Raw genomic sequence first — 72,089 nt, 5'->3', positions numbered from 1 at the left:
TCTTGATGTATGTGCAGTTTCATTTATGTATGGTCTAATAGTATATGCTGTAGAAATGATCTTTTTTTTTTCTTTGACAGCTTTATTGGCTCTTTTTGGAAAAGATTTTTTTTTATGGTGAATTGCAGAGATTTTGATTATTTCTTTATAATTTAGTAAAAACACACTTAAAATAGTAAGTACTAATGTTTTTTTCTTTCTTTGCTGCTATGCACACAGGAGAGAAATCGCTGCAGAAATATTGGTCATTTTTAACCTGATGCTCTATAGCATAAAATAAAGAAATGATAGTTCAAAACAGATATAGTGCTCTGTGGTTGGTGGCAAAATTTAAGCATTGTGAAGATACTACAGGGAATAAATAAGCAAATAATTTGATCTGTGAATCAGAAAGCTATAGCTAACCGTTAAGTCAAACGTACAGCATTTTATATGGGTCTTGGAAATAGAGTTCTGCGGTTTCCAGTTGTTTCTGTAAAGTCTAGAGATGGATTTTTCAGGAGAGCTGGGCATTCAGCTTCTACTTTATTATGAGAAACTTGTTATATTAAGCCAATATTGTTCACTTTTGATTTCCTAAGTTTTTACTTAGCTGTATAGAAATTTTTTTTACTTAGAACTAGGTCAGAGTGCTCAGACTGGAAAATTCATTATGGCAAATTTTCAGGACAACGCTATTTTAACAGGAAATTGTGTTTGTGGGCTGTGAAAAGATAACTGGAGAAAAAGCTTGCATGTCTGAAGCAATTAAGCCCCAAATCCAGCATGGCTGGTTGTGGATAATTGGTTGTTTAAAATTACTTAACCTACATGTGTTTTGCACTCTGTCCTCTTGTTCTTACAATGAGAAAGTTACTGGGCAAAATGGGAAGATTTTAGCCTTTTAAATTTTGATTTTCAACTGCAAACCCTTTCCCAAAGAGATGATTTTGGGTTACGTGTGCCTACGAAGTCTTGTAACACAGTGTCTTGATCCTTTTTGAAGGTATCACATTATAACAACATAAGGATTAAATAATGGTATGAAGTTGTCTTGCAGATGAATCAGTTACTATTTTCATCTAACATTATGTTGTATTACACCTAGAATAATGGCAAATTGTTAATTAAGATCCCTTGATATTTGCAATGATCTAATTTTCTGTTGCTTAGAACTGCCAAATTTTAGTCTTTAGGCAGAAATTTTCCGTGCTGAATATGTGGTCCTCAGGCTACTATCTTTCTTCCTGGGAACGCAGAAAGTGCAGCCAAATGTTTTATTTTTCTGGGTAGTCACTTTATGCAAAAATAAGCTGCTAATCCCATCCTGACTATTTCTCTAGCGTTCCTAGTTTCTGCTTCCTTCCTAGTTCCCAAACTGGGAAGGTGACAAAGACAGGGAGTGCTGGAGAAGTGGCTGTGGAAGGAGGGCTGAGGTAAAAAATGAACTAGGAGGAACAGCATCATAAAATTGGTGGTACAAAGAGGCTGTGCCTAGAAACCTAATGGAAGTGGGGAGAAGGGACAGATGCTTTGAAAAGGGAGGTTCCTGTGAGCAGGACCTTCACTGAGTGGAAGAACTGGCCAGATGGGAATCGTGAGGAATATGGGGAGGGAGACTGGGATTGTGAGGTCCTGAGTGGCAGAGAGAGACTGGGAGAGAGAGCTGGGCACGTTGAACAAGAATATGCAGAGAAGAAAGACAGGGTGAAGACACTCACACTGGGGAGACCATGTCTGAGTGCTCGGACAGAAGGGATGGGGAGTGGAGGGATGAGACTGGGATGGACAAAGCAAGGTTGGAGGGGAAGACCAGGGCTGAATGGATAAGAAAGGACACTGGAGCGTTTAATGTGGCAGAACACTGAGAGACAAACCTCACAATCTGGTAGATTCATGTGTGTTATTTACCTCACTGTAAATGGTCCTGAAAAAAAAAAAAAAAAACTTTTAACCTTTTAAAGCCTGCAAATTTTTATTCTTATAGATAAATAGATAAAGGTAAATTCTTTGTCTCATAAAATGTTCAGCGGGTGAATGATGTGGTTCTTTCAAAATGTCATCAGTCTTCCTGGTCCGAGTGATATTCACAGCAGGTTCTCAGCCAGTGGAAGTCAAAATGACAGCTCCCTTTGAACAGCATAGAAGCAGGTCATGTGTAATTGAATCTCTTATTTTTATTGTTGCAGCACTGATTTTATCCAGGCTGCTCACGTGCTGCACTTGCTAGTCTTGGGGGAAAATGTTTGCAACCTTCTAAAAAAGCTTAAAAGACGTTGAGTTTGTGTGTCCACAGAGCACACGTCCGGAAGGAGCCACTGGATCATCTGCTCTGATCTTGTGCCTGCAAGAGACTTTTCCCCATCTCTCTATTACTCCCATGCTGAGCCTGGTAGCTAAACTGTGTGTTTAAGTGATATTTGCCAGAAAATCACCCAGACTTGCTTGGGGAACATGGAAAGACTGGAAGCCCAGCACTTGGCAATTTGTTCCAGAGGTTTATTGCCTTCTATCCTAAATAAGAACTGCTCTTCTTTCAAAATATGAACACATCTGGCCTCATCTTGCAGCCACTGGTTTTTGGTTCTGCTAAATTCAGCAGTCGTTTAGTGCTTCATATTTTTTTTCCATGGGAAAATTTTTCTTCACTAACACACTCTAATCAATCACTTCTCGGTCTTCTTTTATGATGAAGCTTCTTAAAAGTCATCTCAGAAGCCTTTCTCTCTTGTACTTAGGCATTTTTTCTGACTCCCTTTTTGACAGCTTCTGTTTTTTTCCAGCATCCTCTCTTCAGCCAAGAACAATATATGCCCTATGACACTGATAGCCATGTTCAACTGCTTGCTGTATCCACATCCTAAACTCTTTGCAGAGTCAGATATTCATAAAACACAGTTCCTCATTATGTTGATACACCCTACATTCTGTGTTCCTGGACCAACTTCTCATTTGGCCCTAGTAAATCACATGGGGATGAGTTGTTCCTATATGTTCCTGACTGTGCCATATATCTGTCCCATCTTTGTTTATGTCTTCTTCCATCTTCATGTCACTGCTTCTTCCATCTTCATGTCCTCCACCCGTTTCAGCAGTGGTGGCTATTGGAGCACAGCCACTATTCAGAGAAGAATTCAAAATTCCTTGGCCTGGATGTGAAAAGATGCTACTAAGAACACAACCCTGAATCCTGTTCAGTCTGAAGAGTACGCCTGTGTCTGCGTTTTGCATTACATGGTTGTACGCTAAAATTACAGAAGCAGCCCAGGCCACCATTTCACCACACGTAGCCTCTTAGCAGAGAGGCTGAATAAAGGCAGGTCCCTGATTCCCCTCCTGTCATACCCCAGGAATCTCTCATGTTTCTACACATTGGTGCAACTTGAATAGATCGGTAGGGCATGGGATGCAGGGAGAAACCCTGTATGTTAGTCCCCAGCCTGGTAGCTGATGTACTTTCCTGGAGGACATAAACCTGCCCTTCCTTCAGCTGAGAGAATGGTTCTTTGGTTGCTGTGCCAGTGAGCAGCACAGCAGGTTAGTTAATAAAGAGAACAGTCCATGAAATTGCACTCAGAAGTGCTTTTGGGTGCTTTGTCAGGCAGGCATTGCCTCTTCTCTTTGTAGGAGACCTCTCTTGCTCCTTTGCCTCCTGACTCGTACAAATTGCCACATGAGGCATGCATCTGGTGAAGCTCTCCTTGCCTCTGCCTGGGGCTAGTCTTGGGTAGACTGGATAGATTCTTCATGTTGTCTTTCATTCTGGGTATGAAATATATGTTTCAGCATCTTTAATAATGAAAAATCCAGATTTTTCTAAAAAGTTCTAGCTCCATTGCTCTCTCTCTCTCTCTTTTTTTTTTTTTTTTTTTCCATCAGGACCAATAAAGTGGATAATGGTCCATGACTGTGATCTTCTCATCTTTACTTTTCTTTCTTTCCTGCCCATGGCAGGGAGATTGGCATTAGGTGACCTTTAAGGTTTATTCTGACACAAACTATTCTATGATTCTATGATTTTTGCTCAAGCTCTTTTAACCAGAGAGCAGACAGAGTGGCAAAAAGAAAGTCTGTAGACCTTTAAAGTTTCAGAAGTTAAAATGGCAAATTTAGTGTTTCATTTTCACAAATTTTCTTGCTCATGGTTTCCATAAATCATGTCACGGTCAAGCTGTATCCAGGCATCACTTATATCATCTCCAGACCAACAACTCTGATGGGTTTTATGCCTAACTTTTAACTCTTCAATAAAACTTCCTTGAAAATCCTGGAAAGGACCTGCCATACTCTTCAGTGATGTCTTAACATTTCAGCTGGTGTTGGGCAAGATTGGTTCATCAGGCAGTGACATGTCAGACCTGAGATAAAGAATTGTATCTCTCTCTGCCTCTCAAAAGAGATGTCTGTCTCTGGCAGACTGATTCACAGTGGTGTTTGACATATGAACTGTATTGCCAGGCTTTTCAAATGTGAATGAAAACACATTAAATTAGGAAGCAAAATGGAAGGATCAGAATGCAGTGTAGAATCCTTTACAGGTGTCACTTGTAAATGCAAGTATAATTCACCTTATCTTTCTGGCTACAGAGCAGATTCCTTCCTTTCCTTCCTTCCTTCCTTCCTTCCTTCCTTCCTTCCTTCCTTCCTTCCTTCCTTCCTTCCTTCCTTCCTTCCTTCCTTCCTTCCTTCCTTCCTTCCTTCCTTCCTTCCTTCCTTCCTTCCTTCCTTCCTTCCTTCCTTCCTTCCTTCCTTCCTTCCTTCCTTCCCCCTTCTCTCATTCTGTCAATGTCTTCTCTTCTTTTCTTTTCCTCTTTCCCTTTCTTTTCTCCCCCTGTCTTTTCCTCCTTCCTCTCTTTCCCCTTCCCTCCTTTCCTCCTTCCTGCCTGCTCCCTTTCCCTCTCCTTCCTTTCAAAGATTATCAGCTCTGGGTAAAAGGAGTTTTTAAAATTAAAATCGGCACAGGGAAAAGTACAATGTACTGCCACTTCTCATCCTCCGTTCTCAGGATTCCAGGGTTGTCCAAAAATAGTTTTTGAAAGCACAGAATTAGCTCAGGAGTCTGGGTCAGCTCTCACAGATATCAGTGAAAAGTCAGGTCATGATGACTAAAACTGCTCAGTAACAATAATCTCAAAGCAATAATCAAAGTCCAATGCTTTGCTTTGAAGCCCGTGGCCAAACTCCTGGGCTGCGTTTTGGGACCTATGTGCCTGGCATTGCCTGAGGACGCAGGGCACAGCCAGGGGGACCGGATAGCAGCTGCTCTTCCCACGGGGTCTGCAACACCTCCCGGCTGCAGTTTGCCATCAGGGCAGGTGACAGACTTCACTCAAGAAAGTAAAAGTCATTTTATGTTTTTAGGTTTACATCAAAGTTACCATCAAAGCACGGGGAACCACACAGGAAAGCAAGCCCTTGAGCTTGAGGCCACTGAGCTCTAGAGCTCCTGGAGGCAAAATGTTATTATTAATGAGATTGGAGTCCAAATTTTTTCCTCATAATTGTGAAGCTATTGGAAGGCTGAGGCTGAGCCTGAGGAAGGCACAGGTTTCCTCACATCGCTGTCTGGGATTGTGGGTATTGCTTCCTCACTCCAGGATTTCCTGCCTGAGCTGATGGAGTTCTCCTCCTGCCTTTCACGATCAAATCCCAGCAGTTAATGCTCTCTGGAATCACAAAATCACAGAATCACAGAATCACAGAATCACAGAATGCCTGGGTTGGAAGGGACCTTAATGATTCCACCCCCCAGCTGTGGGTACGGACATCTCCCACCAGACCAGGTTGCTTGAAGACCCATCCAGAAGGTGGCATCTGTATTGGAACAGCACCAAAGAGCTACATGACTTAACTTTGGTGTGATAAACACTTGACAGATAGCTCATACTAATTGATAAATGTCATCTCATAACAATAGACTCTGCCGTCAGATATGAACTCCATTCATAAGACATGCACCTTGGATGTACAGAAAATGTTGTAGGACCAGCACTTGGCCTTGTTACGTTTCTCGTGAACTACAGCTCTTGGCTTACCTCTCTCTGTAAGTCAATGCATTTAATGTATTTTTATATTAATTTCAGTGTGGGTCAGCCTACATATACACAGCAACAAAAACGATGCCAATAGAATCACATGGCAGGAAATATAACATTAACTTGATCCTGGCTGTGCTTTTTATGCTTAACAAGAGAAAATCAGGAAATAAGGAGAGTGTTGGATTTAATTTTGAATTTCCTGATCCCTTGCTGTTTGTTGTCTTGAAGATAACACCAACTAAACATACAGGGTCTTAAAAATTTAATTTCCTCTTGCTATTTCCTAGTTCCTATTGCTCAGGCTTTCAGGCTTCTATTGTGGCTCCTCTCGAAGTGGAGACTTCTTGTAATTCTGCGTGTGCCTTCTGATTCACGCCGCATTTACATTCCTCTTGTTCCCTTCCACCTTCCTCCCGAGTGAAAGCTCTCTGTTCCCCCACACAGAGTCAGCCTGCGGTGCTAGAGGGAAGGCACAGAAAGGAGAATTTGTTGATACTGCCAGACCTTTTGTATTTTTCTTTCCGTTCTCCTCTCCATTCCACCGAAGATGGCTGTTGCCCAACAGGGCATGTCCGCAGAGCTTACATACAGTATATTTGATCTCACTGTCCAAGATTCTCTGCAAGAGTGAGAAATACTCTTTCTAGAGGCCAGAAATAAGCATCATTATGCCTTGAGACAACCGGCAGAAACACAGATGATTTCCTGCCATGTGATGTGACTGAGCTCGCTGGTGCCATTTCCAGCGGCTGCCACATCAGCGGAGGAGGGAGCACGGCCAGGATTTCGTCCTCTGTTTTTGTCCTTGCTGCCCGTGCTGCGAGGGGTCTGGTGGTCACCCACGGACCAGGGAGCTCCCTCCCCATCTCACCTCCACACGTGAGGACCAGGAAATTCAAAGGGATTCTGGCAGGAGGTGTGGGCGCCGCATACGGGGCTCTTGGAAGGCTGAGAGTTTGCCCTTGACTGATGAAAAGAGAGGGCCTACAGACAGAGAAGTGCCTGCTGCCTCACACATCGTGAGGCCTCTCACAGCCCATGCTTGGTCTTTGTGTCGACTCGTTCAGTGATTTAAACCTGCTCGATGTTTCCCATCACTGGTATTTTCACACAAGCTATTCTTTTTAGCTATGGTAATGAGACATCTCCTATAGCCTGGCAAGTTGCAAGGCCTAGCAAGTTGTATGGCCAAGCGTGGCCTAGCAAGTTGCTCTCTACACAGAAAGAGATAAAGCCACAATTCATAACAGAGGGTCTTTTGTTAATTCTAGCCAAGCACACTACTTCCCACTAAAACCTAAAGCAAATTACAGCAAATGGTTTGGGAGATGTGGAAATTATTTTCCAATAATGAGTAGATATTCTTGTTTATTATTTATGTGCATATAATTCCGGTAGCAATTAACATCTTAATGAAGCCTTTATATAGAATAATTTCTTTAATGAAAACACAATTGTGAATATGATTTGCTGCTCATAGCAAACCCAATATAATTATATTCAGTTTAACAATGTGCAAAACTATTAATGTATGAAGAATATACTCTGAAAACATTCCCATGTTAGCACAGGATCATCAGAAGAAGCTGAACTTACATTTCCCAAGCTCCTGCACCACAGATGAGGGTGAGATGCTGTAGCTGTAAGATCGCGGTGGTCCCATTGGTGAGGTACTCAGCCATTTATTTGCAGAAAGCCTCTGCATTGTGAACCTTTATTTGCTCTTCTTCGCCAGAGGATTTTACCCCTTGAGCAAGGGATGAAACCTCTTTCAAGTTTAGATTTCAGGAAACCCAAAACTCAATGAGAAATTAAGGTCTTGTTTGGTTTGGGGATTTGGTCATATTATATCCACTGGTGACAGCGCTGACGGGGCTTTGTCTGCATTGTCCCCAAGCGCATAGAGGCAAAGCTGCTATATGTGCTGGTGGAGATTACCAGGCCCCCAAGCAGCAGTAAATTGCACAAATGCAAATTGCAGCTTGCCGCACCTTGCTAACCTGCAGAAAGGGTTTCTCCAGTGTCAATATATTGGACCTGTAAGTGGAGCATCTCAACAGGACTGCTAAAGGCTAGTAGGTGTTTGGATGTCACAAAGCATGCTTAGGGACAGCTTGATACACATGTGAGGCAGGCGGCTCACATCCCACCAGCCTCCTCCCAGAGTGCCCAGGAGCTTCTGCAATACCTCTGATAAGCCCCTGCCCAAGAATTGGGCTTGTAGCAGAGCTTTTGAGACTTCTGGCCAGGTTTCTGTTTGATTTCATTTTTACAATGAAAGGATCACCCTGTTCTGCTCAAACCCACACTGGGCAGACCGTGATGGGAACTTCTCTGGGTGACTTAAGAGCCTGGAGGCCATTAGAAGCACTTGAGCAGGCTTCGGCCAGGGCTATACACAGATGGGATGAATCCTCTTGCCGACATCCATTTTGCCTCAGCCCCATAATTACTAATACATCAGGACTCACATTTTCGAGTGTGGCCTTGTACAGCCGCTTTTACACACCTAATTAAACCCAGAAATGTGTGTTTGGTGTTCTAGCGATGACAGAACCGCCCAGTAATCTTTAGCACTTATGTACATATGAAATGGTGCGTACAGCATCAAAGCTGTGCACACACATTAAATAATTCATCCTGATAATAAGCCCCGGAGGCAGTGGGGAGAGGCATTAGCTGAAAAACTCATCCCTGCTCCTGCAGCGTGTCGCTGGCGGATTTAGGGTTAAGCGCTGCGAGTGCTGGGCACCGAGCTTTGTGCTTCATTTATTCTCTCTCCCTGCTCTGCGGTGGATGTACATAGCAGCTCGTATGTTTTTTGGAACGCTTCCTACTCCAAGGCGTGCTCCTGTGGGAAGCAGCTACAAGTCCGCATCAACAACATATCCCACAAAAATAGACTTGCCATCCCCAGGTTGGAGGGGCTGGGGCTGTCGAGGAGAGGCAACGCCAGGCGGATCAGTGATGCTGCTTGTGATGCTGGCGCCCACGCAGCCACGCACCCTCGTGCTCCAGCGGTGGGCAGGGTAGGGTGCTGGGTGGCGGAGAAAAACCCAAAACAAGGCGAGCACGGCAGCCCTGTTGTGGCTTTCTGCTCTGCCAGGCTCATGACCGAAGAGTACAGCCCTACCGTGGTCACCCTCCTACTCCCTGTCGTGATTAAATTCAATCAGCTGTCATCAAAAATGACATAAAAATGACCCAAAGAAAAATCCCTTTTAAAACATGAGGGTTTTTTGAGACTAGGGGGGGTTCACTTCCCCCTGCCTCAGCCTTCAGCCGAAGTGAGCAAACAGAGTGCTACCGGGAAGCTGAATTTTTCTGCAGGCCTCCTGTGGCGTTATGATCAGGATGTGTCCTCTTGCATGATATTATCTGCATGGTTCAGTGCTGTGTCACATGCGTTGGCTTTTGTTTGTCTCTCCCCCTGAGCGGTGAGGTGTACGACACCTCTGAAAAAGCCCATCTGCGGAAGGCAGCTTTCTGAAGCTGGTAGAGACGGCATCCAATGCTCTGGGAAAGAGCCAGCTCAGATGCAATAATCATTTGATGTTTCACTGGCCGAGGATGGTAACTCTTGCTGTTCTGCTGGCAATTTGCAGGGATATGGTTCTTTGCATCCTGCCATTCTGACAGGCACTGTTATTTTTCCAAGACGTCTTTGAACTCCAGACATAATAAATGCCTTGCTGTTTTATTTTAATCTTGATTCCCGTTTGTTGCAGGTATGTCTCTGCTCAATACAAGTTTACTTGTGAAGTTTCTGTAGCCCCTTTGGGATGCTGGCACTGAGCCTATGCATTATTTAAAAAGATGCTTTATCTTCAAACACCCTAAAATTCCTGTACATACTCCGGAGCTTCACACGATGTACAAGATGTTCTGGAGAGACCTGGGTAACAGGGACCATTTTCTATCTAGATGTGTTTGGACATTCCTTTATAGAGCATGTGGAAATGTATTCCGTTTCCAAATAGATACGCCCTCCTCCTGTAACATGAGTCAAGAGGAGAAAGCCCACACAGTTGTTTTGGTTACTTAGGAACTTCCATGCCTGATTAATCAGTTTCTCTCCTCTGCTTCGAGGAACCTAATTGAACTTGTCATTTTATTCCTCTGAAATGTAGTCATAGATTCAAAAAATCCTGGCATTTCTAGTATTTATTTTCCACATAGCAGTTGCCAAACGTATCTCCCTTGGGGACGCTATAGGTTGGCTTCCATATCAGCTAAGATCATCCTGTACATTTTCTGGTCCTTGCCTATGAGGAATGGAGCCTCTTCTGCTTTTTTTTTGGGTGCAGTTTGGCAGGAACTGAGCCCATTTCTATAAGATGGGGTCTTCCATATCAGCAGTGCTCTTGCTCCCACCATATCTTTCCCCTCCAGCATCTTCCAATTACAGTATGCCTTCCATTACCATTAAATTTAATATAATCCATCAAGTAGTCCCAGAGGGGATATCTTTCACTTTGGATTTATCTGCTAATAGACACACGGCAGCAGATGATCTCTCTCTCTCTCTTTTCTGGGAGATTATTAATTACTAACGCAATTTTATCGCAGAAACCTGACAGTCTCCAAACATAGCCTCATATCTTCCCATTTCATTTGAATTTCTCCAGTGTAAATTACTGCCTTGCAGTCCTGGATTCTATAGGTGCTCATTACATTCCAACATAATTCATAAAAAATAGGAATAGGTGATTTTATGGGCGTGTTTCTTCTTCCTTAGCTCCCCATCCATCGTTTGATTCTATTCTCTTTGGCGCATTTATACACTCATTTTTCACAGGTTTATAAATGTTGCAGTGGGGGCCTGGGATCAAATTCTCAGCTATAGGTGCAGGGCTCCCATCTAGATGAATAGCTTCTTAGGTTTAAGGCCAGAAAGAACCATTAGATCATCTGTTCTTACTTCCCGTGCACCACAGGCCATTACATTTCACACAATTACCCATCTATTGAACCTAATAGATTCTTTGGCTAAAGTACTTCTCCTAGAAAGGCATCCAGCCATGATTCAAAACTCTCTAGAGATAAGAATCCACAGCCTCCCTTGAGGATTTGTTCCAGTGGTTAATTACCGTCACTCTTAAAAACATATGCCTTATTTCCCATTTTAATTTGTCTGGCTTCAGCTTCCAGTCACTGGCTCTTGTTACGCATTTTTCTGCTGGTTAAGGAGCCTTTCAGTAGCTGGTATTTTCTCCCATGGAAATGCTTCACGTGCTACCAAAGAGTCGTCTTTCAGTCTTCTATTTGATTAAAAAAATAATAATAAATAAATAAAATAAATTATGAACAAAGTATCTCACAGAAAAATTGTTTCTCAAGCTATTAAATAATTTCTATGGCTTTTTTGGCACCCTCTTCAATTTTCCCTCACGAGAAATGACATTCATGTGTCTGAAGTCACCTCTGTGTTGTGATGTGCAGGAGGAAGCCTGGCTGCCTTCTTCTCCATCCAATTAAGATACAACCCAAACGCTATCAAGACATGGTCACGAATAAATGCAAAACTCAGGGTCCGGTCCCGGCAGCTGATGAGCTTTCTAAAGGAGCTCAGCACAGCCTGAAGACTAAGTCTTGCCTTTCCCAGGATGAGGAGGCTCAGGACAATAGCACAGTCGTTATCCAGATGTGCCTCCTTCCTCCCACTTTCCCAAGTCATCGTGAGATTGGCAAGAAGGCCCATGGTGCTGTGAACTCCCTTGGCCAAGCTGGCTGGAAAACCTTCAGCAGCTGGTGGTGTGCCTCTCCAGGGCTGGTCTCCTTGCCTCTGCTGTTCTTCTTCTGAAGCAAACCTCCCATAGCAAGATGTGTGCCGAGGTACAACATATGGGGTGAGGGATGCATTACTGCACAGTGGTGTGGTAGATAGGCTTCTTGGACATGGTCTGCTGGGGGTCTACCACGGAGAATTTGTTTTGTTGTATTGTGCTCTGCTCCCGCAGAGGCTGGCAAGTTCTCTGCAAATTCTGGTACTTCCAGAGAAGAAGCTCTTGAGTGGCCATTCCCATCCGGTATTTGGGTGAGGAAAAGGCAGAACTGAATAAGTGCACTGATGTTCCTAGCATGTCCAGGGCTAATGTTTATTTTTATTAGCGATAAGTAGCTGTGAGTGTCTCTGAATGTCTCCTCTAGATTATGAAAGCTTCACTCAAAAACAAACAAACAAACAAAAAAAAAACAAACAACAAAAAAATCCACCACCAACAAAAAAATATCTTTAAGGAAGTTTTATGGCTGAACTGGGACGCACTGTTGTTTTTGCGGTTTGAGGACCCCAGGGGAAGCGAGGACTGGAAGCACTTTGCATCAGGCTCGGGCTGCCTCAGCTCCATCTGTGTTCAATTAAATCCCAGCCAGCTACCGATACCCATCATTGTGCCTGCTGCCAAAACTGGCTCTACTGCTGGAGGAAAGAAGTTAGATGTGGCTGGAGTCGCAGGCAATGGGTAGGTGCCTGAGGCAGCAGCCTTTGCCCATCAGTTCATCCCAGGACCAAAACGTCACCCCAGAGCTCCCATGCAGGGCTTGTAAACCTTGATGCTCTATAACGGAGGCGCGAGTGGTGGTTGCTAATGGTTTTAGGTGCTTTTAGGTATTAGATGCTCCCGAAGCGTGCTGAATTAATGAAGTGTTGGGTGCCTGAAGTTGGCACGTGATGGGATTTAGACCTGTTTGTGGCTCGTGGCAGTACAGGGCAGGGAACGCACTGGGCAGAGTTCCCTGTGCAGGGGTGCACCAGCCCCAGCCCCGTGCCTGCCCTTGCTGCGTGGTGTTTCACGGTGCTGTCTTCTGGCACGCATGTAGGGATGGCGACTGGTGCCAGGCAGCTTCCTTCTGCCCATGCCAGCCCGCCCTGTGGAAGCCCTTTGAGCTTCATTAGCAGGCTCCGAGCACACATCCTCCGCCAGGAAATCAAGGGCAGTGAATAAATTCAGCCTTGCAAAGCAGATTTGGATACTGTGGGGGGCACTGGGAGTGACTGTGTTTGCAGGCTGCTGAAGGCAGCGAGGAAGGAGGAGGTGAGGCTGGCTGCTCTGCCAGGCCTGCCCTGCCAGGCCATCAGCTTCAGGGTTTTGTTTTCATGTCTTGGAGCCCCACAAGAGGAGTCAAGGTGGGATTATCTGTCTCACCCAAGTCCTACCTGGATCACTGAGCTCATGGACATACTGGAAAGAAAATATCTATGCTAATGGGTATACTCTCTGGATCTTGGTCTTCTGCAAAACTCAAGGCCATGGTGCGAGGCCTTCCCCTTGGGCACCTGCAGAAGGGAAAGATGAGGCAGGGAAGAAGCTTTCCTTGCTGTTGAAACATTTTATTTTCCAGGGAGGGGGGATAGCTATTTATTTACTTTTGATGGAGCCAGCGAAAACCATTTGTTTGATGGATTAGGCAGTTGGTTTTAATTTGTCAGGTTGCCTAGGGTACAGGACAGGCAGGTTAGCTGGAGCAATTGTCTCTATACAAATGGAAAGAATAATGTCCTGAAAAGACAGCATTAAGGGGACCGCTCTCTCCTCTGCAGACCATTCCACAATACTTACCCTTTAAATCCTAGTCAAGTCTCTTGAGGAGACCTGAGTTAGCAGTTACAAGTAAAGGCTTGTGTGGCCTTTTAGCTACAGACTAAATACCACTCTAATAATGCAGCCTTTGACATATGCAGTGCTGTTTTTTCTTCTCACAGGAATGGCTTGATAAAGGCTGTTTATTTTTTTGTGCTGTTGCTATTACCCTAAGCCCCTATTATCGCGAATTGCCAGGTATAACAGCAATATATGTAAAAGCAGACCATTAACTCAGTGACTTGCAAAGGAGAATATTATGAGTCTAGACCTCTTTGGCCAGAGAGCCTACACGTTACTGCTAATGTCTGGCTCGCTGGGTCCCCAGTTTAGGCTGAAGCCAGGGATGAAGCCAACCCGCACCAGCTCCCCATGTGCATCTTTGCACCCCAGGGCACAAGTGGGGTGCTTTGCCCTCCTGTGAAAGGATGTGGTTGCAATTACTTCTGTGCAGCAAACACATCCACGGCTCAGCAGCGTGACTGACTGATGTACGGCTGGCCTCTGTTGCACTCCTTGGGAATGTGGTAAAGCTCCTCTAATTCACAGCAGATTCTCCTCCTGATTTATTTCCCTACCCAGCCTCTAGAGAAGATTGATTTTTTTATTTTATTTTTTATTTATTTTTTGATAGAGAACTAAACAGTTTCTTTTTTTAACAATCCAGGTCTGCAAACATTTCCTGTAAAATCAACGTTTGACCTGTTTTTTTTCTAAGAGTGAGCATTTCCCATGCGCTCATGTTGTACTTGGTAGGGATTCAAATAAAATTAGTGGAGCAAAAAGGCACCAAGGGCTCATGGTACCAGAGAAGACGTAGTGGTTGTAGTTGTTGTGGAGGCACCTGAGATGTTTGCGCCCACTGTTGCCCATCAAGAGGCCAGCAGTTCCTGCTGCATAGCATCTCTGTGCCTTTCTGCAGCAATGGCAAACTGACCGCTTCGATTCCCAGTAGCTTACCACCTTGATTCCCAGTAGCAACAGCGCAGAAGCAGGCACAGCAGCAGACAGAGGGATTTCACAATGCAGGCAGTGCTGTGGGTTTGCACAGGTGGTGATGGGCATCTGCACCCAGGGGTGCTCCCATTGCCATATGAGGGCTGCTGCAGCACCGAGCTCACCCTGCCTGCTCTGGGATTTGGTGTAGCAATGAGAAAGAGGCATTGACCATGGCATGCCCAGTGCAAGGCTGGCCACCCGGATGACTTGTGTGTTCTGCCCATCCCCTTGAGCACAGGAACTTCCAAAGACTCACCAGAAGCACAGGTATCTTTCAAGAGAAAGAAAAGACAATAGGAGTTTTCCAATCCAAGAGTAACTTCTGTTAAAAAATTAGGTGTTCACACCTGCAAAGAGAATGGGAAGAGTTTTCCTAGCTCTGTTGAGGACTTTGCCTTTGAAGGTCACAGATTGCAGCCCCAGAATAGCCCTGCAGTTCTGGTGCTTAAACGCGCTCTGAAACTCAGGTTTCCCTCAGAGCTGCCTGTGTGGAAGAGAAGAACACTTTTAGATTGCTCCGGTAATGAACACCAAGACCCCAAATTCCCATTACATGCTTGGCACAGCAGGAACCTAGTTTGACGGAGCTGTTGAGTTGCCCATGTGACAACTCCAGCACTATTCCCCAGCTCTGAAACACAGGCTATGGTCACACACCTGGAAAAAATCTGGCGGACATAGGGTGTCCAAAAAAGAAAAAAAAAGTTAGTTTTTAGCTGGATCAGTTCAGCTCACTGGACATCCCTGCAAGCACTTGTGTTGGCATGAGGGAGGAGATGAAGCAAATTGCTGGAGGGCAAGGGGCCACAGAAAATGTACATCAGCCCGTATTCTCGTTTCACCGTAGTTCACTTTCCTACAAGAAACACTTTCCATTTATCCCCACCTCCATACACTGCTCTCTTGAAGGCGAGTGCCCTGCTCCATTTTGAGACTTCAGTCTACCCTTTCACAGTCAGTAGAAGGATTTAAGCCTCAGCAGGGGCCAGCTGACACACCAGCTAAGATTAGATCACAAACAACTATTTAAAAACCCCGTGTAATCAGCAAGAAAGGGCAAAGAGCAAAAACGTAAGAATAGAGCAGTGCTGAGCTTGAAAGCTCCGTCTGTCCTTTCGTATGATAGCCGGTAGCTTCATCGTGTCTGCGGTAATGAAGTAAAGCGTCTGCAGGGCCCAGCGGTATTTCGGATGGGGTTAAAAGGAAATGAAATGACGGGCACTTTCACGTCAAATCAGGGCTGAGCTTCTTGAATGAGTGAACCCGAAAGGTCTCAGCTTGTACATCTGTTTAGGAGGTCAGCTGCCAGTCACTGGAGGAGTAGTCCTGCTGCCTGCATTGCCATCAGGAGACAACTCAGCCCTTCATCGAAGCTCAGCCAGACCTTCAGAGCTAACGAGGTTAAACAATTTACCTGCAGATATCAGGTGCAAAGGAAGCTGGGTTAAATGCCAAATTCCTAAGTGGATAGTGCGGTCCTTTTTGAACCCTTTGTGGCATTTTGCCGTTGTGCTGCTCTTGCTGTGCTGTGGTTTAACCCAGCAGGCAGCTCAGCATCACACAGCTGTTTGCGCCCTCCTTCCCAAGTGGGATGGGGAGGAGAACTGGAAAAAGGTGAAACTCATGGGTTGAGATAAAGATGGTTTAATAGGACAGAAAAGGAAGGGCAAATAGTAATAATAATAATATGTATATATATATACACAAAAGTGGAAGCTTTCCTTACCATTATGGAGTAAAAAAAAGAAGCAAACTATGCATGACCCACAACCAATGGTGATCCGGTAGAGATCATGGAGAGCTGTGCTCGTGTCTCATCTCCCTTCTCCTCTCCCACCAACCATCCCCATATCCCCATCCCTGGTCCTGCAGACCACGCAGCAGCTCCAGCAGCCACATGCTGGGAGGCAGTCCCCCTGCCAGTGCCGCCAGCCAGCCAGGTTTTGCCAGCTTTATAATAGGAATAAATAAAAGCTCTGAAATAAATAGGAGAAGATAAGGAGGCAGAAAACTGTAATTCTCATGACTGATGGTATTACTCAATTTAGACATTCACATTTGAGCTAAAGCTCTAAACCTCAGATTTACTGAGCATGCCTGTTATTAATTTTGCCTACTCAGGCTGCATTGGTAGCAGGTAGGTGTATAATTTAAAAATGACTTTGAATTAGGTTACAAGTTAAGCGTTGCAGAGACAATGAGTATATTTTTTTCCCAGGCTGCTGATGAAAGGCCTTACTGGATTTGTTTTCACTCTCGTGAAGGTTTGGGAGGAGTGTTTATTGGATGGATCCATAGTCTGTATAATTCCTCATGTTCCTCTGTTAAAATAATACCCCTAATCCTCATTCCTTAACTAAGAAATGATGCTTAGTGGAGTTCCCACCTCTGCATTACTCCTTAAATCCTTCCTTTTTGGTGTCTCATCCAGCAAATATTGCTCTTCACGCCTCCTGATGAGGTTTCTGCCCTGGACCAGGTTACAGCAACCACCAAGCCCTGCCCTGGAGGATGGTGAACCATGGGGGTGTCCCAGAGACCCTCACAGCATTACACACACAGCGGGTCTAGGAATGGGCCACCACAGATAACTGGGATATTTCTCCTTCTCTTCAGCTTGAAGGAGAGTTGGGCATCCCACTGGTGCTGATCCCTGCAGGGACTTTCGGTAAGATCTAGGGGGAAGAAGAAAAAATGGTTCATAGAGCAATGGCAGGGATCCATGCACCCCGTTGTGGCTATACATGGCAGAAGAGGTTTTCCTTTTGTGTAATCAGTGGCCGTGAACCTGCATTACTTTATTGTTATTATTATTATTATTATTATTATTATTATTATACATGTGCAGAGACCTTGATTCGGGGGGAATTTTGAATGCTTGTATATCCTGTTTTCATCATGCATACGCATATAAGCATATATATGGGGAGAGGGAGAGAAAACAGTGCCAAAACAGCATCGGTGCGCATGGTCATGAGTGACTGTGTCAGCAGCAGCACAGTCAGAGCTGTTTTGTTCATGACGTTCTCTACCCATCTGCACACACATGGGTAAATAAATTGCTACACATGGCAAGTCCACTGAACTCCCACAAGGCTTTATGATTCTGCACTGACCCACCAGAATTCAATATAGATTATCTTGGAAGTAAAGAAAAAAAAAAGAAAAAGGAATTTAGAGGCTGTTACTTATTCCGTCTCAGCTTTATTTTAATGTCAGTGAAGATGCAAGTACAATGGAGTATAGCATTGCACTTTCCAAATGGAGACATAGTTTGAAAACCTGGGGTAAGCTATCGTTTCTGCTGAAGTCAATGTACAATCCTTAGTGGCAGATCTTAGTGGGATCCCGCCCTTTAATATGCTTTAATGTGAAACTGAGTGCTGTTCTGAATACCAAAGATGATCTATTGAAAAGCAATGCCAGGACATGTCATATCTAGTCACTAAGATTACCTTGGACTTATTATCACTATTTCTGCTAGCTGAATTTTAAAGATTAATAATAGATGGCCATTCACATTAAGGAGACCTGTTAAAGGCAATCATGTTCTTCATATGTTGTGCTGCTATTTAAAGAAAACTCTGTTGAGACTCTTTATATTCATTACCTAAAAAGACAAATGAATAAGGGCAGTAGGGAGGAGGATGTCTACTCTAAACTATCAAATAATACCCCCCACCCTGATGTCTTCTTAAGCACAGGCAAAAATTATTAGTAATGCTTTTTCTCTCTTCTTTTCTAATCTGTTCCCAGATATTAAGATTTCTAAATCAAGCCAGAGCCAGTCTTTCACCAAGGGAAAATCATATTCAAAAGACAAACAAACAAACAAACACAGATATTTTACTGACAAAAACTATTGTTTTGTGTGTGCATGATGATCCTGTGACTTCTTAAAACAACTATCAGAAGAGCAGAAATAGTAATGGATGTCATCGTGAAAGGCTGAAATGATGACGGTGTATTTGCCTGCACACTTCCAGAGTTGATTTAGGCTGGGAAAACAGTTGCTTGCAAAGTTGTCATCATTTCCTCTTGTGTTGTTCAGAATAGACTTACAGATGTGGTGAGCTGTCACTGTCAAGAGGAACTGTCAGTTTGCAGCAGTACAGCCTTTATTTTCTAGTGAACATGTGAATACAGAGGGAATTGTCCTGGCTGTCTTGGAAGAGAGCTTTCAGCAGAAATATTCCCACTTCTTCATTAAAATGTACTATACAGTTAAAGATTAAGATCTAATCTTTCATTTCTAGTTGCTTTTGTTTTGTCAAGGATATCTCAATTTATCAGTTATCTGATTTTTAAAAATACAAATACTGTAGCAAAACCACGATCCAAGGCCACGGGACATGCTTATTTCACCCCCCTAAGGACACCCACTATTTTGAAACTATGCGTGTTGAGAAGGAAAAACACCCACGTAACGTGAATCTGAGATTAAGTCATATGGAAAACTGACCCTCTGGATGAGCAGCAATCTTCCTGTGGCATTTAATGGGCTTTGGATTGGGTGCGTGAGACTGCAAAGCAAGTAGAAGTGGTTTTTCAACCCTTCTTTTCAGCTGTGGATGGGCAGCAGTGGGAGCCCGGCAGTGTGCCCGGTAGGCAGTGCAATGGCTGAGCTTGTTCTTCTTGCACAGCTTTTGTGCATCACTGACCACTCCATTGTCCCAAGCACATGCCCTGCAGCAAAACCATGATCCAAGGCCACAGGACACGCTCATTTCACCCCCATAGCTCTGTCCCCACTGTCAGTGGCCAAAACCAGACCAATTTTTTGTCGTCTCTCATCTTTTATTACTTTCGCAACCACCAATAAGTAATTTAGGTTGCCGTTGGTATTGGCAGCAGTGTTTTATTTGTATTCCTTTCTTCTGCTCTTTTGTGTTTTGTTTTTCTGAAGTGTACGGGTTTTTTCCTAACGTGACGTCTCTGTGCAAACATATGCATCTGAGGAAGGCAAAAGAGATTTATTGCATTTTGGCTAATACAGAGGAAAGGGGAAATTGCCTACATAATGGAGCAGGAGATTCAGCTTTAACTATGTCATTTCTCTCTTGTCTCCACAGTACCGAGTACACAAATATGAAATACACAATCTACCTCCTCCTTCAAAGATATCAGCGTACAATTAAACCCCACAAAGCTTGACAACCTGTTGTCAAGTTGTTTAAGCAGTTGTTTCAGAATCTGACAGACAAACTTATAAACAAAACGTAGAGCACCAGATTGTGGGATGAGGCAGCATCATCACGTGGCTTCCTCAGTTATCTCAAAATTTGGAAAACAAAAAAAAAAAAGTAGAGGAATGCTTTTTCTTTTTTCCTTGAATAAATAACAGTTTAATTACATTATAGAAATAAAATATGATATGGTAGTAATACACTGGAAATCTTACAGAAATACTATTCTGCTACTGGTAGGTAAATGGAAAAAGCTACTTTTCATGACAATCTGAACAGTACTTGTGTACAAACTATTATACAGGTTGCTAATGAAAAATATTGCAGCAGTTGCAAGGATGTTACCAGCTCAAACAAACATCTAATGATACAATATTCTTCTAAGAGGAAGTAATAATGTTAGATTTACAGACAATAAAGAGTTATGTTCTCCACTTTGAAACACTGGAAATAAAAAGCTCAGGTAACCCAATTTCTTTACCTTATAGTATCACGAGGATTTTTTTTTCCTTTCACCATCAAACAGCATCCCAAGAGACCCTGTAAACAGTTTATTCAAAGGTAGTATTTGAGATGTCACAGCAACTTCAACAACTGTCCTAGTCTACAATTACAGACTTTTTAGGCCACTGCTTGTACAGATGACTTTTTCTTTTTTTTTTTTTTTCCCCACTTATTTACATACATTCAGCCCAGTAACAGCAGGTAAAATGCGCTGTCTGTCTCACAATAGACACACAAAAATTTTCATCCAAAGGCCAGTGCAAGAAAAACGTGGATAGTGATTGCACAGCATCGAGGAAATTATATTATACAAATATACAATCAAGACTGTTGAGAAATCTAACTCTGCACGCAACACGACACGGATGGTCTTCGTCTAGCTACACAACACGTGGAGTGGGCAGGGACACGTAACGGCGACTATCGCTGGTCGGATGGTGACGGTGTGGGTGGCTGGGGAACACAGGGTGGCTGTGCTATCACCAGGTGAAGGCAGGCAGCTGCACACGGGGAATACCTAGAGCTGAAGGTGGAGCACAGCTTATCTGGGGACGGCAGCGGATTTTCCTAATGAAGCAGTCATCCTACTCCATTTGCAACTTGTAGGGGAATGGTTGCCATCCCTTGAATAAATGGTTCGAAGTGAACCGACACAGTTCCCAGAGCTTTAGAAAAACTCATTATGCAAATGAAGATACTGATGATAGACGGTAACGTTTCACAGGATGCTATTTCTTATTATATCAATAAGCACCAAGTTAAGTGCCAAGACAGCCCCATTGTCCCATGATTTATCACGTAAAATTTAGAACTTGAATGCACAATGAAAAGTCCACAAAGTTTGCATTTAATTCACAAGAAGACGGTTTAAAAAATGGCTCTTAAAATACCTTTACATTTGAAACGGGCTTCCCGCCTCCCCTCCAAGAGGATTGCTTTAGGATGGACTACATCTAGATAGGAGAAGGATTAGCCTTGGCCCCTTGGGGAGCAGGGTGCCCCGTCCCACCACCCAGGTTAGCTGCAAGGAGGGAGGCAGAGGAGGAGAATACCCTTGCATCTTCTGCTGCCCAGATCTTCAGAAGGTGCCACCCCACACAAGGTCTTCGTGCCCTGAACTCACAGCCTCTTAAGCCACTGAAGAGCCACCAGCTGAACTCAGCTTGGATGTTTGTGCTACCAGCTGCTCTGACCTGTGCTACCGTATCCAAAACACCACGGGGACATCCTGGTGGCCAGCAACCCCAGGACCACCACCCTGCTCTCTTTCGCTATGTAATCCCACTGCAGGATGGCACGGATCTGGCTCTGCTGACCCGCTGCCACTGAGGGAGCCAACCTCAGGCACGTGTCAGGCAGCTAGCTGGCTAAGCCTCCTTCGCAGCTATTCTGGCAGAACTCGGCTGAAGAAGGGTGAGGAAACGGTCCAGAAAAGCAAGGCAGCAGAGAACAGGACCCAGTACCCTTGATGTTACAGAACATCCGTGACTCAAAGACTATCTAGCAACATGCACCTTGTGTAAGTCCCAGGTTGCAAGAACAATCCCACCGTGGAGCACAGTCACCATTTTCATCAGCAAATTCTTCCTTGAAGATCACGGTGTCAAAACTCGTCATCTGTATCCTGGTTTCACAGTGAGGCTCACCTTGCTTCAAGCAATTGGATTTGAGTACTGAAGGATGTGAACGATCCCTTATTCCTGGCATTCTCTGTTTTCAGGAACACCCTCAACAGCCACTGCGGTGGTCAGGGCTGGCGCACGCCATGCTCTGCCTCCTGCTTCACCTTATTCTCAAACACAACTGGAAGGCTGCTTTCTCTAGCACATGGATACACCCCTCAGCGTGGATCTGCATGTTCGCGACACGGTACTTTCATCGGTAATCAGTTGGAAGAACTCAATTTTAGAAACAGAATTTGTGTGCAAAGCGTGCAACAAGAAATACAGCTTACATTTGGTCATAGTGTCCTATCTTAGTTATGCTACCATGACTCACACTTAGTATACTTACACACACGCATACATACACACACATACACACACATAGATATTTATTTATATACACGCTCACACGATAAGAAAATGCCTAAACCTGACAGTATTTCCTCCTCTTTTAGTGAAGGCTGGAGTTTGGCATCTCAGGCTCTGGATCTGCTTAAACCTGGGATACAGGAATGAAACACACTTCAAGTATACATCGACGGCACAGTGATAACATCACACATGGAGTCAGACACATGCTGTCTTCAGTGGTCCAGCACCAGCATGCGACTCAAGGAGCCAAAATCCAGGACCTTCGCTCTCAGTGTTCGTATTCACACAACACCCATGGGAAGGGCGATAGTCTGTACAACTGTAAACGTCCTTCTGTATAAACGCAGTGGTATTTAAAAGTCAGTGCATTCCTCTCTTATATTCCTCCTCTATTCCTTTGTTGCTGTTATTCTCATATGCATGTGAAAGTAAAAGGTAGTGTGAAAATAATTTTAGTAGAAGAACACAAAGCCTCTCCTCTAAGTCCACAGAAGACCACTAAAAGTGTAAAATTTCCAAAATAGCTCATAGGAATTCTTCAAATACAGTAAGTGTTTTCAATGGGGTTTACATATCACGTTTCACATTATTTCCACGTAAATCTACCTTATCACTTTGTTTAATCGGACAAATATCAATAACACATAATAAAACAGCATACAATTCACGGGACAACACATTTTTACAAAACCTCTAAAACTCAGCACTGCCGCTTTTGGAAAAAATCAAAAACTCCTATTACTTACAGACATGAAATACATTTCACATTGAAATGAACAGCATGATTACAAGGCTTTTTCTTATTTGATGGTATCGTTTTAGGATGCATTAGTTTTCAATTAGGTTTCACAATTTTTCTTCACACACCCTTAAGGAACTTTTGCTAGCTTGATATTTTTCTCTGTGCTCTTTCAGGAAACTCACTATTATTCAGTAAACCCTTTTTGAGAAAAACAAAAACAACTTTTGAAAATTTAGCTCAAATCCCTAATTGTAAAACTCGAAGAACTGGCTGATGGTAATGCTCTTAACACAACCATTGCTTAGCTTACAATGACAAACCAAAAAAAAATATTACAGGAGGGTACAAACACATTAAGCCATGGGTTTGGTTTTCTCTGTTGTTGATTTTTTTTTTAAACTAACTCCTTTTCTCACAATGCTGAGAAGTCTCTGGCTTACAACGCTTCAGCAGTCGTGTCTGTGGAGACAGACATGGTCACTTTGGCAATCTTAACTGTGCTCTTAATGCAGCTCTCGGCGGCCCTGTGCACGTTCCCCGTGTTGTTGGCGTGTTTGTGCTGGCAGTCAGACTCCATGCTGTTATCCAGAGGCTGTGCAGTCCCTTCGCAGGTGGGGAACATGCTGCGGAAGGCATGTCGTAAGTCCTTGCTCCTCAGAGCGTAGATGATGGGATTCACTGTCGAATTCAGCAGACAGAGCATGCTACAGAAGGCAAAGACAGTCTTGATGAGCTTGTTCATTTTCCCAAAGACATCGTACACCATTATGGCGAGGAGAGGGCCCCAGCATATGATTAAAACGACTAGAATAAGGACCAAGGTTTTGGCTAACCTGATGTCCATACGAGTTTGATCAGGCCTAGTGATCTGTACTTTACCATCCTCCGTAGTCTGAATGATTATGCTTTTCTGCGTGCCACGCTGAATCATGCGAACAGCGTGGCTGTGCGCCTTCCACAGTATGTACATGTAGGCATAGACAATGAACAGCAAGAGGACGCTGGTGACCCCGATCCAGAACATCAGGTACGTCTCGTCGATGAGAGGGAATATGTCTGAACACACGGAGTTGAGCTTTTTGCAGTTCCAGCCGAGCAGGGGAAGAACGGCTATTACGATAGCGATGGTCCACATCACACAAAACGCTACGACAGCCTTTGGTCGGGTAACAATCCTTTTGTAAGCAAGCGGCCTGTGTATAGAGATGTACCGGTCTATTGCCGTGAGGAAAAGGCTACCTACGGAGGCGGTGAAGGAGGCTGTAACTCCACCCAGTTTGAACAAGAAGACGTTCGGGCTGTCCTTCCGGTGGAAAACATGGAAATCAACAAAACTGTAGACAAAAATCACGCTGCCCAGGAGGTCGGCCACAGCCAGGCTGCCGATGAAGTGGTAGGAGGGCCTACACCGGAGGCTTCGGGAGTGGAGGATGACACACAGGACCAGGAGGTTCTCGAGGACCGTGAAGGTGCCCAGGGTGAGCGACAGAACGGCGATGGCCAGCTGCTGGCTGGGGTTCAGGATCATAAAGCACTCCATATCCATGAAGTTCTCCCCACACTGTATGTTCTCCTCATTATCCTTAAACGTGGACAAGGACTTGTTGTAAAACTCTGTGATATTGATCTGGTCTGAGGGAATAATGCTCAGCAGGGGATCATCTCCCGCAGTCATTTTTTCTTGGAAAGGATCACCCCTGAAGGAGGAGAGGGGGAACTTCTGGGGGTAGTATCCCAGCTTGGATGCCATGTCGCCTTTCATGTCTTCGTACTGGATATCGTTGGAGCCCACGTAAAGGAGATCTGTCGTAATTGTTCGGAAAGTTGTATCTGCGAGGCCATCTAGGATTGACTTCATAACCCCAGTCTTGCTGGTTTCAAAGAGACTTGGAGGAGGGAAAAACACATCTGAGGAAGTCCTAGAAGGGGAAAAGATCAAACTTTATTAAGATAAACAGGGAGACAAACTCCACAAACAACTTAGTTGAACTGTGACAAACAAAATCAACCTTTCTCTTGTATTCACTGCAGGTCTAGCCTTTGCCACCTGCTGAAGTAAGAATGAGTCGCGGACTCTGAAAGAAATCACCTGGATTTCACTAAAACTGAATTACCTTACCAGTGGAGCAAAAAAATTGGAGGTGCAGAGAACTGAGTATTCCACAGAAAAGTAATTTTCATTTCTCATCAAAACGTTCCAAGCCGCTCCACCATAATGATATTTTTCTCTAGATCTGAACTTAGCTTCTGATTGCAAAGTACCTTGCAGACTAATATTCCTTGGGCTTGCTTCATTTAGATAATACCAAGTGCCACTGCAGGAACAGCATTAAACTGAATCATCACCTTCATTGCTTTTCTTTCAAAAGGCACCAAGGGCTTTGAAAACCTGACAACACAGACAGAACAGGGAAGGAACCATGCATTCTAAGTTTCCTACTTCACCTTGTATATTCATATTAACCTGTTCCAGTAATCTGAGGTCTACTAAGATCCTGAATTTGTTAGTGCAAGTCTATTAGCAAGGTGTTTCATCTATAAATATGGGGACCTGGATATAGTTTCAGTACTCAGTTCCTTCCTTCTGCTAAGCAAACCAAGGCAATTGGGATGCCTGGACTACAGGAGGGAGGGGAGTATTTACCCAGTTCCCTCCACAATTTCAGGAAAAATGAAGAGAGCTGCTAAATCAGTGTGTGTAGCAGTGATCCATTCAGTTTGGGTCAGAAGCCTCAATCAGGAGAGTTGACACTTGCGTAGAAAAACAAGGTGCAGAGTTTGGGTCAGGGTGCAGCTCTAGCCAATACTACAGGCAAGAGGGACCAGGAGCCACTGCTCCCATGAGAAACATTGAAAGGTAGCTCTTCCCACTGGAGACTTTCCATTTAATTCAATTCCTGGGGGGACATTTGGTCCCCCCAGAAACTGGGAACCCAGCAGAAGGTGCCCAGGTAGTCACTGGTCTCTGAGTCCTGTCATGCCCAGCCTGTGCTCACGGGTGGTGATTTGTCAGGATGTAATTCCTGGTCAGGGTACCCCTGGGAGAGCGCGCTCATCGGTGTCTGAGCATCACACAGGCATCAACATGTAAGACAGGTCTTACAGCTCTTTTTATGCTGTGCTCCTTTATTTAACTTTGCCCATGTAACGCTCCTTGAATATGCATTGAACATCTGCTTTAGGGTCCCCTTCTATTGCCAGAGTGGCAGTGAGCGGCCTGAATGCAAAGAGCTGGAATCACTGGTTCGGTGTGCTACAGCTATTCTGTATCTGCTATGGGATATCTAGATGACTGTGTCAGCAGCAGTAACAAAAGCTATCTTTTTCATGCTTTTAGAATGGAGGAAATTGCCTGAGACACCCAGGAAATCCCCGATGCCATATACAGGCTTGTGCTGGCCTAATCTCTGCGCTTTACACACCTGACAATAAATGGCCAGAAAGGCCACCAGAGGTTAGCTGCCAAAATCCAGAGAACTGCAACTCTGAAAGAGGAGACTCGCACCCTAAGTACCACAGCTTTTCCATAAAAAACTGAAAGAAAGAGGAAAAGGATTCCTCTCTACAACAATACCAATACTTAAAAAGTGAAGAAGCCATGATCACCTCCAAAAGAAGCTGAGATTCTGGTGAAATTTATATTTATACTGTGCCTTCTCTGGGCATCTAGACACCTGAGACTTCATCCATAGCTCATTAATACAATATTTTCCATTTCATCCAGCAGGCCTGGACATTGAGCATTAAAGGAAGCATAGGATCCCCACCCTCCAGAAGACACTGCCATGTCGGTGCTGAAGATGAGGAGGACTACAGAAAAGCCAGGATGCACAGGACAGTCAAATACGTAACACGGATACTCGCTGTGTCAGCTTTTGCAGACGCCGCTGCTCAGCAAGTAAAAAAAGAATTATTAGACAACCTTAAAATACGTTAAGGAATTAAATTTTGAGGGTTTGATTAGTGAGGGAGGGAAATGTCACTGAAGGGCACATTAAAAAAGAACTGCAATAATCTAATTGCAGGCAAGGTACTTTTCTTCCAGAAGGTGCCTTACAGCTGTTCCTGGTAGATTTTGCAGATTTTACGTGTTGTAAAAATGACCCTGCTGACAAGACTGCTTTTGGTGAAATCTGGCAACTTTAAACTCAGGGTTACAACACCAGTTTAAAACCAGAGATGAATAAATTGTTATTGAAAAAATAGTTTTATAAAGATGTGAAGATGGCTGTGGTACTCAGTTACTCCAGTTTATTTCTGTCAGAAGAAAGACAACCATTTTAACGATTAAAGCCACAGCCCCATGTTGAGAAGATTATGTTTGAGTACAGCTTCAAAAATTGTATGTGACTGAGCACTTCTGCCAGACAGACAAACAAATTGTTATGAGGTAGCTAGTCCCCGCTGGAGTCACGTTAAGTATATACATCCTCATAATAAGGTGCCAGCCATGCTACAACCCCTACCTTTGTTTGAAATACAAATGAAAGAACACGAATTCCCGCGTGCTCTTTTAAAGGTGTCAGTGAGTTATGTGACAATATCGCTATGCATGCATATGCTATGCTAACAACGTGGTTAATGGGATCAGGAGAGGCAAGCCTTACTCTGAATTTCAATGACTTTTTTTCCACTGTATTTTTACTTTGAGATTATTACAGTAATTTCCACCTTATTGTCTCTGTAAAGAGTTTTCTTTGAGAGTACTTGGGAGTTCATTAGTGGTGTAGTTTAGGCTTTGGGGGATGCAGCTGACATTAATTTTGTTTTTGTTTGCTGCTGGGAAAATCATAATTGGAAATTTCTAGCAGTATGTGTGCGTGCACCTATTCAAGTAGCAGTTGATTTTTATTAAAGTTGCAGTAAAACAGCCATTCCCGTGATCTGGAATTGTACTTTACTGGAATTTGCTTTATTTTAATTTAGATATAGCTTGTCCCAGTGTAAACTACAACACTGAAATGCAGTGAAGCAATCACTGAGGTTTTTCACGGCCACGTAGTGAAAACAAGACCGGGCTTTTGGCACTGGGTGTCCAGGTCACAGTCTGAGGCGCTGCACAGTTTAGCATCGACCGAAAAGCTGATCTTTTTGTTTGGTGAGGTGGAAGCATCAGCATCACACGAGTTTTGGCTCTGAGCTCTTCTGTCCCCGTGTGCAGCCAGACACCTGTGGCAGGCACTGCTCTTCCCACGTGGCTTCCATCCAACACAATCCAACACTGCCCGAGACCCACTAACATCCCTCCTGGGAGCCCCTGCGGCTTCTTACAGCCTCCCTGGCAGACAAGGGTCCTCTGCATCGATCCCTCCTCCTCTCTGGATGAAGGCTGCAGGTGAGGGCTCCGTTCCCCAGCCAAGGTCCCTCGATACCAGCAGCTGAAGAGGACGAGCCCTCCTGCCTGGCGCGCTCCTCAACACAGGATTTGAGACTCCCGAGCTCACGGCTTGCTCCCTTCCTTAAATGAGCTCTACAACTTTGCTCATTTTAAAATGGCTTTAAAAAGAACAAAAATATTGATTAGAGATGAGTAAGAGCCTGCGCTGATGCCGGCACTCAACATTTTCAGTGTATTTATGTGAGCGCATGCAGCAACTCGCAGTAAGCAATGAATTTTGACGACGGATAAGGATTAAAAAAAATACATAAAAAAATCGAGTGTCTGTTTTTTCCCAAAGGATAAAAACAGCAAGCCCATAGCTGCACACCATTTTAGACTGTGCCACTTCTCCCATTAGCCTGCCGCTGTCGGCTGGCACTGCCAGACTAGCTGTGCAAAGGGACTGCCACTAGATGGAGTGGCTCTTACAAGCACGCTGGTTAGCGTCTTCAGAGACCTGGATTTAACTTCATCTAGCCTATTCCAGCCTGCCTTACCGGGGTCCAAACATATGAGGTGTAAAACATCAGCTGAGTGTTGAAGACACTCCCAAGTTGGTAAGTCTTCACCCTCAAAGTGAAAGAATTGGTGAAGGCAGGGGCACATCTTTCTGCTGCCCTCTGCTGTGTGGTTATACACAGCCTAACAAGAAGCTGGGGTGCTATCAGAATATCAAGACCCCTTAGATAAAATCTAAATGAGGTAATATGCAAAAGGCTGGGAACCCACCTCAGACAACAGGGAGAATTACGCTTTCCCTGGACTTCTAGCTGGTCCACAGCACCAGTTCACACGAGGAACAAGAAGGTGACTCCTTAAAATGCTTCTCCTGCTGTTCTGGGGGAGAGGGAGAGCTGGAAAGTTTTTACAGTCATTTAAAAAAGGACAGAATTTATTATAATTTTCAAAACAGGCTGAATGATAGAGCAATTTTAATAGCCTGGATAGAAACACATTTGATGTTCTTCCTCAGAAAGTAATTATCAGCAATACAATGATGCTACTGATAACTGCAGAAAATGTTGATGTGGAAAGAAATCAAAACAAGGGAAATCCACAATCAAACCTTCCCAGTTTCTATTTTAAAATATTTTGATCTCCATGTTTATACATTTCTTCTATGATATCTACAGCTAATTAAGAACAGGCTAAAGGACAAATAGGTATAATTGAAACATAGTTTTGATTGCACAAAGATACATAAATTCATTCTTCTTGCTCACATATTATAAAGCTTGTAAGTCCTTCAGAGGTCTTTTATCTGCTAATATGTCTGCATAGCACCCAGTACACTCAGACTCCAGCCAAATGAGGTCCACAAATTCTGCCACATGAGAAATAGAATAATTTATACTCATATGGAGTCAGCTGAAAACATGTGAGAGAAATGGGAGCCACTATAGTAACTGTTGGCCTCCAGGAATCAGAACTGTCCTATAAAATGAAAATTTATATGGTTAATAATTACCTTAACCCATATAAGGAGGAACAATACTGCTTTGAGGACAGAGCAAGGTTTCTACGCCTCAGAGAAAGAAATACAGAGCCTGAGAAATGGCACTCTAAGACTCAATAACACCAAGCAAGAAAAAAAAATGTTGAGGGGAATATGAAAGCCATGTTATCCCTTTCCTATTTACTGTTTTACCACGCCAACACTGCGTAACTCCTAGGCTATGAATGGCAAATACACTGTCACTCCTGATTCAGGAAAACTTGCATTCACTTCAGCAGGGATTTTCTCTGAGAGAAGGACAGAGCACTGAAGCTAGGACAGGAGCAAATTAGGGATGATATCTTCTTACAGCAAGGCTCTGCCAGCTATGGGGTAAGCTACTGCATGCAAGTACTGAACCAAATTTGGTTCTTATGCAACATGCTGATTGGTATCTCTCTCAAGTCGAATATGAATTAGCCAGAAGCCACAGCTACCTGGTTACTTATGCTAATTAATATACCATTTGCACACTAACGGGATGGGAGCTGGCTTGTTCTAATTTGGGGGGGACAAACTGTCCCTAAATGACAGTCCCCAGCAGCTGACAGTCTGAATGACAAACGCCAAACAATTGGGGGGCGTAGGGGGAGTTATCTGGTGACTGACAACATTTCTCAAAGAAATGACGTTACTTCCTCCCTCCCAAGTTCTGTCGGTGAGGTGTGTGTGCACCCGTTGTAGCACAGGCAGGGCCTGCGGGCACAGGGAAGGAGAGGCGGCGCCTCACTCCCCCACGGCCAGGTACCTCAGATCGGAGAGGCCGGAGTCCTGCAGAGGCGAGGTTGAAGTCCTGCTCCGTCTGGTGCAGAAGGGCCTGAACTTTGCTCTCCTGCACCCCAGGTGAGCGTGATGGCAACCTCTGCTCTGCCGTCACTCTCTGACCTGTCGGAATTGCTCCACGTCGTACCACGAGTTAAACACCCAGAAATAAAGGCGCTGATGGATATTCCAGCACGCCATGCAGGAGAGAAGCTTGGTTTGAAGCCCTCTCTCTCATCAAGCCAACCAAGGATTACAACTGGTGTCTCCCATATCCAGAGAAACACATGAATCATGCAGCTGCAGAGGAAAGAGCGGGGGGACAACTGCCCCACCTGGCCGTGAAAACCCTCCAAAGCTCCTGATTTTGCTCAAAACCCACTTGTGTTGCTTGTGAAACACACACATTTCCTACATGGTTCTGGGCAAGACAAAGTCCTGGCAGGGAATGCACAGCCACCCAGCCTGCCTGTCCTCTGGGAGAAAGGAGGGGACGCAGAGGTGGCTTTTTTATAACAGAAACAGTGCAAACATGGGATTTGGCAACCTTTCACAGTTTGTTATGTATCCTAATATCATTGAAAGACAGTTTTGGGAGGCAATGAAGAGGCTTGCTGAAGTATAACAAGCTCAGATGAAATGGAAACACTGGAGTGACCTGGTATTTGCTGAAAAACAGCTCCCGTATAGGGACCAACTTCCCAATAAAACAGAAAGAACATAATAAGAGTAGTTTGATACATATTCCTTAATGTACATTAAGGAAAACAGATGCGGACTCATTAAATTGGTCAGTTTTGAACTCTCAGACTTTTTTTAGTAGAGGACTTATCTTGGATTTCAATATTCCAAAGAAGAGGATTTTTTTTCCCTGCACCTTTTCTGACCATTCTCTAATGCCAAGAGGTGCAGATGCTTACCACTGCTGGGCAGAATTGACATAAATGTTAAATGGAAAAAGAGAAGCCCAGCAAGGTGCAAAAGAGATGGGGACTGAACACTTGATTTCCTGGAAGAGACAGCAGCTTGGCACACAAGATGTATCTGTAGAGAGAGAAGTAACTGCAAAGAGCAGCACAGGACATGAAGGGCTCAGACTCCACTGGAGGCTGAATGCTGGAGGTCCCCAGAAGAATCTGACATCTAGAGCATGAAGCTGTGGGAGAAACACATTTATTAGCAAAGAGTTAACCACTCCAAGAAAACAGCTTCCACATAACAGCCAGAGCAGAAGAAAAAAGGTCAAGAATTTGTAGCGGCAGAAAATATTAGTGAACTTTATTAAAAGAGTACAGATTAGAACCAGAAAGGCAGGAAAAACATTAGGCTCCAGGGAGAAATCTTAATAAACCACACAGTGCATGACTGCTCTCCTCCTTCCCCTTGCAAGAAACCGTGTCTGAAACAAGTTTTAATTGAAGTCTCTGCTAGATTGCAAAGAGATGATGAAAGGCTAAGTAATGGGGGTTAAGCAGTGTGAATGGGAGTGCAAAGAGAAGGGAAAGAAAACTGATGACCGAGACAGGGAATAGGATGTCTCCAAGTGAGATGGGTGCAAACCAGGGGAAGGTAAGAGAGGAAGACAAGTGGAAGGAGTCCCTGGTAGGCAGGGGATGCAGATTTTAGGGAAATAGAAGAATTGCCTTTGTGATTGGCTTGGGGAAAGCAGATTGGGTGAAGGAGAAAACTCACGAGAGAAAACCTCCCTGCTCTTCTGAGCTAGGAGGACTTCAGAGACGCCTCCACTAGCTGAGGGATGTAGCTAGTGGGACTTTCAGATCTCACCTGAAAGAAAGAATAGACCCACCGCTCTGCAGGCAACAGCTTGCTCTTTTGAAAGTCCATTTTTGATCTGTATTCAAAGGGTGAGAGAAGACGCGCAGGGCCCCGCGAAGCCGTCCTGTGTAAGGTCACTGAGAAGGACAGCGCTGTACGGACTGACACATGGCGCTGAGCTGGGGACAGTCAGCGGAGACCAGCCAAGCCCACCAGGCTCCGTAGGAAAATGAAGCAAGGGATACATACCTCAGAGTGAAAAGGGAGACAGGATGCTCGAACGTGGCCACCGGATGACCCACACGGTGGATAAACACACCGAGAAGGAAAAAGGAACGCAGGGCTCACAGATAATGGCCGAGAAGGTCAGCAGCACACTGCAAAGCAATGTTCCTTCTGCTCAGCCCTCGGGAGCCTACTTCTCCTGAAAATTGTTATTAGGTCACCACGTATGGGCAGTGCTCAGACGCTGGGACAGAAAGGCTTTTGGTGAACGTGATGTCCCCCACACCGTCAGCAGAGGACGGTAATATGCACTCCAATTAAAAGATGTAAAACATTTTTTTCATTTCTGGAGCTGTCTGGCCTTTCATAAAATTTAAATAAGCTCAGATAACTCTCTTCATATCTACATTCAGAATATAATGATATTCAAATATACTGCCTTCACACACACAAACAACTTGTGAAATTATTTGCCAGCATATTAAGCTACTACACCAGATTGCTTGGCAATGGTGCATGTCTTTGAAATATGCAGATGCTTTTCTTTTTTAAAAAAAGGAGAGAGGGAGAGAAAAGGAGAAGTGAGAAAGAATTACAGTAGAATCTGGTATCAAAGTAACCAGAACAACAAAACGCAGAGAAGACTCCAACCAATATTTCATGGTATCTGGAGAAATGGTTAAAAGATACTGAGGGATGAGCTATGAATTTTTGTGTGTGTGTATATATATATATACACACGTATAAACTTACAGATAGACATACACAAACACATACACATGCCTAGAGGAACAACTGTGCAAAGTCTCACAAACGCTGCAGTAGTGTTTGTCATGCAGAAACTCAAATTCCTGGTGCCAGAGGACAGACAGACAAGCTAGCAGTGTAGGTACAAAACATACAGGCAAGATAACTGCTGAGCATCATTTTGAATTCCCCCATACACAGCCTTCCTGGGGAAAAACAAGCATCTAAAATTAGCACATCTATCACTGAGATCCTGTAAAAATTATTTTGCTAGAATATATACGTATGGGTATCTATATACACACACTCCAAACCTATTCCACACAATTTCCCAGGCACAGTCTGGAATCCAGCACTGCATTGTGCTCAACAGAGGCAGAACTGGGTAGAAATAATGACTTCTCAGAGCAACAAGCACATTTCACGTGTTCACCAGAAAGGGAAGGTGGGAGCCCCAAAACCCCAAAGTACAAACTTTAAAAGCTTTCCTAAAATGCAGATATGAAAATTATCCCAGCGAGGGCTGAAATGGAATTTACAGTATTCCCTAATGAACTGCTGCTGCTCAGTACTTTGTAGTATGTGAGCACGCCTTCGCTAAGAAGAATACACAACTGCCATAAAAAGAGGTTAACACAGGTTGAGGTAAAATTCGATGCCATCTAGCCTTGATCTACACAAACAAGACAACATCTGAAAGGCACAAAGCAGCCAGTTTCACCAACAGTCCAGCTGAGGTATAATGAATGAAATCTTATTAACTAATACAGTAGTGAAGTATCTATTTTATCTGTAATCTGGATATGGGCAGCTAGATGAAAAAAGAAGGATGTTCCCACTCGAGAGAGGCAGAACTGAGCTCGCTGTGTGCATAACCATAATGCCCTTGCATGAGGCACCAACGTCGTAACAAAACGTGGTCCACCCTTATGTTGCAAGCCAAATCATTTTTCATGGGTAACAATGGCACCTTCAGAAAAAAAAAAAAAAAAAAAGTTCTTTCTAACGAGCAATTGATTTATAAGTCATTACGACCATTTCAAAAGGACAGGTCATTGCTGGTTTCAGTGATCACTAACAAAGCCACGCACTTTCACCGAGCCTGGGTTCTGGGGGGCATCCTTATCCCACCGGCAGCAATTAGCTGTGCGCTTTTTTGCAGCAGCGCAGCGTCAGGCTAGAAATGGAGACATAAAGAGCAGTACTGAGAAGACAGGTTGTCACATTTTTAACTTTGCATTAATAACAAATGCTGTTGCTGTCTATTCTGGCACATTTGCAAGCTTGCTTTTAAGTACAAGGGGCTGGCATGCATCTCCACTATAGATAGGAAAACAAGAGCAGCCTTGTTATGATTAAAAGGGTCTATTTCCCTCTGCCTTCTGTCTTCTATGTCCATCTGCACAGCTGCTTTGAACTTGGCCAAATCCCAGTGTTAGGGTCGCCTGCAGTACATATTTTAAATCAGCAGCAGACTGTGCGAATTTGCTGCTACAGAGGAGAAAAATCTCCAAATTCTCGCTTAAATGGTTGATGAGTGGTTCTGTAGAACATTCATCATCGTAGATAGCCCAACCTATCTGGGAAATTGCAGCAAAAATGTATCTAAAACCATTTACTGTTTCACGAGGAAAATGAGATAAAGTCAATATAGACATCTGCAAAGAAATGAAGAGAAATCACTGTTGACAAAATGAATTCTGCTGATGCCTCCAGAGCCGACTGAACAGCTAGAGAGAGGTCACAAAGTTTGCACGTGAGAAGTGAAGGTAATTCCCCTTAAAAAGCACACGAGTAGAGAAACCGGGGGAGTGGGAGACAGTGCATGAGACAGACCTGAGGAACCAGGAGCGGCGATGTATTTGCAGAACGCTCAGGCAACACTAAGTACACGGGTTTGGGTTCTCCCCTGCCATTTAATCTCCTCACCTACTTTCATCCAACAGAACGGAAAGCCACCCGAGCTCTCCCTCCCTAGCGCGTAACACTGTCAGCACCAAAATCTGAGCGGAATCACAGTTTGCAAGCACTGGGGGATGGCCACATTAAAGGATGGAAGTCAGAAATGACTGGGGGGGAAAAAAAAAAGTTATTCCATTTCTAAACTTTTGTTGCCCAATCAGAAACCTGTGAGCACAGAAACGGAAAGACAGACATGCCTTGGCTGAGATGTGCCATTCCTCCAGCAGAGCATGAAGGCTCTTAACAGTGTTCTTTATGCAACTGAGCTAACGTAATTCACCAAAGAACAACAGCCAGGATCAAAGCGCCCACCAGCCCACCCTCACAATCCTAGAACCTGCTTCCACTTTCCCCTAGAGTTTTGTAGGTATTTTTATTTAATTACTGTGGTTTCAGGTGTTACCGAACAGTTGATGAGATAAATTCAAAGCAAATAATCAATTTCTTTACCTCGCCAACTTTTTTTTTCTCCCCCCTCAGCAATAGATGCCTGCTGGCTCAGTCAAACGATTATTGCTTTTATCAGTTTTGTTTTAAAATGCTTTTATTCAAATGGCTTTGCCTCTCATTCCAAAGACCAATGGATAATAAAGCAAAGATGTATCCTGGTTGCTACAAAACTAATTTTAACCTCAAGCAAATCAGGAATTACACATTCATCCTCTGAAGTGTTTAAAGACATTATATTCATTTCTTTTGCAGTTGATTTAATAAACTCTAGTACAAATATTTATTATGCAGGCAGAGTCACACCTTTTTTTTTTCTTTTTTAGAAGAAAAAACCTGTGCTAGCAGTTGATACTAGGTGTAATCTAAGGAAAATTAAGTACTCCCAAGGTATTTTTTTTTTCTATGTTGCACATTTTGGTATTAAATACTGTACTACAGAGCACTCTGATCCTCCCCATGATCTCGATACATGTGAGCAGCAATGCCACCCCCAGCAGAGATTGCCATATTCCTTTAAGAAAAGGTGAACAATAACAATGAAAACAAGATGATACGTGCAAGGAAAAAAAAAAAAAAGAAACATCACACACCTTTAACAGGTCAAAAAAGCCACACTAGGCTTCTTTTTTTTTTTTTTTTTTTAAGAAAAACTTGCGGGTACTCCAGAAGGAGTATTTTGCTATCTGGCTCCATGGAGCACCTCTCCCTTTTCCTTCTTGAAGGGAGAAAGACACACGCCAAAACTGTCAATGCGATCGTTTACTGGCACACAGAAAGCACCGCTCACGATAATTTTAGCAAAAAAAAAAAAAAAAAAAAACACAAAAACACGAAAAACTCCGGACTTCATCATCTGACACCATTTTCCCCCAAGCGAACCGAAATCCCGGGCAGGAGCTGCCTGCCGCCGGGGGCTGGGTACCTACCTCATCCAGGGGTGCTCCCGGCGGAGCCCTGCAGCCGGCCTGGGAACAAAAAGATGCCCGGGGAGGAGAAACCCATCCGGTCACTCGGCACGGCGCCGCACCGCCCGAGGGCTTCACACGACGGACACCGCCTGAAGTTTACGGAGCTTCCCCCCCCCCCAAACACACACACACCTCTCCCAATTTCAGGCAGACCCCAGCCGGCCCCAAAACCCCGCGGGGACACCCTCCGGAGGGGCTGCCCCCCTCCCACCGAGCACCCCTGCGGAGTTTGGCGAGGGGGAAGCGCACGGGGACCGAGACGGGGCCGGGACGAGGGCAGCAAACCCCGGGTGTCCCGGGGGACCCGTCCCCGACCCCCGGCTCGCCAAAGCCGCTCGGGCTCCCTCCGGGCTGGCGGAGAAGGGGGCAGCGCGGTGTGGCCGCGGCCGCCCCGCCGTCGGGGCAGGCGGCGTCGCTCCCCCGGCGACAAACTTCGAGGGGCTCGGCCCCGCCGGGACCCCCCTTCCTCCTTCCCTCCCTCCCTCCCTCCCTCCGTCCCCGCAGCCCCCTCGCCCTCCTTACCCTCGGCACGGCACCGGCCGCGTGTCCCCCGCCTGCTCCGGCCGCGCCGACCCCCGGCAGGGAGCGGGGAGCGGGAGCGCCGCCCCGCCCGGGCACCCCGGCACTGGGGAGCGCCGAGGAGGCGGTGCCGGCGAGGGGAAGGAGGAGGTGGGAGACTTCTTCTCCCCCCTTGGCGCCTCCTCTCCGACCACCGCCGCCCTCGCTCCACGGGCGGCTGCCGCTCCTCCACCGCCGCCTCCCCCCCACCCCCCCCGCCGCGGGCCGCCCCCGGCCCTCCTCCGCCGCCTCCGCCCGCAGGCAGCGAGCGAGGCGGGCAGGCAGCGGGCTCGGGCTCGGGCTCCGGCACCCGTCGCCGCCGCCTCGTCCCCCGTCACCCCCCGCAGCCTGCCGCCCCTCTCCGGTCCCATTTATGAAGCCCGGCTGCCATCACGTGTTAATGTGCCTTTTGTCCTGGCCCTGGCAGCGCCGGAGGCGCTCCGCACGCACGGGCAGCGCCGGGGGAAGCCAGGCGGCGGCGGCCAAACTTCGCCCCGGGGGTGGGCACCGGGCGGCGGGCGGCGGACCCTCGCCCTGCCCCGGCCGTGCCCCGTACCCCGCCGGGCGGCCGCCTCCCGCTCCCTTCTCACCCCTCCCCTCCCCTCCCCGAGGGCCTCTAAATTATTAATTATAATTAGCCTCGTCGTGCCGCGGGGCCTGCCGGCAGCCGACGTGCGAGGCAGCGCCGCCTGCGGCCCGCGGGGGCGGCCGGCGCCTCCCCGCCGGAGGGGAGGGAGGGAGAGACCCGGCAGGGAGCCGCCCGCCGCCCTCTCCGCCCCGCAGGGCTGTGGCGGTGCCGGCTGAGGGGCCGAGGCCTCGGGGCAGCCCCGGGGAGGGAGCCCGGCTTCCCGTGAGGGGCTGGAGAAGCTCCCGAGGGCTTAAGGCTGGGTTTGGGGCGGCACCGCAAGGGGCTTCGCCCTTCAGCGGTGTGCCTCAAGGCTTGGTGCATCTCTGCGGGGTGGCGCCCGGCCGTGAGCCACCAGAGTTTTGTCATCATTTATTTCCCTCTTCCACGTTACCCCCGAGCCCGGCAGACGTGGCTGTGGTGTGCTTGTGCTGGTGCGACAGCCGTCATGGCGGCGGGCAGAAGTAGCGGGGAATCCCCCATCTCCCAGGGCTGAGGTGGCTCCGAAGGCGCAAGGACAGCAGGCTGGGGTTTATTCAAAAGACGGTTCTTAAAGAATGTAATATCCAGCTGGCTTTGCTCGGTGTGCTTCTCCCTCTGCAGTGTCATAAATATGTATTTGTCTTCACATGTATTAATACAGAAACATGATAAATATTTATCGTTTGACATAGTGTCTAAAGACATTAACTGGTCCATCTACCACATCCACCCGTGGCAGAGAAATATCCCGGATCCCTCATTCCTCAGAGGAGAAACCCGCAGGGAGCTACGCTCTTCACTAGCGAGGATCAAAGACTTTGGGTGGCAGTGTTTTCGGCGGTGCCCAACCCGAGAGGTGTGAGCCATCTGATGGCGAGCCTTCCCCTCGAAGGTTTCTCCGGCTGGGCCCCCAGGGCCTGAGGCACTCAGCGTCTTAGGGATCTGGGGAAGTGGGCTGGTGCATCTGTTGAGGATCCCAGACCCGCTGCCTTGGTCTCGTCTTTCCTTGTGCTTGGTCCCATACCGATTCTGCTCAATCGTAATTACTGCCTACTTTTTTTTTTTTTTTTTTTTTTTCCCCGACCGCTGGCTCTTCCTGATGATAATTGTTAAATTAACAAGAAAGGAAGTATTTTCAAGTGGCATTCCTGTGAGAAAATTGGAGAAGAAAAAAGGCTAACTCATCTGTGCCCAACTCAAGCTTCTGATATTAGTCAGTCTGTTTGGTAATTCAGAAGTGCTGGTGTGTAAAAAGAACTTTATTTAACACTGCAGTAAAATCAGAGCAGATTTCTCTCTGGCTTTACATTTCAGAAAGTACCGACTTCTCCTCAGAGGACTGAGAGTTTTCATTTGATTTTTTTTCTCTGAAAGGTTGGTACTTTTGCCTTTAATGTGAACCTACTTGGTTAAGCTTCTCTTCTACAGTCATGGAGGAGCGCAGCTCCTCGGCAAAGGCAAGTGGCATCCAGAGGACATCACTGGACACAAGTCAGCCCACGGGGTAAATTTAGGGCAACGTGTTACTTACTGCTCATTCCACCTCCACGCTCACGGCTGGCTAAAAGATCCCCATCCTGAACTGGGATTTACTCCAATCTTGGGGTAATCCTTCTTTCTGTCACTTCTAAACTCGGAGAGCAGAGAGGGAAATTGCGATGTTGACAAATGTAGCCATGCCTACACACTGAGGTGGCTTTTTTTTTCCCCTAAAATCCCCCACAGTTGCTACTGCCAGTTCAGCCCACAGGCGCAGCAGTTCGGCAGGAGATGTATGGGTAGCCAGAGGTGACTCGAGCACCAGCTTCTCAGCCTTCTTCATTGTGGGGTGTCCTGTGACCCCTCGTGCCTTGTGCTCCCCCAGCGTTTATCCAGATCTTGCTTCTAATTTAGCAATTTGGCAAGGGGAAGGTTGTTGAGAGCCTGTGACACCTGTTCCTGGTGGAGCTGGTTGGAAAACCTCTGAAAGAACAGCTTTCCACTGGAAAATGCAACCCTGTCAAAATCAAATCGCTTTGCAAACTTGTGTCGGTTTCACTGAAAATGTCATTTAAAAAAGAGTAAGTGGCGGAGGGATGTTCCAACAGTGTGGGAACATCTCGTTTTGACATTTCCAAGCTAAATGTTTCAATTTCTTCTTTCAAAATGAGTTTTGGTTTCAAAATATTTCATTTTATATTATATATTACAAAATAATACAAAAATTGAAAAGCTGAATCATGTTTCCATTGAGCTGTAATTAATTTTCTCCATGACTTTCTGAGGGTAGAGTTATTCTGATTTGGAACAAAATTTGAAATCCCAAACATCTAGAAAAACTGGAGTATGTGAATTTTGTGGGGCTCCCAGCCATGTGATGGAACTCCAGAACACGTCAATGGCCACTTTTTTAAGCTGTATGATTATGAAAGACTTAAAATAGTGGCAAGCTACTTGCAGTCTTGTCTTTCCTCACACTTTGAGTCTTGTTGCCTGTGGAAATAAAGCCATTCAATACCAATGACAAGGTCTGAAGGAAGAGATGGGGGTGGACATAGACCCTAAGAGCAGATGTTCTTCCTTTCCTTTTGGTTGCTCCCAGTTAATGTGCTTCGAAGCGGTGCAGTGGTCAGGTATCTTCTGGGCACCCCCAGTACTACTGCAGTTGTAATTTCCTTCACTTCGTATTTCAGAAAGAACAGGAAAGAAGGTAACACAGGAGATAATCCAGCTGATCGTGTGCTCTTTGTAAGCCACAAATCACCAATTCTTGCTCTACCAGACAGATAATTTTTTTTCAAATACTAGCATTTCATATTTTTATGATAAATAAACTTTGCCCATCATTTTATGAATGTTGTATTCCAACCATGAAGCATTTTATTTATCTGTTTACGTTGATCAGATGTGCCTAATGAGTAGGCTTGATGATTTACTTGGCAAAAATCCATACAACGATCAGGTGAGGTTGTTCAGTAGTCTCACAGAGATCGCTTGCTCCCTGGTTTTGTAGACCCTGGAGATCCATGGCTGCTTTCAAGATTTCCCTACCTCTTCTTCTCAAGAGTGTTTCCTGCTGCTGCCTCGTGTTATAAGCTTGAAGGTTTTGCTCACTTTTTTCTCATCATCCATAGGTAGATAGAACAATCGAAGAAGACATAAATGATCTCCAAAGAGGCAGTTGAAGGTACGTTGTCTTCTAACAATCACATCCCATGTCCTGCTCACAGACAAACAGCTTTTCTCAAGGTTTATGTGGCAGTTTCTTGACTCATTTTGAAATGAGAGAAAAGATTTGGTCCCGTTCCTAGTTTAGAAGACTGTCTGCTTGTCCTAAAGTCTTATCTTTATTTGTCTGGCTTTGGAGACTTTGCTGCTAGGATTGCACTGAAAACCAAGGGTGCACACAAGCTCTTCTACAGTTTCACAGTCATAAAATCTCTGGAAAAGAGAAGAGGGTCTCCACCATAAATATGATTCTGCTTCTGCTTATCCTAAAGGCCATGACTGAAATTTCTTTTTGCAAGAAGGAGAAGCTGTGAAACAAGACCTTTAACAATGAACGTTTCTTGCCCTAGCCTTCTCAACCCACAGAGCAGCGTGCCTGAGAACCTCAAGTGATCAGGTACTGCTGCGGCAGATGGAAGAAGTGTCTTAAGGGAACATGATTTTCCAGCTTTTCTACATTTGCTCTGCAAGCTATCAGTCAGGGTTAGGCTGGGACCCAAAAGCTCAAGTCCTGATTCTGCCATTCTTTTTTTCAGTAGCATTGAACATCCACAACTTTCACAGGCTTTAGCAAGAGCACCAGGAGCTCAGCCCCTCAGAAAGTCCTGCTGTTCATCTTTCTGTGCTGATGCTCCCCATCTGTAAAATGAGGATAACAGAATCTCGCTTCTTTCACCGCCGTCAGACTTTTCTATTTAAATTTTAACTTCATCAAGGCAGGAACTGTCTCTTACTAGTAGTTTGTGAGCATCTATCACAACAGAGCCACAATCCTGGCTATGACCTGCAGGCACTGCCACACTGCAAACAATAACAATAAAAACCCAATCAGAAATGTTATTGTCCAGGAGTAATTTTACTGCCACCAAGCAAATAAAGGGAAGAAAAAAAAAAAAAGAAAGAAAGAAAAAAACCATCCAGAATCCATGAAAGTGAATGGTTTACCTGGGGGTTTTGCAAAGTGTCCAGCTCCATATTTAGCCAAATGTTGGTCCCTTGTGCAAGGTGGGGGTGACAGCAGGCTCATGTCACAGGCGAGCCAGGGCAATGTCCTCATTTCGGGCTGTCCCCGCAGCCGGCTTCAGCCTGTTGCTCAGGTGTCACAGTAGCCCTGCCCCTTTCCCAAATCTGACCCTGCTTTTTGACTCAGCCAGCTGGTGAGAATGGGAAATTTGCTGCTGGTTTTTGTAATGCAGATGTCTGCCAGCTAGGAACAGACCGAGACCACCAACTCATCTCAGCCAGGAAAACAAACAGCTATCATATGGTAATGGCTTTGTGTCACTAGTGCCCCGAACCAAATTAAAACCAGTGATGCAGGCGTTCAAGTCTCTCTATCCTGTCATTAACTATCCCCTGAAGCTATCCAGTTCCCCAAATATTATTCTCTTCTGCTTCTTGCTTTGTCCTTTTAGATCGGAGTTGAGCAATGATGAACTAATTTAGCCACTGTTCTATGTAATTTAGGTTATGAACTCGGTGAGTTAGGAAGAGGAGAGAGACATGTAACGCAGTTAAGGACGCGTATGCTTTTGTTAAAAAATCTCAGTCTATTACTGACAGAGGTGTTAATACCCATACCAAACAGAATGCATTGGAGCTTAATCTTCTGCTGTATTGATTTTTTTGTAGTGTTTTGCCCATTGTGGTGTGGGTGGCACTGCAGGGTACTAACAAGGTTCTTTCCTTTGCCCTGATGGCAACGGTACTGTGCTGCGTCACGTTTCTTCCACCAGCTCCTTGAAGAAGATGACAGAAAAGAGAAGAGCCAGAAGACTGGTGAGAATCCTCTGTTTAAAAACAAAGACTTGCCCAGATCCAGGGCAGGGAGTTGCTTATCTGACATCTGCTGCCTGACACTTGGGGAAGGACTCTTAGAAATGGTCATGTGGGCATCAGTCCACAGTCCCCTCCTCTTTCTTTTCTCATTCCCTCTCTGATGCCCAAGCCTCAGCTCCAGCACACTGGAAAGGAGCCTTTGTGTTCAGTGTGAAACCATGACATGGTGATTGCCCTTTGGAGGGTTCGTGAGCTGCTCTGTTAACGATGCATGCAGCTTCGAGCACCTAGTACAGCATTTTTGCCTGTTCCTTAGGAGCCAGCAGCTGGCTAAGGCACATGAACTTCTTTTTTCTCCACCATCTGAAAATTACAAAATGCTGCTCTAGGTAGAAAAAGGAGGTTGCCAGGGAGGAGAGTGAGTGTACTGTGTTAGGGAGGATGGGCCTCTTTGACCTTGGGGAAGCTGCCTTTGAACCTTATTTTTTATATTTTTTCTGACACAAAGGAAATCACTGCTGCTCCTAAGTGATCTTTCAATGCAGAGAAACACCCTCATTAGTTTTTTTTTTTCACCTTCTCACCTTCTTTCATTAAACCATACTCTTTACAGTCCCAGTTGAACAGCAGGGAACATTATGAGCTGACAGAAAAGCATTTTCCTTTGTTAACATGTTTTTTCATCATTGAGCAATAGAACGGTAATGAGGATACAGATCATCTTTTCATTATAAATATGCATCGCAAAGTACAAGAAGAAAAAAAAAAGTGGGTTGCAAAAATAAATAAATAAACAAAATAGCTGTGTGGTGAAGGGAAGAAATTGAGAAAAACAAGATGACAAAGCTTTTCCCTGATGCTCTACCTTTGCTGGTGTACACGGGCATCAAAGTCAGGAAAGTCTCCAAGCGATGTTGGGTGCCTGAATGTTGCATTTAATGTAAATAGGTGTAGGATTGTATCTGCAACTTCTGTGCAATGCAAATTAATATCATTCATCAGTATGGCAAGAGAAACCAACAAATAAACAAACAAAACCCAACTAAAAACACAACCTAAGATGACTCTAAAATAGATTGGTTCTTTCATGGAAATATACAGATTTGTTTTCGCTCTTGACTTTTGTTCACATTTTCCTTGTTCCTGCTAGATATGAAAACAACCCATCATGTCAGCTTTTAAATAGGGACGGTATATACCAGTCTGCGTAGCGTACATGCTCAGTTCCAGAAAAGAGAAACAATTACGAGTCTGGATGCGGGCTACACATTTTCTAGCTCAATTCCTTACGAGATGTAGCCATGCGGAGGAGGCACGGCTTCTGTATACGCATTTGTACGGTGCTTAATAAGAAGACGCTGTTATTGGAGGGTGAGGGAAAGAGCTCTCGTAACTATAAAACCCAGCTGTGATGAAATGCCTACTGAAAACATCAATGTATAAGTGCTGTCCCAGGGAGAGGAGCACTGCTCTGCTGCTGCTGCAGAAGGAAGAGGGATGGACAGCTCATCATCTCTTTTCCTCTCCCCTCCCTGCAGCTCTGGGGAGGTTGCAGGGGACTCCAGTGGGGCTGTTCCCTGTTGTAGCACTCCACTAGAGCTGTGCTCCTGGGAAACCCAGGGTGTGCATGCTTCAGGCTCTCCTCAGGCTGTGCTCCCTCCCCAGGATTGGCCTTCCCACCAGTTTGCCTGGCAGAGGGAAGCATAGGGAGCCTGGAGAAGACTATTCCCCCTGTGTTTCAGGAGAAGCCTGCAGCAAGAAATACAAACTTCCCCCTCTTCTTTTGTGCCAGGCTGTCTGGCCTTCAAGAGACGGCCTATTTATTTAATTATTTTTTTTAAATCTCTGCCAGATTTTCTGTGTCTTTTCCACCGTTATTACAATTACTGTGGCTACATTTGCTCAAATGGTCAACGCTTGCTAATGCTATCACAGATATCCATCCCTTCCACCCCTGCAAATTATTCATTATAGTGTCACTGGCCTCAGCATAAAATGTACATTTGCGTGCTTGTTTTCATTTAATAAAACCCTTTGGTCACGGAAGCACTGTCAGCCCAGGTTTTATTATTCCAGAATATTCAATTTAAATCTTGGGGCACCCGTGTGACTGAGAGGTCACCTAGCATCTTCAGCTCTGCAAAGTGGGGGGCAAGGGGAGGTTTGCAAACTGTGTGTTTAAATAACCAAACCAAAGTGGCAAAGCTCAAGCCCACTCATCCTTTTCTCTTCTTTTTAGGGGGAAACGGATGCCACAAGCTGATCATGTCGGAGCCCCACACCGTCACTGGATCCACTGGAAAATAAATCCACCGTAAAGGCAGTGATGCTCTGGACACAGCTCAGCCTGGGATCTGCCCATGCAGCTCACCTTCCAGGACAAATTTTTAACTAAGGAAGAGAGCAGGTAGGACAGGTGTTCTTCTTCAGAAGCCTTGCTGTGATTGTTTTGGCATGACCTCATCTCGAAGCCCTGTTGTGAATAGTTAGATTTTCTCACATCATTTTGTGGTTGGGAAGGGCTTTTTGGCTTCCATAATCGATTCACTTTATGAAGAAAACACTAAAAAAAATGATGGCCAGAGAATGTGTTTCATCTTCAGTAAAAACAACAACCTGACCTCTCCCTGAGAGAGCACTGCCTTGGAAGCAGCCTTTCTGGTAGGCTAGGGAAAGCTGACTTCTGAGATCCAACCTAGGGAGGAGATTCAGTAACAAAATGTGGTCTTTTCATAGCTACTTCCCTACAATATTTAGATTTACATCTCATATTACAGAATATTAAAAAACAAGAGGACCATTTAAGGACTAGAAGATGGACTAGATTATTTTATTATCTACTTTTCAATGCCCTTTTCCTTTTTCAGTGGCCTGAGCTTAACTTCTCTTCATCTATATTGGCTCCGGCTCAAAGGGTCATATAACCGTCTGAGTCAATAGCAGAGCTTTTAGCACCAGACCCAGGAACCATCTTGGACAAATGGAATCCCAGATACATTCTTCAATTTTCCCCCATCAGCCATTTATAAAAGCTACTTTTATTAAAATCTTCTTGGGTACTTCTCCTGCTGCAGCTGGGAGACCATCTGAGGAGCGTTTGCTATTAAGCCATAGAAGAAAGAAGCAGAAGGGTTTTATTTACTTCAGTGTTGGCTTTCCTTTGTTTCTGCAATTCTTATTTTCTTCAGGGTGGCCAGGAATACTAAAACGTAGCAGAAAAGCCCTAACACATGCTGCAGTGTCAGAATTCCTCCGTTCAGAGGGTATTTTTGGATGAAAAGGTGTAAGACACGTTTAGCCTGCTTGTCAGGAGACTGTTGACTGGTTAACTCTATTTAAGTGTGACACAGGGAGACCTTCTATTTTATACCCTTAGGTTATTTGAGAGGCCAGCCTGCTGGACCACGCTTGCCTATTGTACTGAGTAAGAAATGTAATAGTAAGGCGAGGGGTACTGCTCTGTTGCCACAAACCAGGGACGTCTCCTCTCATTAAAAGTGGTGCAGTTGTGCTTTAGTTGTACAAGACGGAAGAGTTATGAAAGACATAAAGCTCTCCCATGTACGTGCGTTGTCGAAAATGTGAAAGAGTCTTAGCCTGCATACTTGCTCAAGTAAGTTTTCTGCTGGTTTCAGTGGAACAGAAATGACCTTAAAAGAGGAATTTCTATAGCTCGGATCGCAGAACCCAACTCTGTTGTGCCTGATTTTTGTCCTTTATGCAAGTCTGTGTAACCTGTGCCTCCCACTTGCTTTGTACTCTCCCCCCAACACACACACCTTCACCCCTTTGGAATGGGTATTACTATGGAAACAATTGTGTCCTTGCTATTGTTAAGGGCAGCTGAGTGACATCCAGAAATCCCATATACCCGCAGAAAATTGTAATAGTAAATCATCTGACTGGCTATTCTTAGCCATTCTCTTTCTCAGTAAGAGAAGGATGATATATAAAGGGAGATTATATGAAGAAGGCTTTTTTTTTTTTTTTTTTTTTTCCTCTTGGAAATTTATGACTGCTCGGCTGAAGTGTAAGAGTAAAGGTAGAAAAAAAAATACACAGCAGAGCATTTCATGAGCAGCAGAACTAATGAAGCCTGCTTCCCTATGGGTTTGGACCCGTGGTTGGATTCTCTGGTGACTAATACAGTGCTGGCTGTCTGATCACATCTGTTCTGTTAGCTGGGGCATTCAGAGTGCCTCCCTGCCATGTGGGTCCTCGAATACCCAACAACAATTGGGTTCAATTGCAGCTTTTTGTCAACAAGGGTACTGGCAGGGTCTGTCTCTTCTACCCACACGCCAGTTTTCATTAAACTTGTAGAAATCTACCATCAGATCACTATACTACCATCAGAACTGGTTGAAAAAACCCTATCAGATTTGGGAATTATTAGAAGGGAACGGACAGGCACAAACACATTGAAAGTGTGATCTTGTTAAACTCTTTTATTTGGGAAATCACCCTGAAATTTTGCTTGACTTCTTCTTCCTTGTAATAATGTTGCTGTGCCCTGATTCTTCATGCTAGGAGGTGGATAATACTTCTCTACTTCATAAGAGATAATGTTAAGACTTTTCAGTCTTTTGTAAAAAGCAATTTGAAAAAGGAAAGTTACAGCAAGGGAAATTGACATTAAATATTCATATTTTTTGCACAGTGAAGGTGATGAAGTTCTGGAGCAGGCTGCCCAGGGAGAGCGTGGAGTCTCTGGCCTTGGAGATATTCAAACATTGGCTGGGAAAAGCCCTGAGCTACCTGCTGTGACTTCAGAGCTGGATCTGACTTCAAAGGTGACTCTGCTTTGAGTGGGGAGGGGACCAGATGACCTCCAGAAATCCCTTCTCATCTGGAGTTTCCATGATTCGGTGTTATTTGCTACTTTAGATTTCTTTTCTGCAGGACTTGGTTACCAGGAGGAATCATAGTCAAGGTCAAATTCTTCAGGAGGATGTTGTTCCGATAATGTGTGCCCATCGGAGTGAACCACCCGTCCATGTGCAAGTTCAGATTTTTACTGAGACATACTAGAGCCTTTCTATTGAGTCTTCAGTATTTTCTGAATATTAGTTTCGTCATCAGTTCATTTTAGCTGTGTGTAAAGTCACCGAAATTTCATGCTATATAACAAATTCCTCCAGCTTTTTTCCACCTCCATCTCTGATAAACTGGATAATGCCATGTAGGCAACAAGACCCCCCAGAGTCAGTGTCTCTTGCAGATAACAGATACCTTGTAGAATCATGACTTTCCATGCATAATTTTGGGTTGTATGCTCTGGAAAGCTTGGCTCAAGTGGAAGAAAAAAAGGGACGTATTATTTTCATGAAGCACAACATTTTATAATGTGATTGCCTGTCCCAAGTGCAATCAATCTGTCCATCGAGCTGGCAGTGTGTAGAAGTAGATGAAAGTCTCTACAGATCTGAAGCCTCCAAATGTTCCAGAGTCCCGTATTGGGAATACAGTGACACACAAGGATAATATGTACACATACATACCTCATAAACATATTTTATTCTTACTCTATTTTTCCTTCCATGGACATTAGTGCAGTGAGAAATGGTGAAATCGTATGTTAGTAATGAGCCACGTGGCCATAATAAAACATGTCCAGTGATAGCACACACTGAAATTCTTCCTTCCTTCCTTTCCTACCCTTGCACATTTATCAGTGCCGCCTCCCGTGACAGCAAATCACGACATCTTTCCACCAGGCTTTGCTTAGCTTGAACTTTTTCACCAACTGCTGCAGCGCCGTTAGTAGGATAATCGGGTGCTTTGTGCTTTATCACCTACCTTGTGATAGCACACAGGGGCCTGTGGCGGGGTTGGAGGAGGCACGCAGGAAAGCAGCAGCCCTGGTAATGCCGAGATGAGGAGCTCAGCCCAAAGACAACAGGTGGGTGCAACAAACAGCCAGAGGCAGCGCAAGGTATCAATGGGGCAATTATGAGCAGCGTGACAAGCAGCTGTCACGGCGCACCAGCTGCCTCGCCACCGACATCTCGCATTTAGGAGAGGAAAGAAAGAATAAGCCACCAACAACTGACCCTCCCCCCTGACCCCCACTGACAAAGACGTGTCTAATCAGAGCTGCTACATCATTGTTTTTTGGTTACTCACGTCCTTTTTCACCCCTACCCGCTTCCCAGTGGATGTTGTACCCTCATTCATCTGTCATCTCTTGTATTTATGGCATGAAGGGCACGAAGCAAAACTTTCCTAACCTCATCAGGAAGGAAGGGGAGATTTTAGATACTGGGGTGTGTGTGACATGTTACGGGCAGGAATAGGGGATTTTTTTTTTTTTCTGTAGTACATCCTGGTAATTTTAGCTGAGGTGCACCATTCTTGGGACTTGAGGTGGTATGGCTGTTGTGAGTGGAGCTGCTAGGATTATAGGAGTGCTTGTGAGCTGGATGGAGCCAGGCAGTGAGCTCCCGAGAAGAGAAGACTAGCAATAGCCAGGCTTGCCTGGGCAATTTTTGTATTTTTTATGTTGGTATAGAGGAAAATCCCACCTTCAGTTAGGAATGCTTATTAACTCTTAACTTGAATACAGCATGCACTCAGTGAGGGGACTATGTGAGCATTTGCAGAAGTTAGGTTGAATTTGAGATCTGTTGGGGAAGGAAGGGAGAAGGCTGGCATATCCTTGTTTGTGCAGGGAGACCCTGCTGTGCATTAGGATAGGAAGTCACTGTGGTCTGGTCCCTCGCTACAGGCTGAAGCCTTCACCCATCCCCTAGGGTCATCACAGCAGCAAGCATGCTGGCCAGCATGCTCTAGCTCATGATCACATCCTGGGAGTGGCAGCCAACTCTATATGAAGAAACCCAAGTGTGTGCTTGTAGGTGTCTGCATGTGAGGTGTCTGAGCTCCCATGGTAGTCAGTGAAGACCCAGTCAATACAGTCAGTCCTGGCAAGTGATTCTGGTGGCCCACCACTGGGCGTACATAAATGCAGGCCTCGGGTGCAACCCAGTCCTCCTTAGGGCATCCCATCTTGCCTACAGATGCCTCTCCAGAAATGCATGCATCTCCTGTAGGTCCAGGTCATGCCTGCTGCCCCAGGGTAGACATTTCAGGTATGCAGGCACTATAAATGCACCTAGTTTGGGGAACTCAGCCTTAGGTTTCTAATTTGGAGCTAATTGAGTTACTCTGCAAACTTCACTGACTGCATGGACTTGTTCTCCACTGGCATATCTTAGGGGCTTGGACTGCAAGTCAACACCTAAAAACCTGCATGAACATGCCAAAATGTGTCTCAATCTAGAGCTGATTTTACGTTGGGCTCTGTTGTAGAGAGACTCTTAAAAAACAACAGATACTTTACAATAAAAGTCATTGCATTTACTGCAAGGACACAGCTGTTAGTTGAGGATCAACTTAAATTAGCACATGCAGAGCTCTGTGCCACTGCAGCAAAACAGCTCCCAATACCTGAGCTAATGTATTTACAGCTCAGTGCTATCCTTGTGCTGCATTGCTGCCTGCAGTGGAAGCACACCTGAGGATTCCTGGTCCTGAGGCTAAAGTTGCCGTTGAACCACTGTCTCCAGGATCATGAGGTCACTGCACTTTGCAGGAGAAGTGAAGATTAACTTAGTGATGTAACCATGCTTTTTTTTAGTTGGTACCAAAGCCATTAGACATATAAGTCAAAACAAAATGTCCAGCATTTTCCCTGCATTTTCTCTTGGAGAGATGAGGCATCTGCATCCCACAGCTCAGAAGACCCATGAAGGAAAAAAAAAAAGAAAAAAAGCTAAATTATTAATGTTAGCAACCACTTGACCAGCACCACTTGACTAGCATGGAAAGTGTCCCCCAGCCAGAGGCTGATACCTGATTTAAGATTAGCTTCAGGCTTAAACTAGCTTCAAAAATGTAGACATAGCCCAAACTCTTACATGTGAATAATAATTCATATGTGGAACACATAATGAACAGCAATGATATATCATGTTTTCTTGATGTATCGCTAAGTTATACCCAACCCACAATCAATCACACAGAGACATGAGTAAATGTCTCTTCATTTACTCTGAAATTCCTTCAGAGTGGAAGGAATAGTGATTGCAGGCTATAAGGGCGTTTGCAAATGACTTGCAAATGTCAGCCAGGCTTTATTTGCATTAACTAATTTTCAAATCAGAAATAAATGGATTTTTGATTGGTTAAATTAAACAAGACTTGGGAAAAGAATAAGTGAAAGAAAAAGCATTTGAAAAATGTAATTGCACACTACAATATCCATGAACATTATGTAAGGATTTGCAAATCAGCCTTGAATTACCAGGTAGCGGAGACAGGAATTTTGAATTGTTTTTCTGAAACCCTCATGGAGTTCAAAAATAATTCAAGAAGGATAAAGGTTGTCTCAAAAATGATGTTGGAAATGCACCCTCATATTTCAGTTTATAAGGAGCCTCTTAAAAATAATCCCCCCTCCGTATTATTATTTGAACTAGAAGAAAGAGAAGGAAGTCTCTCTTGGACTGTAACCAAGTGAACTTGCCATCATAGCTTTGAAGGTATGGCCCTCAAAATGCCCATCTCAGCAACTGAACTCCCCTCAAAAAATTGCTGCTACCAGCTGAGGGAAGTTTGGTGAATGATAAAAAACCTGCCCAATTCTAAGGAACTTCTGTTTGGTAGTTAAAGGTTCGGTTTACCTCCTGATCACTTGAAATGGATGCGTCCACAAAAATTATGCTCTCTTGTTAAGTGGTGGTTTGAAACTAAAAGTTTCGAACTTTTAGTTTGAAACACAGGCTCTTTGTATTCAGTTCATAGCTTTCCTTTGGCTGCTTCCTCTGTTCTCCTTTTGTGTGTATCACATTGAAATCTCCCTTCTTGTAACTGGATGTAATCCCAGTCCCAGTTCCTAATAACAGTGGTCACTGGTGGTAAGCAGCTTTCCAGGGGAAAAACATTATCTGAGGCATTTATAACTGGGCTGGACAAAACAGCCAAAAATGTGTAGGAGGGAGAGGGAACAATTCTGCAGTGCTGAGGGTTGGGCTGTGTGACCAAAGGGGTCTTTTCTATCTCCAATTTCTATGCTTATCATGGAAGCACACAGTCTAATGAGCCAGATATTCAAACATCTTCAGGCAAACCATTTTGGCCAGGAAGAATGTACACTGGATGCTCAACTTGATGCATCTGAAAGAAAATCAATAGTTTTCCAAAGGCCATAATAGGACAGAAATAGTTCTGGCAGTTCTGGATATTTCTCTGTGAAAATTTGTACCATCAGTTATATAAGCAACCAAGTATTTTTTGCATCAAAGGCTGTAGAGAGCAATTTTAGTTACTTTTCCCTTCAGATCTTAGTTTTGCTGTCTTTATATGGATGTCATTAGCATATCTCAGCACTCCAAAGTCTTTTTTGTTTAAGCCACGTGGTTTCCCACCCAATGGATTACACTGCAAGTTCTCTGTATTGCAGAAGGTCAAGGAAAGGACCCCCAGCATTGGAAACAATTGTCATGTATCTATGGAAAAGGGGGAACAATCTGTTTGATGGGCTGACCCAGCTTCTTCTACCATATCTGACTTCATACAGCATTAAAAACCAGTTGAAGAGCAATCTTAGGGAAAATTCTGCCCTCCTGAATGTTCAGATGGTTCAGGAGTAGATGTTTCAAAGCAGGATAGTGGGGAAATGCTCCTCGGGGGGCCATGCCCAAGAGGTGTGCAAGTGGGTACCGTCAGGACTGTGTTTCAGCAGGTAAAGGTCACCTGCCCTAAAAAGAGGAGAGGAGAGGCTTCACTCATCACCCCAGTAGACTCACCCTTGGGTCGGTAACCACTTAGGACTTCCTTCAGAGGCAGTAATGTTGGTACCATAGGGCTATGAGTGATATTGTCCCATGTACTAGGCTCTGGTAAGGCCGCACCTCAAGTACTGTGTTCAGCTTTGGGCCCCTCACTACAAGAAGGACATCGAGGCCCTGGAACATGTCCAGAGAAGGGCAACAAAGCTGGTGAAGGGTCTGGAGCACAAGTCCTGTGAGGAGCGGCTGAGGGAACTGGGTTTGTTTAGTCTGGGGAAGAGGAGGCTCAGGGGAGACCTCATTGCTCTCTACAGGTACCTGAAAGGAGATTGTGGGGACCTGGGAGTTGGCCTCTGCTCACAGGTAACTAGTGATAGGACTAGAGGAAATGGCCTCAAGTTGCGCCAGAGGAGGTTCAGGTTGGAAAAAGGAGACATTTCTTCTCAGACAGAGCAGTCAGGCACTGGGACGGGTTGCCCAGGGCGGTGGTGGCGTCACCGTCCCTGGGGGTGTTCAAGGAAAGGTTGGACGTGGTGCTTAGGGACATGGTTCAGTGGGTGATAGTGGTGGTAGGGGGATGGTTCGACCAGATGATCTTGAAGGTCTCTTCCAACCTTAATGATTCTATATCATAGAATAAGTGGGTACAGACTGCCTGTGTACTTGTGGAGATACTTCACCCGGCTGTGTTATCCCTCAGGGGCAGCAGGCAGGTAACAGGCAGGCTCCGGATGGTACAGCCAAGCCAGTCAAAAATTCTCCAGGAGAATATACACTTAATGGAAAATAACTATTTGCTGAAACTGAAGTACTGAAAGGATCTTGTTGGTTTCCACAAAGTCCCATTTTTAAAAAGCCCTTAAAATTGGGCATTTTTCTTAAAATTAGGCATTTTTCATACAACGTTTTTGGTTTGGAAAAGTTGGATCGTCAGTTTCATAAACAAGCTTTAATTTCAAAATGATATATATTTTATATTGTTAGTAAATTAATGTGTTTTGATCACTTATTTTGTACTCACTATAATACCAATTGCTAAATCAATTACCAAACCAATTATCTATTACAAATGACCACTTTGCTCTGTTACCAATGAGCAAACCAAATATGAATTACCAAACCAATTAGAATACCAATTAACAATTTCCATTGTAATTACCAGTCACTAGTAAGAATTACCCCAACGGCCATTTTGAATAGCAATTGCCAATTAAAATACCAATTACCAAAGCAAACACCAGTTACAGTAACACTTACCAATTAGAATACTAATGAATTATTGCATTACCATATCTGATATTGTTTATAATTACAATAATTATTATGCTCTATTCATATATAAAAATTAAATTACAAACTCAAAAAAGCTCTCCAAATCAAAATAGAAATAAAACCTTTTAGATGACTGTAATTATGTTTCCTCACAGAAATCTGCACAGGGGGATTATAAACCTGGGGGGCTTTTTATGCCAGTGACGAATGAAGAATGTCAGAATTCCCTGCGGGATGGAAATTTTTGGCTCCCATTTTTAGCAGCAAAATCCAGATTGGACGGAAAGCCTACTTGCTCCCAGGCACTACAGCTGGTAACCTTGGGCTCCCTAGTCCCAAATCCCTGAGGTGGGCAGGGTGGTCTGTGTGGGCGGTCTGGCAGGGTTGTCGCAGAGGTTGCCACCAGGATGGTTGCAATGCCTTCAGTCGTGTTGGTGGGGCAACCAGGCCTGGGGCAGGGATGGAGAGCTCCGGGGCTGAGCTGAGCAGATACTTTTAGCTTTGGAGCTACATGACTCGAATGCCAGGTGCATGAACTGGAGCCAGGAAATCCTTTCCCCTTGCTGTGTCCAGCCATGAGAGCACTCTGACCTGTGGCAGTTCCTGACCTATGTCTGGCCCCAGTCTGCAAACGCACTGTTTTTTAACCTTCCCAGGGCCCATACTAACTGTTCGACAGCATGGAGAAGAGCATGCAATGTTTTCTGCCTGTGCCCTCTGTCTGTTTTTCTAGTGCAGATGTAACCTATACAAGTTTTTGGTTCAGGCACCCCATGGAGCTGTAGTTTGGCATTACCATTTCTATAATGGGCTTGGGGACTTGATGCACACAGACCTAAAACTGATAGTTTTATTCAGATGCCCATTGCTGATGGGTCTCACATCCAGCAGCATCGCTGCAGTACTGCGGCAGCTCCTCTACATCACGCTATATGAATATATAACCTCCTCCCCAAGCTGTATGAGAGCCCAGCAATACACAGGCTATTGCTCATTACATAGAATCTGTGAGTCCATATGTTCAAATGAGGATGTGTGATACATTATTCACCCTCACAGTAACTTTATAATTGCACATATTTGACTTGCTGGGGCACGTAACAGCTCCTAGGTTCCAGTCAGTGAGTTGGAGGCTTCTCTCAGGGACCCAAAATATTACAGGCTAATACTTCTCTCATGGCTGAGCAAGTCCTGTGGGATATTCAGTACAGAACATAAGCCCTGGCAAAAGCCTATGGGTGATACAGCCTCAGGGGGCTTCTTAGCAGATGCTGTTACTGACAATTTTAACCCCCCATGGCATAGATCATGAAATGACAGAAAGTCTGTCTGACTCAGGGACTGAAGCATCCCCAAAGTGCCCAAGCATAACGTCACCTTGCACAAACACAGACTCTGGAAAATAAAGTGGGAAAGGGCAGGAGCAGAGCAAACCCCTTTCTTCAAAGTGCCACAGCATTCAGTAACTCCAGAGAGAAAAGTATCTGAAAGGGAAATATTTATTTGGATTAGGAAGGAATGTGTGGCATGAAAAAAATAAAAAGATAAAATGATCAATGTTCTGCTTGCAGTTCTGGCTTCCCAACAAGTACTTAATCTTTCTCAGACAGGTTTTAAACAATCTTTGTCTCTTTCCAAAAAATGTGTTATTTGCTTTTTTTCACATTTCCTGCTGCAAAGTGTGAAGTTTAAGACTAAATATTGGGATGCATGAAGTTTAACGCAACTCTGATTTTCACTGTGCAGGTTCTGTTTGTAGCCAACAAGCCAGCAACAGATTTTCCTGTAAGCATTTGACCAGGGAGCAACAAACCATCACTTTTTGCTTACATAATAACTTTCATCCAACACTGGCAAATTACGGTAGTGAGCTGGCAATATTATCCACATCCCCATCAAAGACAGATTAATCATCTGGTCCAAACTCTCTATTAAGATTAAAATATATCCTTATGCAATACGGCCACTTCATCAGAGCTAGACCAGGGTGGACTTTTCCTGGACTCCTTAAATTTAGAGATGAATGATCATATTTTACCTTGCTTTGCATCAGAGCACGGTCAATTGATGGAGATGTTCACAGTGCTCTATCATTTTCTCTCCAGTTCATGAAAAGCTGGATTTAGGAACTACAGAGCAGCTGGCCAGCTCATCAAAGCAATTTCACAGGGACTTTTGTTGCCTATTTGTCTGCTTCCACTCTCAGCTCTTTTAGAAATATTTAGGCAAATGTAATGGATTCATGCTGCTAATGGGTCCTTTCTAGTCTGCTTTTTCTTACCACATCTCTAGAAGATTGATCTTCTTTTTCATTTTTGCAGTTCCTGTGCAATGGACTGCAAGTCTGTAATTAACCATCTTTTCTTGCTCTATATTTGATCAGAGAACAAACAAACAAACAAAAACCTCGTCCATCACTTTTTTTGGGGGAAATACAGGATTGTCCTCTAAATTTCTAGTCTTCCAGATGAGCTGTAAATCTGGAAAAATAAAAATGTTTTTTCTCTTGGAAGGACCATACACTTACCAGTTTAGAGATACGGCCATTCATTGTATCATCTTGGTGGCTTGGGAACATTTCATTCAATAACTTAACAAGAATTGACAAAACTGGTCAGTGATCGATTCCTATTAATGTGCCATGAACTGGGCGAGGCTCAGGTCTGGAAAAGGACAAGCAAATTTTGGTAACACCGTCCAGGAGCGAGAGCCTATAAACCTGTGCTTGCTCCTGCAGATGCCTCAAATCTTTAGCTGCATTTTTGACAGCTATATTCTCCAGGATCCTTAAGTACCTGAGCGCCTTATCACAGCTTAGCAACTGAGCCCTTACCGCATGCTTGAGCCCAATGACATCCACACGCTGTGTATTTTCTGGGTGGTCCAGCCGGGAAAATGGATTCTGAGCACAAAGTGAGGATAGAGAAAAGGGATATACCTGATTTATCTTCCAGCAGAGTGGTGAAAGTACTTGCCCTAGCTGTGGCAAATATGGGTTTGGTTTCCTCTCCTGCCTGCAGAAGATCAAATCCCCTTTGCCTGCCTTGCTGGGGACTACCCTGCTCTTGTGTCTTGCCCAGAACAGCCCTGTGGAGCAAGGACTGGCACCTGCATCGCCCCATGCTAGGAGAAAGTCAGATTTAACACATTTTATACCTGGTTTTGAAAAACGAAGAGCTATAAGAGGAGGGATAGGGTGTTCCTTCCTTACTCTTTTGGGCTATTATCAAGTGCAATCTCCTTGCTGAGAGAAAAAGGACTTTTGCTCGGGATCTCCACCACACTAAGCCCCAGTCATGAGGATGCTGCGTCAAATGGGGAGGAAGCAGGAAGAGGGGAACCGTGAATGCATCCAGGCCTGTGGGCTCCTGTAGCCAGCCACCTCTTTCCTGCACCACACGTGCACCCACGTCCTGTGACCTCAAAAAGCACCATCACACAAATGCAGTTTAAGGAGCTTTGCTAAAATACGACTTCTGTGGGAGACAGCTGAGAAATCTGGTGGGTCAGACCAGGATCTCCACGTCCATCCATGAAATATAAAGCTTGTTAGAGCTGGCAGCTGGTGGCAGCCTCCTGGGAGGTGACAAGGCCCGCCGGCACCCCGACGCCATCAGCTCCCGCCGACGGCAGCTGTGCTGGAGGAGCTGTGAAGCCCAGGGCCGGCTGTGCCACACACCCACCCCCTCGTTTCACCACCACCCACCAGGCCCCCTGCTCCCAAACCCACGAAGTGCTGCGGGAGCTGGGGCAGGAGCACTGGGGGCAGGAGCGCAGGGACCAGGCCCTGCTCTACACCCCAGCTGTGCCCGCCGCGTCAGCCCTGTCACCGACGGCTGGCAAGGGACGTGGCTATTAGGACCCCGCGCCAGGCTGCTCAGAGCTCAGACACCCATCTCAAGGCAGGTTCCTGCTGGCTTATTTTCGGGACCAGGATATCCCTGTTATCGAAGCCTGTCAGCAGCATAACCGTGCTAGCAGAGCTGGTGTGCTGGGTTAACTCCTCTGCACTGAGCCGGTGGGCTGGGGCTTCATCCTCCTGCAGCACCCTCCAGCCTGCAAGGGGATTCTTGCTCCTTCTGCCTCAGCACACGCTTAGAAATACCCAGCCGGCTGCAGGACGATCAAATTTTGGTCTTGTCAACCTTGAAAATGTTCCTTTAGCTTCTCACCGCCCACACGTGCTGCATGTATTCATACACATATGCAAATAAGAAAATACAGTCATATGCGAGCGCATACACACAGAAACACATACAGTTGCACCTACATGGGTTTTGCGTAGTAAGCATAACATTAATGTGTAAAGGACCAGAAGGATGTGTAAAACAAGACAGTCTTTTGGATCAATGCAGGAGGTTTAAGCCCACCAGCCTGCTTTTTGTCATCTTAATTCTCCAAATCTTGACAGGTACTGTGCTGCCATCTTCATTCTTTTTTTTTTTTCAGAAGTCCTATGGTTACCTGTGGGATGGACAAATAATTACAAATATTGACTGGCTTTAAGGCAGAGAGCACTAAAACATCACCTGGGGGAAAGAAAAAATGTTCCTCAAGTTCTCATACATTGCCTGAAGGCAAAGAGCCAGCAGAAAACACACAATCGAAAGGAACTATTTTTACCCAAAGACAATTTCATTTCCCACTCTCATCCTCAGAGACAGTCCCTGCTTGTTGCCATTACCTGTAGCTCTGGCGTGCCCAGCTGTGCAAGGCACGCTGTGCAGGGCACTGCACAAAATGTATTAACGCTGTCGGTTTTCTGCTCTCCGATTCTCTGTTCTTTCTGCTCCTAGAGCAGGCTCCAGGGACGAGGGCGAGCCACGAGGTGCTGTCCGTGGCCAGGAGCATCCCACGAGGAGGAGAGGAGCAGCTGCCCCGGGATAATGCTGTGTGTTCCCTGCTCTCCCACGCATGCAGGCTCCTGCAGGATGGGTTGGAGCTGCTGGATCAGGCTCAGGAGGGGCAGCTCCACCACTCCTGCTGCCACAGCTCGCTGCTCTGAAGCTGCAGCGAGGAGCAGGAGATGGCAAAGAAACATCTTCAGTCATCAGCGGCTTTCTGCACCCAGCTCTGGTCTCCCCAGACAGCTGATAGTTTGCAGTCCCAGAGAGCTGGTATTTCTTAGCAGCATCTTCTTGCTGCTGGCACCTGCACTTTATGTTCTGAGTCAGACATCCATGCTATATTGGCACGCACAGTACCATTTTCTATGGCCAATAAAAATGTGTTTGTGCCTGTGTTCTTGGAAATGAGTCCCCATCTCTCCTCGACAGCGTTTAGCTTCTGAGTTACTGTTCAGAAGGGAGGTAATTAGGTCCTACCAGGGGTCTGGCTTTACCGCTAGCTCTGAAACCAAAAAAATGCATGCTGCATCACGCACGTTCTCCACCCCTGAAAGCTGTCTCCTGCATTTATCTCTTTGGCCCTGGCTCTTCTCCCCTTGGAGAACCAGCCTTTTTGCCACAGCTGCAGCTGGGACACCTGGGAGAGCGAGGCAGGAGCATGCTGGCACAGATCTAACATGTTGTCAGCACAACACACAGTCGTATCCCTCAGGCTACTTTGCTGCCATCTCAAATGCAAGCGACGATGTCTTTTATAACAGCAATGCCGTGAGTGCATTAGCAGGGTTTGCTCTCTGACCTCCCGCTACAGATGGAGCAGGGAGCCCGCCATGTGCCTGTGATCCCAAAGTGTGCTCCTGGGGATGAGAAAAGTAAACGTATTACGGGGCTGTAACCCATGTGGTGGACATCTGCAGTGAATTCCCAGCTCCTTCAGTGGGGAGTCGGAGTAGCCAAAGTGCTTGATACCTGGAGATCACCACCCAGCCAGCTGAACCATTAAAATCAAATGCTGTGAGCGTGTCAGCACATTATCGGGATCACTGGATGTGAAAGGGCTCTTGTGCACTTCAGCTCCTCTTACACACCGTGTATGCACCTGTCTCGGCCCCCACAATAAATCCTGGTCAGTTGGTGCTCAGTAGGTTGTGCTGCCCCAGTGATGCACATTAACATTTTTTAACCTTTCCGATTCTGCTGTTGTAATTAACCCAACACTCTGAAGCCTCCTTTGCCAATTCTTTGATATATGCTGATAGAGAAATAAATCTAAAGGCTTCCAGTGTGAATCTGCAGAACACAGCAGTCTGGACAAACACATTTTCTAAAAGCCATTTCAGCTTCATGTAAAGAGACATTCTCTGTAATTAATATACAATTACAAATATCCACACATTTATTTGCACACATTTAGGCACAGCCACACATACATATACATGTGTGCATGTCTTACAGAAAATGCTGAGGCATAGGCAGACACTTGGTATATACAGAGCCTACTATCCTAAGAAACCAAACAGGGATATTAATTTCCTTGCCAGGGGAGGCAGCTTATCAAGACCTATATTTTTGGAAGTACAGAAACTCCTGGCCAGATAACAAGCCCATAATCTCCCTCTTTCCCCACTGAAAGAGCAATGATAGAGTTCTGACACCAGCACACAAAAGCAGAAAAATTCAAAGTTAAAGCTTCCTTTCTCTGAATGTCTGCAATACATCATACTTTAACCTAAAGACTGCTACAATATCTAGATGTGACTAAAAGAATTAAGGTCAGGATGGAAGATGAATCTCAGAGGATTTCTGCACTGGGTTAAGACAAAGAATATTACTGAATTTTCGAAAGCAAACCTAGTGGGGAGAGGTATTTCTGTGCAGATGTCTAAGAGAAAGAGATGCCCTTGCTTTGTAACTCCACACACACTTGTACAGACATGCACTCACACACACACACAGGCACATACATGCATACTTGCATGCTGCTAACAGAGCATATGTCTATATTTTTTTCGTGTGCTCTTGAGCATGTATTGAAAATCTGCTCTTGCTAGTCATCCACAGACTTTTTTCCCCCAGTCCTTCCATTTAAATACAAGTTTACCCACTCCTGAAATCTTTCCAATGACTATATGAGTTTCTATTATTATTACTTGCATGGGATATTCCAGTGTTACACTTTACTGCTCAGTTTGATTTCAGGATATTTAAAAACAGTGCTGACAAGAGGTTGACTCTCTGTTCCCTAAATCTATCAGAGAGTTCTCATGGGAGCGTGGCTGGCCCATGCATTTTAAAATGTAGTATTTCTCATTCATTTCACTCATTTCACCTTTCATCAGTTGATAATGATGCTCAATATCACATTCAAATGTTAACCAGCTAACCGAGAATGAAAATAAACATCTTAGGCCACGTTTTTTAAATGTGAGAAACCGGCCACATTTCAAGGATTAAGAGAGAGAGTTGCATTTGACTGACTGTTCAGCTAGTACAGTGTTGACAAATTGCATGACTAGTGCTGGAAAAAAAAACCCTCCAGAATCTCCATCTTGCTAAAAATTCTAATATCTCAATGTTTTTTTAATACTGCAGTGAAGCAGAAAGTTTCCCCTGGAATGTGTTGATTGAGAAATATGAAAGGTTAACCTTCCCCATGCTGCAGAAGGTCAAATGTACCCCCTTCCTGGGGATTAGCTCTCTGGTAATTCAAGCTACAACAAAACATATGCCTTTGCCTCGCTTCTCCCCCAACCCTGGCTGTTCTTAGGGTTTCCTGCAGGACTCCCATCTGTTAGACCAGTCATTTCTCTGGTGTGTGTATATAGCAATAGCTATAATTATCTAGGTATAGATATGTAAAAGATAGATGATATACATAAATGATGCAGATACGTGTATATTCATGCACGCGTACCTACACATTTGTACTCCTGGATGCTTTGAAGCCTCTGTCAGAATTACCACTGATTTCAGCACAGCTCAGGTTTACATGCCCGAGTTTATTTGCAGGTGCAATTGAGCGATGCGTTAGCAGTAGCATTGATCTGATTTTTTCTAACAGAATAGTTTCCCATTAAAAAACATCAGTTTGTCCAAAATGAAGTATTTCATATAAATGTACTAATTATGATGACATTTCTCTTTGCAGACAGAAATTTAAAAAAGCATGTTGATTGGGTCAAAACATCGCCCATTTTGGACATTTTTGGAGTGGAACAAGCTGATACTTTTTCCGAACTACCTTGCGTTTAGAAAAGTTTATGTAGTGTTTGATATACTTTTAGTAATTAAAACACCAGAATGAAGCACGGTCAGTTTATCAAAATAACACTCTTTGGTCAACATGAAATATTATGGATAAATGTTTTTGTGAGAAATCTCATGTTGTTTTTTTGTTTTTTGTTTTTTTTTTTTTTTTAGATTTTGCTACACTTTAAGAGACTTTCTTTTAAATTGTAAAGAAAATTGTAAAATTTCTCTTTACATTGAGAAAAACTCAGTCCCAGAGAAACTAGTTCCACCCAAGTGCATCTTAGGCAGATTTTCCATGGGGATGGGCTTGAAATGCCTGATCAGACATGGAAGGCAGAAGAGAGTGCCATGGTTGTGTTTTCATTGGTAGGTCCCAGAGCCCTGTAGAGACATCGAGGATGCCCTGGGAACCATCTCCAGAGACCACAGCCACAAAGAGGAGCTGGCTTAGGGTCTCATGCTGACATATACCGGGCAGAGCTCCTGTCCACCTGTGCTGTATAAAACCTTCAGGATATTGTCGGTGCTTAGCCAACACCAACGTCATACCAACAAGAGAGTAAGAAACTGCTTGCAGCACTTTTTGAAAATGGCATGATAAAGCAATCGTCTCCTTCTCTGAGGCACTTGCCAGGAAGAGGCTATTAGAATTTTTTCCTTTATCCTTTAGAAACCTTTTGAATAGATTTATAATATCTCATTTGCTGTTAAATGTGCTACATGGCACTGTGTAAGTGGGTTGCATTCGTTGCTGAATAAAAGAACAGTATGTCACGAACCTCTCATTATTTTAATTTTGATATCTATAGTTGGCATTTCAAGTCGATGAAAGACATGTACTATTCACAACAAAATGATATTGTTTTACTTCATTTTGAAACATTTTCACAGAGAAAAAAATGACCATATTTGAGTCCTCAATTTTCCCTTACAGATAGACAATTTTATTGTCAGGTTGATAGTTATGAGATTATGTCTTCTTTGAAAATGTTGAAAAAACCTGTCACATTGTAGATAAATTTCAATCTCACTAGCAGCGGAAATTCCAAAATACACTTAGGTGATGCTATTATGAGCAGCAGAATCAATCCATTAGTTCAGAAAGAGGCAGGATTAGGTAAAAAGTTAAAAAAAAGAAAAAAAGAAAAAAGAAAAAAAAAGGACTGCTCACATATGGAAATTAAAACAGTCACTGATGACTCCACAAAGAGACAGCTCAAATTATACTCACAATTATCAGGTAGAAGACTGCAAATTATACTCCCAATTCACAAAGAAAAAGCAATCTAGAGGAGAAGCACTGATTTACATAATCAATATAATACAAATTCAGGGAGGCCACTTTTCAGCACACGCACACACACACACACAAAAGAAAGCAGAGCAGGAGACAGGATTTGCACTAGGCAGATAATGGAAGAAGAACCCTGCAGAGAGAAAACTGAGATAAAAGGAAAAGGACTTTAGAGAGAGGAGGCAGGACAGCACCACCTTGCCTGCGTGCCAGCCCAAGTGCTGGCTCTGAGGAAGCTCTGGTGGGGGAGATGATTTAAGGTGTCTTTTAAGTTTCATAATGTCATCCGGAATGTAGAGTAAGCCCTTGGACTGGCTTCCTGAAGTCTAACATGTTCTTTGCTGGAAGTCAGAAGCACCCGATGGCTTCCAGCAGTTATAGGCAGATCCTGAACACCCATTTTAAATGAATATTCATAATTTAAATTATAATGTTCAATTATAATTATATTATTCAGTTATAACTACAATATTTAAAGTACCTTTAAACTGTGATGATCCAATGAATCAAACCTTTTTGGTTTTTTCAAACTCTTTTTATGCTTTACAGGCTCCAGGAGACAGGTTAATAGTTCAAGCAAATGAGAAGTATGCCACAAGCTCAGGCACGCTGAAAGAGTCCTTCCCTGATCATTAGAAAGAGTACATGTCTCACAGTTAGTCCCATACAAATATTTCTACCTTCAGCCTCTTGCTACTGGGGAGAATTTGAGGTTTTCCCGGACACTACCCATTTTGCAGATGTGACCTCAAACATTAATGAAAACATTCATTTGGGCTTGTAGATGAAACTGCAACATCTATAAATAAGAAAGGACTCAGTTTATGAAGAATTTTTTTCCTATGAGGGTGGAGAGGCCCTGGCACAGACTGCCCAGAGAAGCTGTGGATGCCCCATCCCTGGAGGTGCTCAAGGCCAGGCTGGATGGGGCTTTGGGCATCCTGGTCTGGTGGGAGGCGTCCCTGCCTATAGTGGGTGGGGGGGTGGAATTAGATGTGCTTTAAGGTCCCTTCCAACCCAAACCATCTTGTGATTCTATGTGGGTCCTGATTTGGCAACGTTATACTTAGCTTGATCCAAAGGTGGGAGGCAGTTCCCATGGGATGGTGAGCTTTGAGTATGAGGGACTTGGTCCTGCAAGGTAGGCTTTGGCCATGGTCTAAAAGGGCTTGAACAATATGTAGGCATATTTCCATGGTTCAGTGGAGCCAGTGAGACTTGGTGAGCTCTAGGCTGAGACCAAACAGGATGAACTTCTGGAAAGCAGCAGTGATGAGACAGAGTGTGCTGGAGCAGAGGACGAGCCCCAGGGCTCCTTGCTTCCAGGCTTTGGCCCTTGCTTGTTCGTCCATAAGGAGACGTCTCAGGACACAAGCCACAGTGAGTGCAAGTGTGTGTGTGCAAGGAGGTCACTGCAGGCACAGCACAGAAAAGCAAGTGGCTGAGCATGCTCTGAGCAACACCAAGGACACCATCCTGTTGTGGGGCTTTTTCCTTCTCTCAAAAGCCGCTGAGCCAGTAGACCGGGCTGTGAAGACATATTTCGGTGCTGTGGCAGAAACTCCCTCCTGCTTCCATTGCCAAAACTCCCTCCGACTTCCGTCAGGTGGCCCTGGCCCAAGCATCCTGCCAGCTGCAGGAGCACCGCCTGGTCCCGCGGGGATGCTGTGAGCTGGCGGCTGCGGGACCCAGCCGGACCGTGGCACACGCCGCGATGTTCGCGCCCTCGTAAGGAAACTAAAAATAAATTTACAGGAAAATAATACATTCTTTCTAATCTGAGTCAAACCTAAAAATTAATCAGCTATAATTATCAAACCTAATTTAATTAAAACTAGCTACTCACCATCTGGTGTTATTTGTATAAATTTGGAAATCTACTATTTCATATTAAATTCCTCCGTTTAACGAATTATGTTAGAGAATATATTTCTCCACTATAATCATTATGTAATTAATCATTCTACAAATTATATTTCCTTCCACTTGATAGTTTGTATAATAACAGGGCAGATGATCAGCTACTTTTTTTGTCAAAACTGGATTTAAAATGAAGACTTGCAACATCAATAAAAATAATTCACTGAAGTAGAAAGATGTATGATGAGGCAAGATTTTATTTCTCAGCTTCGTCATTGAGAGTATAAATGACAACCCCATTTGATTTTTTTCTGCATATGTGTAACTTTATATACAGATATATAATACCACAAGTATATTATATATATGCACACAGTATGTAATACCCAATTAAGAACAAGAGCTTGATTTAAGGATCTCTTTCCTGGTGGAGTATGGAAACGTGTAGTTCAAGACATTTAAAAACTTGTCGTCAGAAGTATATTCCAAGGAGATATTATGTTCATTTATACACTGATGCGTAAAACACACTAAAATGAACATGATGAGAAGACAGTGAATTGATCAACACTAAAAATGAATGTTTGACACAGCTGGCATGGCAGTCACGGCTTTCTCAGTGACATCTCTAAAAATGCCCATACTTTTTGACACGTAGGTATTTCTGCAAGAATGTAGAGAAATGTCTATGTTAGTTCACAGAAGGCTGTTCCCAAAGGGCTTCCATGGGAGGCCACGGGATGAAGAGGATGACAACAAAGTGTTGAGGCAGAAGAATGGGTGCAGTTTGGGGCACAGGCTATCTAAAGCAGATTTGGAGACATGGCATTTATCCCAGCTTGATGGTTGACCTGCTATTTTAATTTGGGGTTATCTCTTCATGTGTTTTGTCTGTGTAGATGGTAAGCGAGTGGCTCTCCAGATGTGTTTGCACAGCACTGGGTTGTGGCAGGAGCTCTTAATGGCGGCCTTGACTTAGCTCTGCAAAAATAAACAGTAACAGCAAAATACAAAAGACCAAATATATTGTTCAGGTGCATTGATAGTGAAAGAAAGGAAAGGAATCCCGGAATCCCAGAATGGCTGAGGCTGGCAGGGCCCTCTGGAGGCCACCTGCCCCAACCCCTGCCCAAGCAGGGACACCCAGAGCAGGCTGCCCAGCACCACGTCCAGGTGGCTTCTGAAGGTCTCCAAGGAGGAGACTCCACCACCTCTCTGGGCAGCCTGTGTCAGTGCTCTGACACCTGCACAGCAAAGGACTTTTTTTCTGCTAGGTTAACAATTGGGCTTGATGATCTTGGAGGTCTCTTCCAACCTAAATGTTTCTACGATTCTGATATTTAGATGGAAGTAATGAGGGGGAAAAAAAAAAAAAAAAAAAAAAGTGGAGGAAAAATTTCCTCCCTAAATCTTAAATGTTTCCAAAAATATGCTTCTACCCACAGTTTTGGCTTGCCATCACCCATGGCCAAAAAACTACTCATTAGTCCCTAAGTCACCTACTTGCAATAGCATTGGACGCCCTAAAAAAAAAAAAAAAAAAGCAGGGGCTCTCCTAAGCCATCCACAGTAACCAGACCTCCCTCAGAGTGAGCATTCATTTGTAACAACAGCATTTAAAAACAATATAGGAAAGAGTGCTCGTGTTCAGCTTGTTTAGTACATAATTATCTTCTGTGTAGAAGTCTTGGCTGGTCTAAGTTTCCTGGGGCTCCTGAGCACACAAGACGCTCCCACCCCTCTTTCCTTTATGCAGCATTTGGGCTTTGCCCTCACCAGCAGTATTTATAGAAAAGCCCACAGCAGCATCCAGTCCATCACATTTGGTACTTCACTATTTAATGGTGAAATAAATCCAGTAAGGATGAGTTTTGTTGTTTGGTTGCTGTTGGACTCGGTCCTGATGGGAGCCTGAAACCACTTAGGCTCTTTGGGAGCCCAGGAGAGAGATTTTCAGATGTACGCAGAGAATGCAAGATGACAAACTGCTAGATTCGGTTAAATTGGGACTGTTAATTATAGCAGTTTAAATTGGGTTCTGACTCAGATTTTGAATTCATAGTGGCAAGATGACAGCCTGGAGAAGGTGTTTGCAAATGGCTGACTCAGAGGATGATGATCAGCATGACGGTGCCTTCTGCCCGTGCTAGTACTACGTGTTTGTAGGAGCGCTGCTACCAGGCGCTGGTTGCCAGCCCAGCTCCACCCCTTGGTCTGTCCACCACAGATTACGAAGCCTGGAAAGACAAAGTGAGCAACTGGAGGAAGGATCATATTAATTGGGTGAGTACTAAATGGCAGCCCGCCATCTCTCTTAGTGTTCTGTCCTCTTCTTTCCACGTCTAATGCTGATTTTCCAGATGTTTCTGTAGGCATCCAGCTGCTTCTGACTTGAGTTGATGAAATGGCTTCTGAGTGAAGAGCAAGCATTTCCTAAATCCTCTGTGAAGCAGGGAGGCTGAATTTCCACCCGGTTCTCCAAATTCTGAGCCAGCATGTGAGGCTGCGGTCGGGAAGGCCATGGGCTGCCAAAGGGATGGGTGCTCTGGGGAAAAGCTGCCTTGGTAGGGAGGTCACAAAATCTGTCCAAATTTCTGGCCAAATTCCATCAAATTGAGGCCTCCTCCTGGAAATACTGAATGCTGACAGATTCCAGTTCTGTCTCTGCTCTCCCCAAAGCACTTTTGCTTTTTTCTGCTAGTTGTCCTTGAAATCGTTTCATTCTTGCTTTCATACAAAGCGAAAATTCCCAAGATCTGGTTCCCCGTGTACTCACAGTGCAGATCAGCTCAGATGCTCAAACGGTTGCTGAAATTAATTTGCAAGCATCATAAGTGACTAAGTTTCATAACTGCACTTTGTTAGTTGCAAGCGGGGGTCAAAATCTAATACCACATGAATAATGCAGCTAACTCCTGCTTTGATCTTTGAAATCCTCATACCTGTGCTTTTCTGGGTGCACTGTCAGCTAGCCACCGAACAGCAAGCAGGGAGGGTTTGTTACAAGCTGCTTGGGACTGATCCAGAAGCCAAGGAGCACCTATACTGAAGTAAATTATATACTAGTTCCACGCAGAAATAATGCACTATTCCTGAAATTACAGTTTTCAAATTTCTGACTCTGCTTTAATGATTATTAGAATGGAGAGAGTAATATATTCAATGAATTACTGGTTTTAATCCATTGAATAGCTAAGAACAGATTGTGATTCCCCGGTCTGTTTGCTATTCAAATGAATTCAACAGATACCTTTTCTAATCTTGAACTTGGTGGTCTGAAAGTAAATATCCACTGTACCTAGTTGGTGGTGGTCTGATTAATCACATGCATTGTATCTGTTTCCTGACAGGAACATTGTGGGAACACCTAGGCTGAATCCCTGTTTACACAAATACACAACTTTTTCATGATGTGGAAACAACTTACATGTGGCTTTCCTCATGCTCTTTCTTTTTCTTTCTTTCTTTTTCTTTCTTTCTTTCTTTCTTTCTTTCTTTCTTTCTTTCTTTCTTTCTTTCTTTCTTTCTTTCTTTCTTTCTTTCTTTCTTTCTTTCTTTCTTTCTTTCTTTCTTTCTTTCTTTCTTTCTTTCTTTCTTTCTTTTCTTTCTTTCTTTCTTTCTTTCTTCTTTCTTTCTTTCTTTCTTTCTTTCTTTCTTTCCTTCCTTCCTTCCTTCCTTCCTTCCTTCCTTCCTTCCTTCCTTCCTTCCTTCCTTCCTTCCTTCCTTCCTTCCTTCCTTCCTTCCTTCCTTCCTTCCTTTCTCTCTTTCTCTCTTTCTCTCTTTCTCTCTTTCTCTTTCTCTTTCTTTCTTTCTCTCTTTCTCTCTTTCTCTCTTTCTCTCTTTCTCTCTTTCTCTCTTTCTCTCTTTCTCTCTTTCTCTCGGTCTATTTCCCAAAGTGTCACAGAAAATGAACACAGAAGGAATTTAAATGGGGCCAGAGCAAACTTGTTTACTTATTATTTTTTTTTTTAATCCTTTGGCATATCTAGGAACAGACTGTGATTGAGGCTCTGATGCAGAAAGGTGATTTATGATAGTCTTAGCTTTAGATGTGCTGCCCTGCTCCTGTTGCATTCAGTGTGACTGTGCAAGCAAAAGATGAAGTATGAGCATTGTCTTGGGAAGATCAGGGCCTAAGCTAAGATTATCTGAAAACTTTTTGAATTATTCAGCTCTAATACTCACTGTTTGAGCACTACTCCTGAAAGAACTAAGTCTACCATCATTACTTCCTAGTCCTCTAGACAACTTGAACCATGAATTATTGTCGCTATTCCCCTCTACAAGCAAAAAAAATTCAAAGATAACACTGAGCATCCACAAACGCGTATATTCTGTAAGGGAACATTGCCTGAGAGAGACAAACCCTTGCAAAGTAACATCCATTGTGGATTTTCCAAGGATATTTTTATCAAGTTATTTCACCACCAAGTTCTTTAAGTTTAAGATACATTTTTTTAATTTCAGAGTAGATTTTATATTTTTGGACAGGTAAGCTGGTGTATTTCTCACAGGCTCCGAACAGGATATAACATAGCTGCCTGTAATTGAGGGAAGGGAAATGGACAGAGGCATGCCTAGCTGAGGTTCTCCTTCTAGTCCACAGCAGAGTTCCTGCCGATGTCAACACTGAGCTTGACTGCTGCCAAAAGGAAGAAACTGATCTTCATGTATTAACTGAACTCTAATTATCATATCCACAGAAACAGTCCATGATTTCCCGGAAAGTACACTTGCACTGGGAGGACTCCTCTTGTTTTTTTTGTGCTGCACCCAGTTTGGAAGCACCCAGTTTGAGAGGCCATCCTTACCACCACACAAGAGAAGCGCTATGTTTAGGTTTCCGTGGCTGTTCTATAGATAAGCCATGTAGATGGATCATGCAAACTCAACCCGATACTCAGTGCCTGCTGTAAAATAGATGTTCTGAAGGTGCCTCTAGCAAAAGTGTAAAATCAGAGTGAAATGTCTTTCCCCAGCGACAGACTTACAATCAGCCATATGAGAGACGTTCCAACCTACATTTGTGCCTTAAATTTGTGCCTCAGTCAACAGAAGGAACAAGGCGTAATTGTGGAGATTTACAGTTTTTGAAGTTCTCCGCTGTAGAGATGTAGTGACAGATTCACCCATCAGGAAACAGACTGGGAGAGGAGAGAAGACGGGGCAGGTGTGAGGATCTCCAGATCAGCATGTGTTCTGGATGAGCAGCTCTGTTTCTCTCTATTGACATCCTGTTTTTCTCCTATCCATACTACCCATCCAGCCATGATATATCCCAATGGATATAACCCTCTTAGGCTGTGGGACACAGTGAGAGGCCCTCAGAGAAAACAGTTCCTGAACCCTCACCATGGTGGGGTAGAGCAGTGGATGGGGGACTTTTGGTGGCTCCAGGAGCTGAATGCTGCTCTGGAGAATATAAAAAGGAAAGGGGAAGGAGGCAAATGAGGACTGAGTGGTGAGAAGGGCTGGCAGGTGCTGGGAATGGTGTGAGGATGCTGGAGGGCATGTGCTCAGCTCCTTGGGCTTGTTGCATCTTCTCAGGGCCCGTGGCCTGGAGCAAAGCAGCCATAAAAGCAGGCATTGTTTCAGAGCACTTAGCCAGTCATGCTTAAAGGGATTGTAAGTGTTTGTTAGAGGTTGGAAGCAAGAATGTGAGTAAAAGCGTAAGGCAAGCCCTCAGGGTAGATGTACGCTGAGACAGTATAACCTGCTCCTCCTACTTCCCAGTTTTGCACCTGGTTAACTCTAGGTCAGAATGAAGCTATAAAGTCATAAATGATTATTTGTGACCCCAGACAAGAACATAACCTTTCTATCTTTAGACTCTATTGAAGTGGCAAAACCCTGATTACAGAATATTTTTCCATGAATTAGGAATGCAGGCTCTATAGGTCACTGGGAGTTCAGACTATTCCCTTGGCATAAGCAGATGTCTTCAAGATAAACCTGTCCTGAACACGTCAACAGTTCCAAACTAGCTTGTATGCCCTGGACAGGACAAAAAAAGAAAAAAAAAAAAAAAGAAGAAGAAGAAAAAGAAAAAAAAAAAAAAGAAAGGGGAGGCATCACCTTTCCAAAGGACTGAATAGCCAGGTGACTTCAGGAGCTAGATTAAATTGCATTTCAGGTGTTGGCTCTACAGCACGTGGCTACCGATCTGTAAGCAGGCCTTTTTGGTGATACACAAACCTGAGGGAAGGAAGATGTGCTGCACAGCCTGTAGGTGCTGCAGGGCTGTGCTGGCTTCATGCAGGGCCAGCGGGGGCATCAGGACCACGGGGCCAGCCTGGAGGAGGTGGCAAGCAGGGCACGCAGAGGCACTCGAGTAGTCATCATCACAACAGTCTGTGCAAATTTGCTGCAGCAACTGCTTTTCCACTGTTTCTTCCTGCCCCCTATTTGGCTTCTTTTTCTTGACTCTATTTCCCCACAGTCCTCTTGTTGGCCTTCTACCTGTTACCCAAATTCTCCATTCCCCTCTATATCTCCTTTACTTTTCCTTAACATCCCATTTTAAGAAAACCCTCTTATCTTCTCTAAACTTTACTCCTTCCTTCTCTGCCCCTTTTCCCCAGTCTATTTTCTGGTTCCTTATTCAGACGCATGCCTCATTCCAGTTGTAGTTTATCCAGGATCCTCCTTCACTCGTTGTTCTTGCTGTGACATTCTCATCTGGAGCACATCCCTCCCTCCCAAAGTCGAGCGGTTGTGTTTCCCGGTGAAGCTCCCTCCATCTGCCTTCCAATCAATCATCTCTGTACCAACTGCTGGGATTCGGCTGGCA

At 44.5% G+C, this 72,089-nt stretch overlaps 1 protein-coding gene and 1 long non-coding RNA gene across 5 annotated transcripts; one reads left to right on the top strand and one right to left on the bottom strand.

The window, feature by feature from the left end:
• Window positions 1-20,403: 20,403 nt before the first annotated feature.
• On the bottom strand, window positions 20,404-37,583 carry CNR1 (cannabinoid receptor 1). 4 transcript variants are annotated; one of them, XM_048049493.2, is made up of 3 exons: window positions 37,355-37,453; window positions 29,177-29,284; window positions 20,404-24,986 (listed from the first exon to the last, which is right to left on the bottom strand). In XM_048049493.2, exon 3 carries the CDS (start codon window positions 24,923-24,925, stop codon window positions 23,504-23,506), a length of 1,422 nt encoding a protein of 473 aa, XP_047905450.1. In that variant the 5' UTR covers window positions 24,926-24,986; window positions 29,177-29,284; window positions 37,355-37,453; the 3' UTR covers window positions 20,404-23,503. The 4 variants fall into 4 exon arrangements, with proteins under 4 accessions (XP_047905450.1, XP_047905452.1, XP_047905453.1 ...); XM_048049495.2 differs by having other exon boundaries at window positions 29,177-29,279; window positions 37,355-37,369; XM_048049496.2 differs by lacking the exon at window positions 29,177-29,284 and having other exon boundaries at window positions 37,355-37,583.
• A 7,284-nt stretch (window positions 37,584-44,867) lies between these two features.
• LOC125180288 (uncharacterized) lies at window positions 44,868-49,152 on the top strand. The gene is made up of 3 exons (XR_007158633.2): window positions 44,868-45,390; window positions 47,644-47,776; window positions 47,886-49,152. It is a non-coding gene; the product is annotated as an uncharacterized lncRNA (long non-coding RNA).
• The last annotated feature ends 22,937 nt before the right edge of the window (window positions 49,153-72,089 follow it).

The sequence above is a fragment of the Anser cygnoides genome, chromosome 3, assembly GCF_040182565.1.
Source record: "Anser cygnoides isolate HZ-2024a breed goose chromosome 3, Taihu_goose_T2T_genome, whole genome shotgun sequence".
In the NCBI taxonomy this organism is placed as follows: Eukaryota; Metazoa; Chordata; class Aves; order Anseriformes; family Anatidae; genus Anser; species Anser cygnoides.
Note: the sequence above shows the minus strand (reverse complement) of the source record. Positions and strands in the feature narration are given on the sequence as shown.